Source organism: Dendropsophus ebraccatus, chromosome 12 (genome assembly GCF_027789765.1).
Source record: "Dendropsophus ebraccatus isolate aDenEbr1 chromosome 12, aDenEbr1.pat, whole genome shotgun sequence".
Taxonomy (NCBI): domain Eukaryota; kingdom Metazoa; phylum Chordata; class Amphibia; order Anura; family Hylidae; genus Dendropsophus; species Dendropsophus ebraccatus.
In genome coordinates, this window is record NC_091465.1 from 36,904,613 (window position 1) to 36,976,701 (window position 72,089).

The 72,089-nt window shown below is 44.5% G+C and overlaps 2 protein-coding genes across 3 annotated transcripts; one reads left to right on the forward strand and one right to left on the reverse strand.

Annotated features, from left to right (window-relative positions):
- The first annotated feature begins 2,139 nt into the window (after positions 1-2,139).
- On the forward strand, positions 2,140-6,535 carry LOC138769563 (prostate stem cell antigen-like). 2 transcript variants are annotated; one of them, XM_069948124.1, is made up of 3 exons: positions 2,140-2,239; positions 4,505-4,627; positions 5,847-6,535. In XM_069948124.1, exons 1-3 carry the CDS (start codon positions 2,182-2,184, stop codon positions 6,050-6,052), a joined length of 387 nt encoding a protein of 128 aa, XP_069804225.1. In that variant the 5' UTR covers positions 2,140-2,181; the 3' UTR covers positions 6,053-6,535. The 2 variants fall into 2 exon arrangements, with proteins under 2 accessions (XP_069804225.1, XP_069804226.1); XM_069948125.1 differs by lacking the exon at positions 2,140-2,239 and adding an exon at positions 2,437-2,509.
- A 10,338-nt stretch (positions 6,536-16,873) lies between these two features.
- On the reverse strand, positions 16,874-43,888 carry LOC138769884 (carotenoid-cleaving dioxygenase, mitochondrial-like). Its single transcript, XM_069948609.1, has 12 exons — positions 43,805-43,888; positions 39,418-39,607; positions 36,163-36,371; positions 34,539-34,654; positions 28,265-28,367; positions 27,475-27,603; positions 24,477-24,637; positions 23,569-23,736; positions 21,741-21,872; positions 21,196-21,375; positions 20,040-20,150; positions 16,874-18,310 (listed from the first exon to the last, which is right to left on the reverse strand). Exons 1-12 carry the CDS (start codon positions 43,842-43,844, stop codon positions 18,191-18,193), a joined length of 1,659 nt encoding a protein of 552 aa, XP_069804710.1. The 5' UTR covers positions 43,845-43,888; the 3' UTR covers positions 16,874-18,190.
- Positions 43,889-72,089: the final 28,201 nt, after the last annotated feature.

The window sequence follows — 72,089 nt, forward strand, 5'->3', positions numbered from 1 at the left end:
CTCCCCCTGTCTATTCCTGCAATTCCTGTCCTAACTCCCTCTGTTTGCTGGACTTTGTTACCTGACCTCTTGCTTGACTTTTTGACTATCAGATTGTTATCTGATTTTGTACTGCCCGTTTGGTTCTGACCTTGCTTGTTTGACTATCCGATATTGTGTTTGTTTGTCTTATTCTGTGTGCTCGTATTCAGTATAGGGAACGTCTTCGTGGTTTGCCCAGGACCGATTGTGGCAAATAGGTAGGGACAGTTAGTGGGTTCAGTATTAGGGCCCCTGAAGATGTCATCATTGCCCCAAGATGGCGGCCGGGGGTTGACAGTAATGCGGTGAGTATAATGCACCACATTTCCGGGGTGGGGGGGAACACGGGGAAGGGGGCCATTCACTTACATACCACACATTACAAAGTTGTATAACTTTGTAATGTGCGTTATTTTGTGAACAAATGTTTAGCACCGCACTACCCCTTTAATGCCCAGGGCCTATTTTTCAAATCTGACCTCTGGTCTCACTTTATGTAGTAATAACCTTGTGATGCTTTTAACTATCCTCATGAGTCTGACATTTTTTTTCTGACACATTCCTCTTTATGTTCATGGTAAATGTTTGTTGATAATTTTTGGGGGGATAAACTCCAATTTATGAAAAATAGAAAAATTTTGTATGAAATGTAAATTTTTCTAAGAAAGATATTCATGCCACATAAACTAATTATTAATTAGGATGTTAGAGAGCTTTTTACAATGTTAGAGAGCTTTGAAATTTAACAGCGATTCTTAAAATATTCAGGAAAATTTCAGATTTTATTAGGGACCGGTTTAATTTTAATGGATTTGTGGGGCCTGTATGTTAGTTGCCCCCATAAATCCCCCCACTATAAAAAGTGAACTACTCAAAGTATTCAAAGTAACATTTTTGAAGTTTATTAACTCTTTAAATGTTTCTAATAAATTTAAGCAAGTTGGAGGGGGAATTTAAAAATGAAAAGATATTTTAATCCATTTTTTTCTCTAACGCAGCAAATACTAACTGTTAAATGCAACTCAATATTTTTTCCTTTTACACCAATGTTTCTAGAAATCCCCCATATGTGGTCGCATTGCGTCACCTGACTCAACCAAGGGCCTCATGACAGAGGCTTGGAAAATTTTGGGGCCTTTTTTTTAGCCATTATAACAAGTCACAGAGGCCTTGAGGTGCCAATATATATTTGTAAGACAAGTTGAAATTTTTATTATTACCATTCTGGGGGCATGTGAAACCCTGATCATTTTTTATTTAATTTTTTTTATGATGTGGCATAAATAATAATAAAAAAAAAATCTAGCAGCTTTTTTTTTTTTTTACGTTGTTTACTATACATTGCATATGACATGTACAGTTGACAGCCTAGGTTCACGCCCACTGCTCTCTGATCTGAAAGCAGTGGCTGGGCGGGGACATCACTCGGTAGGTATATACTTTCACTCCCTTCTATGTCTCCCTCTGAGGTCACACACATCTCCAAGTCTTGGATTGTCCTTGGAGATATTTGTGAAACCAGAAAATTATTTAAGCAATTCCTCCTACAGTAGTTTTTTGGGATCAGTTGTGCAATTTGCTAACCTTAATTTCCTATGCACATCGATATGTCCTGGGTACCCCTTACATTGTTGCCTCTCTAATAGTTGTCTTTTCTTGGACTACTTTTGGTAGGTACCAACCACTACATACTGGGAACAACCCCACAAGACCTGCCATAATGGACACCAGTTGTATAGCCATCACAGTTTGACATTTTCCTGCCGATTGTGGCTTTAATGCCATGGCTGATCATGTTGGTTTATATTATCTCCCTGTATCTTGGGTATTTGCATAGACGGTTTTCCCCGTGAGCCACCCTATGAATAATGCTTTATTTGTGATACTAAGATAATGATTATTCAGTAACACTGACTAGTCAAATAAATGTTCCGGATGACTGATGCATTTACAGGTGTAGAAGAGAACCGGCTTAAAATTGTGGTTTAAATGCGAATTAGATTCCCTTTAAAAACCTCTAATTGTAGAAAATATCCCTACTCCACCTTGTTTATGGGTGGCTCCACAATGAAACCTTATAAAAGACCAGTTCTTCCAAGAATCAGTTTTGTGACTTAGATTTATGAAGAGAGGTTACATTACTCCGCAACTACTACAACAATGAATATCGTCTCTACCGCGCTCATATCACTCTCTGCATTATGGAGCATTCTGCAAGGTGAGTTATTAATAATGCAGGGGTACTCATATAGGGGAAAGGAGTGAAAAAGCATGATGTATTAAAAATTAGGTTTATTATTAAGGGGACAGTAGCATTAGCCAGTCGTATACATCCTAGTAGTCCCAATGCTAGTTGTGCTCATCTATATTCAATGTTTTATTGTTTGATCTGATATGATGTTTTTGGTGCTTATGAAGGGAAACCAAACCTAAACTCCACATGGCTTCTCTAACACTTATGATGCTTTAAGTGTGTACAACAACATGGGTGAGCCTACAGAGATTGCAAGCACTAGCTAACCCCAGTGGAGACCTTGTTGCTGTCCCTATTCTCCTAAACATGCCAGTATGAGTTTTGCCCACTGGGATTAGGCTTCTTCAGGGTGGGCAGGAACAATGGGGGGGGGGGGGTAAAGAAAAAAGTGTGAAATGTTATTTAAGGAAAACAGGCTTCTTTTCATAAAAAACAAATTTGTTCACCTTCATGAAATAGGGAAGATGAGTAGGAGAGTCAAACTTCCACTTTGAAGACACAAACAGACCTTGTACAAAAAAATGTACACAAAATATGCACAAGCCAAAAAGACAGAAATGGCTGCACATCGCACCCATGGCTGACACGAAAGCTTATTCAGCTACATTTAAAACCAACATCAGAAGTTAGTATAGAATTTGGCCAAACCATATTGCCTCATGTACCATGTGCAGGTCTTCTGATACACATGAGTCCCTAAACCAGCCATAGGTGTGAGGTGCAGCGCTCTTTTTCTTCCCTGAACCGTATTTTGTTTCTCTCTTTTCTCTGTGTTTTTGCACTCCTCCTGGCAACCCACATGACCACAATTAGCAGGAGACACCTGAGTGCACATGGTTTTAATCCCTCCTGTCTTTTCCCATTCTGTTTGCAGCAGCTATGGTGAGCGCAATACCTCATTCAGACTTGTGCTGTTTGGGGGCGGCCTTCTCCGCTGGCGGTGCTGGCCGGGTTCTGGTGTGGTGTTTTTGGGTCTGGTCCTGTGACATGGGGGTCGCAGGGCCGTCCCATGGCCTCCCTTCCCTGACTGTGCACGCCTGCTGGGTTGGTAGTCACTGACCGGCACGGTGTGGACTTAGTGTAGGGACCCATGTGTATCAGATACCTGCATGATGGTACATGGGGCAGTATGGCTTGATCAATTCATACACAAAATTCTGATGTGTTTTTTATTTAGCCTAGGGGCACTAGTATCAGCCATAGGTGCGAGGTGCAGAGTTCTTTTTCTTCCCTGAACCAAAAAAATGTACACAGTTTGCCATTCTTCTGTGCTGCAGGGAATGATAATCCTCCCTTTAGAAAACAAAACAGATCAAAAATACCAGATTCATGTCATATAGTAATAGGCATATTTCTGCATGGACTGGACATTTAGGCCACATACAGCCGATGCTTTCTAGGTCACTGATGGCTCTTCCCTTCTTATATATTTATACTGTGTGGTCATTTAGCTATTATTCACGTTCACGTTTTTCACTATATTGGAATGCTGATATCACTTTTTGCATATATTTAGCTGTATCTTCTGGAACCTGGTGCGATTGCTCGCATCACAACTTACCCTATTTTTTTATTTTTTTTGCTGCGACTTTTGTTTTTTATTTAGAAGATAGAAACATAGAAGATTGTCGGCAGAAAAAGACCACTGGGTCCATCTAGTCTGCCCTTGTAGTATTTTCTTTCTTATTATCTTAGGATAGATGTATGTTTATCCCAGGCGTGTTTAAATTCTGTTATTGTAGATTTACCAACCAACTCTGCTGGAAGTTTGTTCCAGGTATCTACTACTTTTTCAGTAAAATAATATTTTCTCACATTGCTTCTGATCTTTCCCCCAACTAACCTCTCACTGTGTCCTCTTGTTTTTTATCTCAGTTTTTTACTAAAAACACTTCCCTCCTGAACCTTATTTAGTCCTTTAACATACTTAAAGGTTTCAATCATGTCCCCCCTTTCCCTTCTTTCCTCCAGACTATACAGATTCAAATCCTTAAGTCTTTCCTGATATGGTTTATTCCTCACACCCTCCACCATTTTTGTAGCCCGTCTTTGGACCAGTTCTATTTTATCAATGTCCTTTTTTACTTAAAGTTTTTTTTAAAGTGCATCAAAAAGTAAAACCTATATGTATGTCCTACAATGACATGGATGCAGCAACTCAAGCCTGATAACATTGTTAGCAACTGCACAACTGAACCTCTGACTAAAACTTATTTCTTATGATTCCAGTGAATTCCCTGCAGTGCTACTCATGTACTGATATGAGAAACAACACTGAGTGCAACCAGCTACCGACGGTGACCTGCAACTCCACCTCCAGCTATTGCTTTACACAAGTGGAAAAAGTACTGGGTATGTGCACATTCCCCACATTTTCTTCCATTGTCAGTGTCGTCAGAATATCTAAATATAGTGTAGCTATTTTTTGTTGCTAGAGGCAGACGTTGAAGTTACCGCACCTTGATGCAAAATTTGTAAAAGAACTCTTGAAAAAATACTCTTGAACCAAGACATTATTACTTAGTGATAAAATATTACCTCCATGCTTTTACTGAACAAAACGCACTACAGAAAAACCAAGGACCTTATAATACTCCCACACTATGACTACTACCATTATCACTGCAAACTGTAATGTACCATTACCTTACTGTGACCATTTTGCCCTCTACAAAGTAGTAATTCCCTTGAAGTGCTCCTAGCAGTAGTAAGGCATCTTGTAGGTGATAAAGCCAATGGCCCACAAAAAGGAAAATTTCAAAGAATAGAGTTTATGAATCTCTGCTCTACCATAGAATTAAACTGTGTTTGCATCTTGAGAATGCACTCAGAATAACTTTCAGAGCATTACAAAGAATCTACAAAAGTTTTTTGTGTATTCAGCAGAAAGCAGCAGCTGAAAACTGGGGGAAGGAGACTTAACAGATAATAACAATTATAGAAGGAATTGTTAATCTCACAATGCGCAGCAACAATATTAAAAGTTAAGTTTGAACGGAATACCCCTTTAGTACATATGGTGACATCCTGCTTCTCCCCTGGTGGGGGATGTGGAAAAGAAGAATTGCATGTTACCTTTAAACATATTTGATCTATTCTACCATGAGAGATATCCCATTGCAAGAGATGTCTGGTTGTAGCTTATTACTTTCCACTTCTAAAATCAGTGATCAGTGAGCAAAGGGAGCTGGTGCTCATAAATATCGAGGGCTACTGAACACATGCACATAATGGAGAGAACTACTTATTGTCCATGTTATGCAGGGCGATCTCTCTGAATTAGCTGCACAGAACAATGTAAGCGATACATCATTCTGTTCAGCCTATTTGTCACTAGTTTATGCTACCCTTAGATAGGGCAGCATAAACTTACTGACAGTCTTTTAAAAGTGTATAGGCAGCTTTATGGGCTAGCTGTTTATTTTGGATCACAGAAAACAGAGATCATGAAAATTCATGAACTGACACAAAAAATATATTAAAAAGTAAATAAATATTCGTTACCCAATAATAAAACTGGTGGTTACTACTGAGGGTTCTTGTCTTAACCAGTTCTTTTCTTTCTGTCCAGTTAATTATCTGAAGATAACTAAGAGATGCGGACATAGCACTGAATGTAACTCTGGAAACTACAATGTCTGGATAGCCTCTAAGCACACATCCTGCTGTATCGGAAACCTCTGCAATGAATTTGCCAATGGGAAGACCAATGTAACATACAATGTTTTCCTAATACTGGCTGCAGTGCTGGCTCTTTCTATCTTCAAGAACATTTAATCTGATAATATCAACATCAAATGACTTTCCCATAGACAATGATGTTGAGAATATGGTGATAAAGCAACTTTAGATAAGAGGTGGCACAATTTCATCATGTTCTGACCGACTTAAGTAGGACTTTTCCTACTATAACAAGGCTTCAATGTGCTCACATGGTCATGTATTCATGTCAATGAATCTGAGTTGCAAAAAGGGAGACAAGAGGGGGGCTATTTCTAGAAGAAAGCTTTTCTAAGCCTGGATAACCCCTTTAAATCAGATCTTGTTCACATTAGTGGGTCCTACTGTCAACCATCTGATATATAGCCACACATTATGTAATTTGGTTACCGTAGAGGTATCTGACATCAAATGTTTCCCAGGTCTCAACTACTCTTAACCCACCACTGAGTAGCACACAATAAAATAATATATAGTACTTGAGCTTCGCATAGGTAGCATCAAGACTAAAAGAAGTAACAATAAATTGATATGTTGTGATAGTTTTGTGTGATGTCTACTTATTTGTATGCAGTAAAACCTTGGTTTTTTTAGCACTTTTTACTGTTTGATAAAGAGGCCACAAAATGCATCACAGTAAAGTGATTAATGTACAGGTGGAAAAGAATCAAAAACCATCATGCACCGCTTGCAGAGATTGATCAGAGTTTATTCAAGACAGCATTTCCTAGACCTGTTTTAATTCTGCCATGGAGCAATGTCTTTAGAGGTGGTTAACCCCCATTATTGTGCTGCTGTTGGATGTAAGGGAAGAATACATTCTATTCTGTTCTATTCTATTTTGTTATCACTAGGATGGTCATTTTTATTGGATGGCCGTCATTTAACCGCAAATAATGGCCATTATTTTAAAACAATGTCCATTGTTTCAAAAAAACATTCGACTGCCATTAAATAACAGCCATCGAATAAAACAAAGATTTTTACCTAGTAAGAACATAGCCTAAATTTTAATGTGTTTTCCCTTAGTCCCATCAGCAGTACAAGCTTACTTTATAAGTAACTCACTGGCCATCAGGGCTGGTCACGTTATATAGTCAAGGGGGAGGTTCTAGTTAATTGTTTAATTGTGCTAATTATTAAGATGTTATTGTCCTGCAAATTCCCAAGGGGCTAACAATAAGAAAAAACACATAAATCTCTCCTATCTAGTCTCAAATTTGGATGATTTATTATGTTATTTTTTACATCACTGTGAGTGCAGTGTTTAGGCATTTGCACACCTGTCAAAGAAGACTACATGTGACCATATGTGACCTACAGTATGTATGAACTATTCCCCATTTACAGCATATGTCACAATTTGTGTTGTAATGATTCCAATCTTTCAGTAATAAAACCAGCCCCAAAAAGATATTTGTCCTTAAAGGAACTGCATTAGGTATGCTGCTTAAAATAACAAAGTGAGCATTATACACCCAGTCAGTGAACATTTTAGGTACCACTACTGAGGCACAGATTCCCATGGCCTTTAATCTTAAAGTGCTTAAACACTGAAGAAAACATGGCTGTTGTCGTCCAGAATCAGCCCATTTGTTCTTAGGTTGTGTGAGGTATTGCAACTCAGACTTGTTCGCTTAAAGGGAATATGTCCGCTGCAATTCAAATTGCAAACTGCTGATACTGTTAGATCAGGAAGACACCTGGTATCTCTCATACATCTGTCTGTGATTCCCGAATGTAGAAAAATGCTTTTATTCTATAGTAAGAAGAGTCAAAAGAGGCTTTCCCGAGCTCCTGTAGTGCAGCAAGCTGTAACCCCCTTCCCCATACCTAACCTTGGTTTGGACTTCCAGGTGTCAATCAAGCAGAGAGGGAGGAGAGGGGTAACACCTCTTTGACTCCTTGTACTAGAGAATAAAAGCATTTCTCTAACCAGGCATAATGGGAGTTGTAGTTTTGCAACAGCTGGAGAGCCAAGTTTCCCTACCCCTCCTCTATATCCTGCAAGCACAGATGGATATATGAAAGGTACCAGGTGTCTTCTTCACCTAACAGGATCTAACAGTGTCAGCAGTTTGGAATGTGAATTACAGTTGACAGATTCCTTTTAATTAGCGGCAATATCAGACACTACAAAGAAGACAGGACTACAGGACCACCCCCAGTGTACCGAACCGCCTAATTTGCATATTGATTAAAGTGAAGATTTGGTGATAACGACCCAGAGGATGAAGGTAAGGGCCCTATTATACGGAGCAATAATTGACCAAATCGGCCCTATCCGGCTGATTATCACTCCGTGTAATTAACACAACGATTAGCTGATGACAACGATCATCAGCTCATCGTTGATATAGGTTTTACGTGTAATAGTGATACGCGGCCAGCGGCTGCCGATTTCCAAACTGTATACATTACCTATCCATGCTGCAGGGCTCCTCTTGCGCTCTGCTTCTCACTGGGTCCCAAGCACTGCAGCTCCAGAGCGGCCTGTCTGAGCTGACAGGCTGCTCAGCCAATCACAGCCAGTGATTGGCTGAGCAGCCTGTCAGCGCAGACAGGTCACTCTGGAGCTGCAGCGCACGGGACCTGGTGAGAAGCAGGGCACAAGAAGAGCCCTGCAAAGTGTATCCATTACCCATCCATGGTCCAGGGCTCCCCTTGCGGTCCGCTTCTCCCAAATCCCAAGCGCTGTGGCTTCAGAGCGGCCTGTCTAAGCTGACAGGTTGCTCGGCCAATCACTGTCTGGGATCAGCTGAGACAGGCCGCACTGAAGATGCAGCGCAAGGGACCAGGGAGAAGCGGACTGCAAGGGGAGCCCTGGAACATGGTTAGCTAATGTTTGCAGTTTATGTAAGGGCTGCAAGGACATCGATGTCCATGCAGCCCTTGTTAAACGATTATCGGGCCGTGTAATAGGCCAAGTAAACGAGCGCCGATCTAGCAGATTGGCGCTCGTTTACAGTTATCGGGACGTGTAATAGTATCCTAAGAAATTTACCTTCATTATCCGTGTGCGCTAGGGAACATGACAGCAGACTGGAGTCTTGTAACCTGCCATTAGTTATCCTTTACCTCTAAGGCTATGTTCACACAACTTAAAGAGACCGGCCGTTCTTAAAGAAATCGGCCGTACTTTCTGGTCGTAGTGTTCTGATGCGGGCGCAACAGCGCGCCCGCATCAGAACTTGTCACTGCACACAATGAAGCAAGCGGCCGGAGCCACTCGCTTCATTGTGGGAACTGACAGGTCTTTCTGCGGCCGCAATTCACTGAATTGCGGCCGCAGAAAACTGACATGTCAGTTATTTGCGGCCCCGTACAGGATCCCGGCCGTAGCGTATACGATGTGTATACACTCCGGCCGGGATCCCATACCAGAAAAGGCAGTTCCACACTGTGCAAAGTAAGAAATGTGAACATAGCCTAAGGATTCCTGTATAAGGGCCCTTATCAGTAGCACCTGCAAAGCAGAAATATCATAGCAGAGAAGATGGCTGAAGTCAGTACCAGGAATAAGACTAGAAATTGAATAAAAAGTGGATGGAAACAGGGCTAAGAGACTATCAGAAGCCAAAGCTGGAGCCAGGTATCAAAACTAGCAGCAATATGCTGCCAAATTAACTCTATGCATCACATGACAAGAGGCTGTGGCAAATTTCTAGATTGTCTAGTTTAAGTATGCACTAAGAACTAGCCAGTATTGGTAAATTGGGACCGCTGTATAGGCTTTGCTTGGAGTGCTCCCTTCTACAATCATAGTAATTTTTCAGGTATCATATGAGGATATATATGTTACAATGTACACAACCCTTACCCATAATGATCAGACATGCTGTGTTTTTAACGGATTTTAAAAAGGAAAAGATGAGGGAGGAGGGACTAATTAAAAAATGAAATAAAATAATAAAAAGGCCTGTACTCTACCTAACAGATCCCCTGCCGATGGTCCCCATCTCCACACACTAGAAGTATCTGCTCACTGGCTGCAGCCCTAAACTGTGAGAGACAACCTCACTTATTGACTTCAATAAAAAAATCTTATTTATGAAGCGCATTTATATACGGCATGGTCTCCTGCAATAAGACAGGGAGATCGGTGAGCTGCAAAGCATAGGGCTCAGCCACACGTTTCTCTCATCTTCTTTTAGCAATTTGTGGGGGTGTTAGCACCAAGACCGCAACCAATCAAAACTACTGACATGTCTCTATGACATAAAGGGAGTATTCCAAGTGTCGGTTTGTGATCAGATTCTAACCACTGCTTGACAAAGACCTCATGTACAGTAGGTTGAAATGTTGCATTTGCTGTACCTACTGATGTCAATAAAGCTGTTAGAATACTCTTCAGGTCTACTTTGCCTACATCTGGGGTTGTGGGCAATCCGCCGTACATCCCATTTCTACTAACCGGACTCACTGAACCCTTTGTGGACTCTTTCATGGTGCTGTTGGTTTTTATTCACTTTTGGTTATGTCAAAAGTTTTGTTCAACGACAGACAGCTTTATTGCCCCAATTCTGCCCTTTCAGTTTTTGGCAAGTATGTAGCAGTGATATAGTTCTGTGATGTGTCATTACTGCAATGTGAATACGCCCTAACTATCCAATGAGATGCTCAAATTTCTTTAAGAAAACTACAATGGTATTGTGTAAGCATAAAAGAAACTAAAGGTGTGGTGACATGCCAATACAGAATATTTAAGGCATATCTGTTACTGACCGAGACACTAAGTAAACTACTAGGAGACACATCCTGATGATCTTCTAACCGAGACACATCATTACACTGAACCCTGGTATAGCCAGTAACTCTACCCTGACTGGTGAATATGATGAAGCTTTTGCATCTGGCAACATTGCTTTTCTTAGTAATATTGGGGCATGTAACAGGTAAGCACACTCACACACTACTGAACGGAATGGTATACGGTATATACTGGGGAATTGGGATGTAAGTGAACTTGTTACTACAAGCACAAATGGAATATCAAAGTAGCAATCGTACAGCTCGGACTTTGAAGAGAACACTGCTTCCTTTTCCATGCTATAAGTACTTGTGATTGTAATAACCTGTGCCTCATTTATATAGGTACATTACATTTATATGTATATTACAGATACAGAACATATTTATTCTTTTCAAAGAGTAAAATGAAATTTGTGACAATTTTTTGCAGAAATCAATAGTCCAGGCGATTTTAAGAAACTTTGTAATTGGGTTTATTAGCCAAATATGCCATTATCTGCATTTAAAAAGCCTTTTCCCAGGTCCCCCCCCCTTCCTCTTTTCCATCCACTGCAAAAAATCTGGAAATTGTGACTTGTTGCATCAGACGTACCCAGTCTGGTCTATAGAGAGGGGAGGGGGGAGTTAGCCGACAGCAGAAAGCAGATAACAGAGGATTACAGGCTGGGTGAACGCTGTAATCAGAGGTCAGAGAGGTCAGTGGTGTCTGTCAGAGGATATAACGGGTGAGGTATTTGTAGATTGACTCTTTATTGTCCTGTTTTGGTCTATTATTTAGCTCTCTCCATAGGAGAACAATGAAGACAGGGGGGAGAGCTTCAAACTGCTTTTTCATGTTAAAAATGCATTTTTCGGCTAATAAACCCAATGACAAAGTTTCTTAAAATCGCATGGACTATTGATTTAAAAAAAAAAAATTTCAAGATAGTGACACTTTAAGCCATTGACAGTAGAGAATCCTGGATGGGGGTTAATGCATTTTTCAATGTATTATATAAAACCTGTGTACTTAGTAAGATGATAATGTAGACGATGATGAGTTTTCTGTATATGTTCATCCAACAAGAACTGCCTCTTTTCTACATACTGCTTCATACCGCTCTTTCTTGAGACACGTGTTGCAGGTAATTTCTGTTGTTCTTGTTTTTCAACACCATCAGGCCATAATCCCACGTAGTAAGACACCGGCCCCTGGGGGACTTCTAGTATAAGCGCTCTGATCTCTCATTGAGATCTATGCTGCATAGATATGCAGCATAGATCAATGAGATCAACACTCACTTGCTTTCGGCTGCTGCAGCCGAAAGAATCTGAGTGCCTAGCCGGGATCAGCGCCATTTTGGCGGAGACCCCGGCAGGTAACAGACACGGAGATTTCTCCTCCGGGGATCTGCTGCAGCAAGTAATCGGATGCAGCTGTCAACTTTGGTGAGGTAAGTACAATATAATTTAACCCTTTAGTGACCAAGCCTATTTGGGCCTTTAAGGACAAGTGCCATAAAAAACTTTTTCCCAGTAATTGAAGCACATTACAAAGTTATATAACTCTGTAATATGCTTCAATCACCTATCTGTCTCCCTTCTCTGTCTTTTCCCCCCTCCACCCCCCACTAGGAAGTGTCCTGACTCACACAGACCTGATTACTGCCGTCACCGTCACCAGGCAGCTCCTTCTTGTGAGGATGAGTCATCAGCAGGAGGGCTGCTCTAGGTCCTGTTACACCAGCCCCCCTCCTTGTCAGGTGACTGCTTGCTCAGCTTATCTTCTCTAGTAACATGACTCCTTCACTGAGTCCACGGCAGCAGGAGAGAGAGGGTATGAGGGGAGGGGGGAGCTGCCTATGTGCCGGAGTCAGTCTGAGGGAAGATAAGCAAGTGAGATGTGACAAGTGATGGCTTGCAGTTGTTCAGCCAATCGGAGGTGAGCAAGCCTGTCACCTGACAAGGCAGGGGAGGGGGGAGGCTAGTGTAACAGGAGAAGGAGCTGAGAGAAGAGCTTGGTGACGGTGACGACAGTAATTAGGTATGTGTGAGTCAGGACACTTCCTGGTGGGGGGTGGAGGGGGGAAAAGACAGGGAAGGGAGGCAGATAGGTGATTGAAGCACATTACAGAGTTATATAACTTTGTAATGTGCTTCAATTACTGGGAAAAAAAATTTCATGGCACTTGTCCTTTAATGATCAGGCTCATTTTTCAAAGTCTGACCTGTCTCACTTTTTGTGCCTATAGCTCAGTGATGCTTTAACGTATGCTAGCAATTCTGAAATTATTTTTACGTAACATATGGTACTTTATGTTAGTGGCAAAATTTGGTTATATCAAAATATAATGATAAATTTGCACTGTACAAATTCTAAAAGTTCTTTGCACCTAAAAAAAGAAAGTCATATCACATAAATGAGTTACTAAGTCACATTATCAATATGTCCTCTTTATTCTGGCTTCATTTTGTAAACATATTTTATAGCCCTAGTCGGCAGCATTGCTTTTAATAAAATAAAAATAGCTCTTTAGATTTATCGTAGAAGTAAACTTCAGTTTTTACTTTTCACTGCCAGGACAGTCCATCATTTGCCACTCATGTGAAAAATTCACCAACATCACAGAGTGCAACCTGCAGCCTCCAGTAACCTGTACCATGGAAGAACCTTACTGTAAAATAATACAGGAGAAAACAGGCATTCCTGGAATGGAAATGTGTGAGTATCAAATGTTATATATGAACCAGTCATTGAGTACTATTAGGGTCCTTCTACACTAAAGGGATATTACCATTTAAACTAATAAAGTCAAACTCGTAGGGTTCGTCAAGATAAAAAAAATTTGGAAATACATGCATTTAGCACACTTGCCTCCTTCTCCTGATATGCTGCTCTTTCCCTCCCATTGTTGACACCTTGTTGTCTAGGTTACAGACCACCACTCTGCTCCGTTCCCCAGCTAGAGAGAGCCTAGAGATGAGCAAACCTCGAGCATGCTCGAGTCCATCCGAACCCGAACTTTCGGCATTTGATTAGCGGTGGCTGCTGAACTTGGATAAAGCCCTAAGGCTATGTGGAAAACATGGATATAGTCATTGGCTGTATCCATGTTTTCCAGACAACCTTAGAGCTTTATCCAACTTCAGCAGCCACTGCTAATCAAATGCCGAAAAGTTCGGATCCGGATCGACTCGAACCCGGTTCGCTCATCTCTATTGGTAACCTAGACAATGATCTGTCAACAATGGGAGGGAAAGAGCAGCATATCAGAAGAAGACAAGTTTGTTAAATGAATGTATTTGCAAAAATATTTAACTTGGCGAGTCCTACAAGCATAACTATTTTAGTTGCAATGGAAATACCCCTTTAAGTGCCCAATGTGTACATCCAATGTATATTTATGATAGATATGGTGGTTCCCGTGGGATAAATTAATTTAAAGGGGTTGTCCGGAGAACTTTCACTCAATTTTGGACACATAGAGGTGTGGAAGGCTGGTGTATGGTGGCTGGTGGTATATGCTGGTCCTCCAGCATGTTTTGTCCTATAGCTGCACAATGTCACCTCCTAATATTCAGATGATGTTTAACCTATAGTCATACTTCTCCTTTTTGCAACATCAACCTGAAACACTGTACAGTAGCTTATGCTTAGACATATATGGGAGAGGTTTGTGCTTATGACAGTGAACAATCTGCTGATTCCCTGATTTACTGGTTACATAAAGTTTAACGTGCCAGTGAAGCCCAGATGTTGTGCATTTACCTATTTGTCTTTCTTGCATTTCAGACTCCAAAGTAACAACCACCAAAGGATGCGCCAGCGCGGCAGAATGTAATGGAGAAGATGTCAGTATATGGGAAACTAAGAAAAACATATGGTGCTGCAGTTATGACTTATGCAACAAATTTGAAAATGTTGGCAAGGCGGGAATCATCAGCTCCGATTCCCCTGCACAGAGGACTGTCTTATTACCCCTCATCTACACTATAGCTGTATACCTTTTATATTGTGCTTAGAGGTTTATTGCGTTTCCTTATAACATATGAAATAGGTGCAAAAGAAGAACAACTGAATGTAGCCAGAGTACTTTTAGAATTACTGTTACGTCCATGTACGTGTACTCTACAGAGTTCCCGCATAGACTTCAAGCCGTCCGCCCAAAGAATTGATGTGTCAATTCTTTGGGTGGACAGTGGAATTCGCCAAATATCATTGAGTCTAAGTAACGGGCAGGACATCAAGCGGAGGCCGCCTGGAAGAATCCGCTTGAGGTCTCTGCGGAAATTCTGTATTGTGCTTGTACCCTAATAGTTAAACAGGGCAAACACACAGACTAGACAGTCTAGGAGCATACCTGATTCATGACACTGACTTGTGCTGTCTGATAAATCTATAAACTGTGTAGTCTATGTTGATTACTGACTTACTAGTTGACTTACTTACCTTAAAGGAGAAGTCCGGCCAAAATTAATTTTTGATATGTTGTTACTTATGAAAAGTTATACAAATTTCTAATGTACATTAATTATGGGAAATGCACATATACTGCTATTTCCCTTAATTTAGTAGATCAGGAAGTGTTAGAATTCTCTCTGAAGAAGTGACGTCACGACCCAGGGTGTAATTCCTATGGAGTGTCCAGCAGGGGGCGCTCTCTATATAGAAGTCTATGGGACTTTATTGTTTCTATGGGTTTCTATGTAATGTAATGTAATGTTATGTACAGTGTGCTTTATTGAATGAATACATCTATGGAATACTTTGGGGAGCAAGTGTCCTTGCTCCCCAAAGTATTGCATAAATGTATTAATTCAATACATTCGGATATCACAGTAAGCCCGCCGATCCGCCGCATTTCCGCCTCATTTCCGCTGATCCGCCGCACGCCGATCCGCCGCATTCCCGCCGATCCGGACCATATACATTGAACTACAGCTCCCATCATCTGCTTCTAGTATGAACAGGTAATGGGAGCTGTAGCTGGGTAATGGATATGACATGCCGCCGGGCGCAGGGGGGAGCCGCTCAGTACACAGCAGCTCTCCCCCCTCCTCCTCCTTCCGGGATAACTTCCGCCTATAGCACTGCTGACTCCCTGCCTGGCCGCCGCTCTCCGCTCTCATATACCGGCTCCCGGCATCAGCGCGGACACCAGGATGCATCGGGAGCCGGTATGTATGGGGGGAGAGCGGAGAGCGGCGGCCAGGCAGGGAGTCAGCATTGGTATAGGCGGAAGTTATCCCGGAAGGAGGAGGAGGAGGAGGGGGGAGAGCTGCTGTGTACTGAGCGGCTCCCCCCTGCGCCCGGCGGCATGTCATATCCATTACCCAACTACAGCTCCCATCACCTGTTCATACTAGAAGCAGATGATGGGAGCTGTAGTTCAATGTATATGGTCCGGATCGGCGGGAATGCAGCGGATCGGCGTGCGGCGGATCAGCGGAAATGCGGCGGATCGGCGGGCTTACTGTGATATCCGAATGTATTGAATTAATACATTTATGCAATACTTTGGGGAGCAGGGACACTTGCTCCCCAAAGTATTCCATAGATGTATTCATTCAATAAAGCACACTGTACATAACATTGCATTACATTACATAGAAACCCATAGAAACAATAAAGTCCCATAGACTTCTATATAGAGAGCGCCCCCTGCTGGACACTCCATAGGAATTACACCCTGGGTCGTGACGTCACTTCTTCAGAGAGAATTCTAACACTTCCTGATCTACTAAATTAAGGGAAATAGCAGTATATGTGCATTTCCCATAATTAATGTACATTAGAAATTTGTATAACTTTTCATAAGTAACAACATATCAAAAATTAATTTTGGCCGGACTTCTCCTTTAAGCCACAAATCCAGGGTATGGAGTCACACATAAGCCACACGCAGAGGGGCATTGTCTCAGATTTATCAACATGCCTGAAACCAAACTGACCTGCCCATAGAAACCATTCAAACAAGCTCTTGTAAAATAAAGGCTTAGCTGTGATTGGTTGCTGTGGGTAAAACCAGACAGTTTTGGTATTAGGCATATCGATAAATCTCGGCCATCTTACAATTGTCCAGCCTGAGGCCTGCGGTGGGGGAAGGTCATTTTTCTAATATTACAATAAAGACAAGAAATACAGCATTTAGTGAAATCGTGATTTATCCAGACTGAATATTATAAAAGCATTCACATTAATTATATGGATAAAAAAGAGGCATAACACAGAGCCAGGACTCCTCTACTCCTAATGGAACTGATGAAGGACAAGGCACATCAGCTTGACTCCTGCAGAAAGGATCAGTCGGCCTTTGAGACTGAAACGCTGTGTATAAAAAAGTCACAACTCTGACGGCCATATTTAAAGGAGTAATCCAGCGAAAATATTTTTCTTTCAAATAAACTGGTTTCCATACTTATCAGCTGTTGTATGTCCTGCAGGAAATGTTTTCTTTTCAGTTTGACACAGCGCCCTCTGCTGACATCTCTGTTCGAGACAGGAACTGTCCAGAGCAGCAGCAAATCCACGTAGAAAACCTCTCCTGCTCTGGAAAGTTCCTGTCTCGAACAGAGGTGGCAGCAAAGAGCACCGTATAAGATTGGAAAAAAAATTCCTGCAGGACATACAGCAGCTGGTATAGCAAGCCTGGAGATTTTTAAATAGAAGTAAATTACAAATCTATATAACTTTCTGAAACCAGTTGATTTGAAAGAAAGATTTTAGCTGGACAACCCCTTAAAAGGGGGTTTGGGAAACGACTACATTCTCCAGGAAAAAGCACCACCCTTGTCTATTGGTGGTGTGGGGTATCACAGCTCCTTTACTTGAATAAGCAATGCTTGACACAACCCATGAGGCAACACTGGTTTCTGGGGAAAATGGCCATATTTTAAGTTTCAGAAAAGCCCTTTACGCCAAAAAGAGCAGTCAGTCCACTGGTCTCATAAGTTAGAACCTTTGATATGTATCACATGTTTAGTATTTTTTTATATAAAATTTATTCTGATCTACATAATTCACAGTATGTATGATTAAATGGGTTGTCCCACAAAATCAGGTTATGCCAGATCCTCAGTATATGGCAAAACTAAAGGCGATGGCTCTGATCGATGAAGACTGAATGAATCGGCAATGCTTGTGACTGTCCCTCCATTTATTTTCTAGGAGAGCCTCTGGAAACAGCCAAGTGCTATAGTCAACTATTTTTGCTGGCTAATAAAGAGAACTAATGGAGTGTCACGCTGAATGCATGACCACTGCTCCCTTCTCATGGGACACTAAGGGACCTGTTCACATAATTGGGGGGTGTCCCAGCGGCCAGACCCCCACCCTGGCGATCAGTTACTTCTGCCTATGCTGAGAAATGGCCATGACTTGGCTTCTTGGGACGACGCCTTTAATGGCTGCAGTGATTAAACTATTAATGTAAGGCATTCTTCAAGGCTTCTTTGGACCTACATTTAGGTCCTTTGAGGTACAAAAATACCATGAAACCCATACGGTATCTGTACAGGTGCTTCGGCTCTGGCAATCTCAGTAAAATCTTTGGCGTCCAAGATTAGAAGGAAGATATTTTTATTCTGAAAGAAAAAAGACTGAATTGTATTAAGCGATTCCCGCTTTTAACATCACAAACACACGACCATCCAAAGTGTACACTAAAACTAGGAGATCAGTAAGATCAGTGCCCATACAATAATTTTAGCCTACAATTTCAAAATTCCTATGTGTTATAAATGAGCAAAACTGCATGGAACTGAATGAGCATTGGAAGCTCCAACTTGTTCGTTTTCAATGGAGGAATGGGTAGGTACTTGGTAATCTGTAGCAGTGCCATAGAGAATAAGGAGAGCAGCGGTGCACATGCCACCCACCGTTCCAATCAAGACAGACAAGTCGGGGTCCCATTCCTGTGGATAAGGCATAAGTTAAGTTTAAATATTGATGGCTCTTCCTTAAAATAGACCACCAATGTCTGATAAATGGGAGGGTCAAATCCTTAAAAAAATTCAATAGGAAGGAGCTGCAGTACCAGGCAAAGTGGGAACCCAGCCTGAATTCAGCTTACATGTTTACTTTTATGGCCACAATTATAACAACTTGTTTTGGTCTGTTTATAGCCCAAATAAACAGCTGTATCCCCTGGCAAGGGGGTGCAAAAGTCTAGTTAGTGTAAAAAAAAAAAGGATAAAAAAAAGGTTGTAAACACATCTTCTACACTCTTGTTTGCCTTTGTATTTCCGGTTGTTAGACCATGTGACAAAGAGTTCATACTGAATTCAGGCTTTATACCCAAAGTATACAGGTCAGCATACCAGTATTATTACTAGGCCACAGCGGGCCTATTGACTTTTGGATGTTCTATTTTTTTTTTTTTTTCTGCAAGCTTAATCCGCTGCATATATTTTGGGAAGGGGACAAGCAGAGTCAACAATGGGCTACTTTTGGTCCATTAAAGACAATGGGGGAGCTTTATTAAACTGGTGTAAAGTAGAGTTGTCTTAGTTGCCCCTAGAAACCAATCAGATTCCACCGTTCACTCCTAACAGATTCTTTGAAAAATTAAAGGTGGGATCTGATTGGTTTCTAAGAGCAACTAAAACAATTCTACTTTACACCAGTTTGATAAATCTCCTCCAATGTGGCTGCTACATATGAGCTGTATTAAACTAAGATGTATGTGACTTCTTAGGTGTCATACTGAGGTCAGATTCGACGGGAGCGCAAAGGTAGTGTAACACTTTTATCAAGAGGAATATGAAGGCCACCAAGCAGCTAAAGTGGGCTACAAATTTTACCTTCTGCTCTGTTAAGCCCATAGTCAAAGCCTTTTTGTATAATAATACAGCTTATCACCCACAAGGCTTGCATTTTATATGGTAATGTCCATTTGACAACTTATATCAGGCCATATAATGCCCAGTCATGCACTTTTAGGCTGGGTTCACACTACGTATATTTCAGTCAGTATTGTGGTCCTCATATTGCAACCAAAACCTGGAGTGGATTAAAAACACAGAAAAGATCTGTTCACACAATGTTGAAATTGAGTGGATGGCTGCCATATAACAGTAAATAACGGCCATTATTTCAATATAACAGCTGTTGTTTTAAAATAACAGCAAATATTTGCCATTAAATGGCGCCCATCCACTCAATTTCAACATTGTGTGAACAGAGCCTTTCTGTGTTTTCAATCCACTCCTGGTTTTGGTTCCAATATGAGGACCACAATACTGACTGAAGTATAAATAGTGTGAACCCAGCTTTAATGAGACTTATAAATCAGAGAGTATCCTGGCCCCATACCTGATGAGGGGTAAGAACAGCTGAAAGAATGACGCCATCATCTTCCTCAACAGAATTTGGATAAGGCACAAATATCGGCTCCGAGGGATAATACCCATCCTCCTTCCACACCTACAATAGTCAATATTCAAAAGGTTTATTAAGTGCTTGACTATAATGTATGAGTGACTGTAAGACTGATGGTGACACCACATTATTTTTGCGGTTACTGATAAACAGCAGAACAGTTATTTGGTCTTTGTAATTGCTGGAAAACTGTCTTAACCAAATATCAAAAGGGACATAAGAATAAAATAAGGAGGAATGCAATATAATATCTGGCAACACAAAGGCTATTCAATTCCCAATTTATTTCTATATTTGTTAGTTTGCCAAAGTTGACTCCTTATCCAATAAAAATACCAAACTTGGCCACTAGCCATGACTTTTCTCTGCAATAAGCTGTCCACAGCCTGTTAGGAGAAATTGATCTCTAGTAACACATAGATCAGGACAGAACACAGGAAGTGGTGGCAGGGCTTAGCAATGGTGGCTGAGTTGTGCATCTGCAAGCTGAAGATGATCCACACAGTGCATGAAAGGTAAATCAAGGGTTCTTATCATCTATTATCACCGATAAAGCTATGGAAGCTGTCTGTTGTGCCATATGATATACTGCTTTTTGACTTTGGCTTCTCAGCAGAAGTATAGTATAGTGCAACCTCTTTGGTGCCGTTCTGCTGCTGTTTCTTTCATTTTTGCTCACACAGCACCTTACAAAGCCAGTGCATCAGTAACCCATTCTTCCCCACATGCCATCTCTAGTACTGTACTGTAAATTACCCCCCAGCACAGATCCTGCCTGTTCAGTCCAGCCATGTCATGGCATTGCAGTAATGCGTAGGTGCTGTGCTGTGATTGGCCAAAAAAGAAATAGGAGGCAGACCAGCTCTGGTCCCACCCCCCTAAACAGGAGGGAATGAGAATTAGAAGGGGCCCACTAACAGCAGTTAAGCACTAAAATCAGCTAGTCACCACTCTGAAGGGTTGATCTAACAAAAGCAAGCAGGCTTTTTAAATCCTTTAAAACAACAGGTACAATTTAAAGGGTTTGTCTCAACAGAACATAGTTTCATGGTCCATAAACGGCTGTGTTGTACAGTCAACTTATTTTTACCTTTGCTTTCTTAGTCTCCACATTGACTTTAATTAAAGAATCCCCAACAAAGTGCTGGAAGCCACAGCCGTAGAAGAAATTGTATTTTTTTGTGTTATAATTGGCATAATTTATTTGTGGGAATTCTAATCCACAGGAGTCCAGCGTGTGGTCATGGAGGTTTTCGTGAGTGCAGAATATCTGAAATAAAGCACAATAATTTACAATATGTGCATTGTGCAATCTTAAAAATGACAGCATCAATGTGAATTCACACCAATACTTCTATTACATTTCCAGAATGCCAAAAAAAGACATTGGATTCCAGCAGGAGGAAGAAATGTATCACTTCTGTTCAGACCCAATCTCGTCTTATTTTTGTTAACAGTAAATATTTATATTTATTCTGATTTATTAGCTGTGCAAGTAAAAAAAATATATATATTTTTTTAAACATACATTTTTTATTTTACTGCTCTGTAATCTATTAATATCAATCAAAATTAACATCAATCATTTAACAATGCTAGTAAACAAGTCTCAATGTAAACTGATGAGTTACCTACCTTCCCGTCACCTTTCTTTGTAGCTGTGGCAGTCGAGTAGTTTAAAGGCTGGGAGGTCACATCACCTTGGACTCTGCTATCCAGGGGGAGAACAAATCTACGAGGGTAGGCCTTGGCCACTTTTTTGAAGATCTACAAGGCAGAAAAACGTCATACTAAAGACAGTTCCGCTCACAAACTAATAATAGCTGTACATCAGAAGTTAGTGTGATAGCTAAAGCCAACCAATGGAAGAGCAGCCATATACAGTATATGGCTAGATTCACACTGGATATATTTGCAGTGGATTTTCGCTGTAAATTTGCAGCGAAATCCGCTGCGGATACTTGCCCATTCACTTCAGCCCCCGAAGTAAGCAGAAGCTGGGACCCAGTACAGTATGTTTCCAGGCCGAGGGGGTTAATGGCACTAAATTTGACATACTTGCAGCAGGATGACAATACAGCTGGAAGTATGTCAGCCCACTGAAGTGAATGAGCAAGTATCGGCAGTGGATTCTGTTAAACTGGCTCAGTTGCCCCTAGCAACCAATCAGATTCCACCTATCATTTTCCAAAGAGTCTGTGAGGAATGAAAAGTGGAATTCGATTGGTTGCTAGCGGCAACTGAGCCAGTTTCACTTTACACCATGTTTGATACATATCCCCCATTGTGCATAATAACCTTTACCATCCCTTAAAGGAGAAGTCCCAACAACTGTAAAAACGGAAGGCAGGTGGGAGTGGGTGAGAAAATAAAAAACAAGTGAACTCACCCATCCCCATGCTTTTGTAGCGGCGCTACATCAGCCGGGGTCCTGCAGCTGTTCTAGCTGCAACGTTACAACCGCGGCTGAAGGACTGCCCACCCAGCCAATCAGTGAATGGGACAGACACCGCCTCAGTCACTGACTGGCTCAGCGGGCAATCACTCATGTGACATACCTGGTTTCCTGCAGAAGATAACAGCCAGCAGCAATGAATGGGACCCAAGAGCGGCGCAACGGAGGCACGGGGACAGGTAAGTTCATTTGTTTGTTTTTTTCTCACCTACTGCCGCCTGCTGTTTTTTTACCATTGTTTGGACTTCCTCTTTAATTTTAACTCCAGGTGCAGAGATAAAACAAAAAATCTAAAAGGTATTACCTAGATTTTTTTTACACAGAATTGCTGATGCAAAGGTAAAAATAGTATTAATGCATCAAAGGCTCATTTCAGACATTTTATATGTTAAAGTAAAAATAAACCCTGCAAACTTCAAGTGTCACTGTTGTTTAATTTTTTTTCCAGAAATCAATAGTATGGGTGATTTTATTAAACTTTGTAATTGGGTTTATTAGCCGAAAAATGCATTTTTATCATGAAAAAGCAGTTTAAAGCTCTCCCCCTGTCTTCATGGTTGTCTATGGAGAGGGGAGGGGTGGGGGGACATAAGGCACCAAAACAGCACAACAAAGTTAATTTACAGCTACATCACCGGGCTCTCCACTATGACCTCTGAATACAGGCTTTCACACAGCTCCCACTGTGTAATCCTTTATTTTCAGCTCTATGCAGACTAATCTCCCTCCTCCCCCTCCCCTCTCCATAGGTTACACAGGGAACGTCTGATGTAAAAGAGTAGAGATTTCCTGATAATGAGCAGTGAATGAGAGAGAGAGGAGGGGGGGACCTGGGGAACGTCTTTTTGAATGCAGATAATGGCATATTTGCCTAATAAACCCAATTACAAAGTTTCTTAAAATCGCCTGGACTATTGATTTTTGCAACAACAACAAAAAAAACGACAATGACACTTTCAGAAATGTATCCAAAATGATTCTCATTTTTACAGCCTACTCTGTCTTTACCTCATTCAGATCATCTCCTGATTTGCGCAGATTCTCGAGCTGGAATATTTCCACAGCTCCCCCATCATCCTGACAACAGAGGTCAAGAACAATGCAGCCCTGGTCCTCAAAGGCATTAATCTGATGAAACGTTGCAAAAGCCTTGGTGTGAAACGTGGCAGAATGTTTCTAAACAAAATATAAAAAAATGTATATAAGTTGCTGTTATAACTATCAGTTACCAGGAAGGTCAATTAAGATTAAAAAACAATTAAATGAAAACAAAGTCAAATTCCTCTGCTGGAGTATTACAAGTATCAAATGTAAACCTCTACTGTGGCTGGTGCAGATCTGTAAATATGGTGATGTGGATGAGCCTTACCCCTCTTCCATTGCTTCTCCACACATCACTAAATTACACTAAAGTATACAATGATGCAAAATGTCTGTGCATTACATGAACAGACTTTTGGTTTCAGTGAGCACCATGTAATGCTTTGTATGCCCTGTGGTGGCGCTGTAGGTAAGTTAAAGGAGTTGTTCTATCTGCCGAAAATTCAACTCAGCATCACTGTGCCCCATCAGCGGATGCTGAATCAGCTCGGCAACGCTGTGTCTCCCACTGAGGTTACACATGTCTCCAGGGACAATTGAAGGCCTGGAGATGTGTGCAAGCTCAGTGGAAGGGGGATTAAATTATATCAAACATCAAAAGACAGCAACTTTGTTAATCAAAGCACTTGTAAAATTAGTTTTTTTTTTGAGTTCCCTATCACCTAACAAAAGTTTAGGTGATGAGAATACCCCTTTAAATTCCAGGTTCCCCAGCATACTACATCTGTTTGTCAGGGGTCCCGACAGCAGCATCCTATTGTCAGCTTAGAAAATCTTTGTATACCCTACTGTAAAGGCTCTGGGGTAGACTGTACCTTTCCTGTGTGCTTATTAATAACATGGAATACAGTATTCTGTTCAGGTTCCCAGCTCATGCTTCCTGAAAAAGCCTTTCCTCGTATTTGACTGAACAATAACTTCACAATGTTCAGCTTCAGAGGCTGCTCCACAAACACCACATAATTCTCACTCATGCCTATGAAAAAGAAGGAAAGTTTATGGGTCACATTTATGATATTTATACTACAGCCGTTAGATTTTTTTCTTTCAAGTTAAAAAAAACAATGTTATAACCCAAGTTACCGTATTTTCCAGTGTATAAGACGACTTTTTAACACCGAAAATTCCTCTTAGAAGTCGGGGGTCGCCTTATACGCTGAAAAAAACTGTATTTTTGTCAGGACTGTATCTTTGCGGAGCATTATGCGCCCCTCGGCTCGTGCTGTGCGGCTGAGAAGGTGCTGATTTTCTTGCATTCTGTTTCTGTGTTTTGTTTTGTAGTGTGTGAACACTGATTATTTGCTCACCTTGAGAGACACACCCGACTTCACCTGCTGAGTTCTGTCTGGCCATGTCTGGGTTAATCTGTGTTTTGGTTCTGCTGTGACTGACAGGTCTTCCTGCCAGTGATCTGTTTTGTTCTCAGGTGTCTGTGCTTGGAGATCAGGGGGATGGTCCAATGATGATCTGGATCAGAACCCTGGCCTCCTATATAACTTCCTCAGTCTGGGATATCATTGCTGGTTATTGAGTTCTGCTATTATCTGTCGTTTCTCAGACCCTTCTGCCTTGTGTTCTGACCTTCCTTGCTAGCCGCCTGCCCCTGACCATATTGCTTGTTTTTTGACTCTGCTTATTGGATTGTGATTTTGTACTTTTGCTTCCCGATTGTTGTGACCCGGACTGTCGACTATTCTTCATTGTGTTTTGTCTGTCTGTCTTGTCTTTGTGTCCCACCTAGCCAGTGCAGGGACTGCTGCCCAGTTGCTCGCCGCCATCTTAGGGCGGATTGTGGCAAGTAGTTAGAGGACAGTGGGCGGGGCTGAGCTTAGGGCTCACTGTGTTGTTTTGTCCTGTCCTGCTGTCCGGTTCCTAACAATTTTGAAAAAATACTTGAGTGTATTGTGGTCTTTAAAACATATAACAAGACAAGGGGAAGGCTACACTTTGTTATCCTAGTCGACTTTAGTAAAACGAACAATCTGCATCACTTTAGGTGTGTGCTTAGATCCCTCTAGTAACAGGGGAATGTTCAGAGTATTGTATTTGCTAAACCACTTCAGCCAGCTGCACAACACTGCCCTCTAGAGTATATTAACATGTATTGCCCATTAAAAGAATATGTTTCCTCACTCTCTTTACGCTACTCTGACCCATAGTCTAGCCCTCAGACTCTTGTGCCCATCTTTCTCTCCCTTCTCCGTATGGACCATGCTGGCACCCTTCCTTCCCAATAATTATCTCATTTTTTATGTGAATGGACCCATTTTATAGTTAAATACGACATGGAGTATTTTACTTTTCTCCCTTTTCTGAGTGTTAGCACGCCTCCTGGTAAGACCCATGTGACCCCAATTAGCAGAAAGCACCTGTGCACACATGGCAAGTACCTCCTATTTTTCCCATTCTACCTGCATGAGCAATGGTGAGTAGTAAGACCTTGTTCACACTTCTGCTGCTTGGTGGCAGCTTTCTCCGCCGGTACATGATGCAATATGGTTTGATCAAATTATATACCAACATCCTGGCGTTGGTTTTTAAATGTGGCCGAGAGGCATTATTGTCAACCATGGAAGTGAGGTGCAGCAGCTCCTTTCTCTCTCCATGTCCCATTTTATAGTTATGTACTTACTATGTAGCCATATACACATTATAAAGTCAATCTCGTACATTTCTTTCTTCACCAGCTACTGTATCGATCCGGTTGGTGCCTTTTGCTTTGTCCAATGTTGTTCTGCCTAACTGATACTGTTTACATATTGATATTTTGATTAGAGATGAGCGAACCGGGTTCGGGTTCGAGTCCATCCGAACCCGAACTTTCGGTATTTGATTAGCTGGGGCTGCTGAACTTGGATAAAGCTCTAAGGTTGTCTGGAAAACATGGATACAGCCAATGACTATATCCATGTTTTCCACATAGCCTTAGGGCTTTATCCAACTTCAGCAGCCACCGCTAATCAAATGCCGAAAGTTCGGGTTCGGATGGACTTGAGCATGCTCGAGGTCCGCTCATCTCTAGTTTTGATATATCCCGACCTATCGGGGCATGTTTCCCCTAACCCCCTACCTTTTTGCCTTCTGTACTCCTTATTTTATACTTTAATAAAACTTTTGAATAAGAAAAAAAAAGGATTCTTCATTGCTTTTAGCTGATATTTTTGTCCACAAGTGCCATTGCCAGCCTTCTCACCAGGCAAACCTGTGAACAATTGTATATCATACACTTCCATAAGCCTGTATGTGTAAAGAGAGAGAAAACAATACCACACAGAAATATATCTCTCTCTTACACCCAGTTCACACGAAGCAAATGCGATGGAATTCCACGGCAGACTTCACAAAATAATTGTGAAGAGGAGTCCCAAGTGCCACTTTTTGGATTATATTCAGGCACAGACACATTAGTACATCTGGGTCAATGGATCTATGTGTAGTGCTATTTTCCTTTCTCTTTACATATACTCCTAGAAGTGCATGAAGGAACAATATGAAGCACAAATAATAAATACGGATAAAAGATCCCACAGCACTGTGTACTAGTGAGATCCCTGGAGCTGTGTGTGAGGGACTACATTCTATGCAGGTCATAAAAGGGAGACTGGAGAAGTAATCTGCGATAACTTGGAACTTACTAAGGGTCAAACTGCAGTGTTTTCCTGAAACATACAGCTACCACCTGGTCACGAGTGAGAAGCCTCCATTACATCACAACATAAATAACGTCACATATCTATTTAACCTTATCCTTTTGCAGTGCTCTCTTTCACATTCTAGTACTGTACATGGGTAATGTATGATGGTCTGACTCACCAAAGCTGTGATAGTAGGCCGGCTTCATTTTCTCCTCCGGTTCGATAGAACAAACAACTTGCGCCCCTTCCAGAGTCTCCCCTTCGCTGGACTTCTGAGGGGGAACCCGAATAATGTTGTAACATGTTCCTGTAAGGAATCAAATATATAACTAAAGGGACTCTTCAGGCAAAAAGACATGAGAAAATAAGGAAATATATAAGATTTTGCCCTTATATTGATTGCTTTATTTGTCTATTATGATAAGTATGTTTACCCAGGCAGGTTTATATCCAGTTACTGTAGATTTACCTACCTCTTCTGCTGGGAGTTTGTATCAGGCTTCTACTACTCTTTCAGCAAAATAACAGTAAAAGAGATACAAAGCGCTTTGTTTGATCAGAAAGCCCAGTTTTCCAGGACTGGATCCAGCTTTTTCCAACACCCGGGGTGGAACGGCAGGAAGCGAAACAGAGATGAAAGGCGGGAGGCTGATAAGCTGCTTCCTGATCAACCGAAGCGATTTACTTGATTTAAACGGGCGATTCACTCATTTCTAGTTATAAGACATACAATGAACACCAGAAATGGGAGAAAAAAAACTGGTTCCAATTCCAAGAAACAAAGAAAAACATTAAAAAACTGAACTTTTTGGCAATGTTCTATACCATAGATATACACCTTCTAACACCCTTCCTCGATCCTTCCTTATTCAGTAAAGCCATGCTGCAAACAAGCCGTACAGGGTTGCCATCTATCCTCACTAAGGCTTCTATTCACAGCGGCTGCATAGATAATATTCATTGCTTACCCTGCTTTCCATATGAATTTCCCATATTGTACACTGTCCCATCAGGGTCATAATGCGGGTGAGCTGTGGCACCATTCACGGCAATAAACTTGCTCCAGTCAACCTGTATGCAGTGACAAAGTAGAAGTATATAGTAAGGCTGGGGTCACACATTCAGTTTTTGGAAAAATATCACTGGAGCTCTTGATGCAGTTTTGTGTGCAATAGTCAGGAGAGAATCCAGCAAGAAGGAGAAATATGTCCTATTCCTTTAGAATCTACTCCTGCTTTTGGCTCAAAAAACTGCTTAAAAAACTGAAATCTACGAATTACCCAATCAAATAGTTACATGAATTAAACGGAATCTGTCAGCACCTGGGCTGGTCCCGAGGTGCTGACAGTGTAGTGAAGGTGTGTGTCCATAATCGTGTGTGGCACCTTTCTTGTAGTCAACCGTGGCATACTTTTTTCATAATCTTGTCCGTAACTTGCGATCCAAGTGTCAAAGAGGAATATTAATGAGGCGTTCGTGCCACACTTCGGCACGCCTTACCACGCCTCCTTCTCCTTCTTTTCCTTGCATATTGATTCAGGCCTGGCCTCCTGTGTCCCGGTGACGTAATCTTCAGGATAGGGCTGGGCGATAATTGCCTTAATCAATATCGCGGTTTATCGTACATGTCGTCGCGGTAACGATAAATTGAACGATACTTATGACACGCCCCTTTTAAAAGCCACACCCCTTTGAAAACCCTATTTTACGATGGTAATACAAACATAAATTTATTTCATATAACAATGTGCAGCAAACTTCACAAGTAATACACAACATTTTGGTGTCTCCTACGCCATTTTCAAGTGGCACTTGAAAATGGCATAGGGGATGCCAAAATGTCATATATTACTTGTGAAGTTTGCTGCACATTGTTATATGGAATAAATTCATGTTTTCACGTTTGTATTACCATCAGAGTGCTGCAGATTTTTTTACTAGCTGACTTGGTCCAAGGTCTAGGATTCATCTGCTGGCACCCACAGTTCGTTTAGTGTGCTGCCTATATTGTTTGCTATATCTATCTATCTAAAAAGATGAACCGGGAACACGGGAACCGGCCGGTGCTCAAGCACTGGAGGCCGGCCCGCCCGCCCGCCCCCAGTCGGAGGGAATTCCCTCCCCTGTATGACGCAGCTTTGTTCATTCTAAGGTAGCCGTGTCATACAGGGGAGGGAATTCCCTCCCACTGGGGGCGGGCGGGCCGGCCTCCAGTGCTTGAGCACTGGCTGGTTCCCGTGCATAGAACGGCGCCGTGCACGGGGCCTTGGTCCGAAAAACGGACCGCGGCACCGGCTTCCCCGTGCCGGCGCCGTTCGATAGGTGGGTTCAGGTTAAAGAGGATGTACCAGATGGGGTGCCCGGTGGAAAGGTGAGAGCTGAACAGCTGATCCTCCGATTCACCTCCCGATCCCAGCCAAGGCGCACATATGCAAGGAAAGGAGATGTGACAGGCTGCGCACAGGCGTGCTGTGTGCTCAGCGCTGTTGCTGCCGGGCGGCTCACTCACTTCTAGCTTCTCTCGAAGCTGCACGGGGTGCCCTCCCCCCCCCCCCCGCACATACAGTGGATTCCTGTGCGGAAGAGAGTGCGGTGCCCAGTGGAGCGAGGATGTGCCGGCCTATACCTGACCCCCTGCTGCCACTGTATGTGGGGGGGAGGGCACACCATGCAGCTAACAGTGTCCTGGACCGAGCATTATTCCCCCCTGACAGCAGAATAGTTGGCCGCAGGGCCACCATCAGGGCAGTATTGGCGGTACAGCTGTCAGGGGCCCGGGCTAAAACTAGCATCCAGGGGGCCCGGCAGTCCAGCCTACCTGTGTGTAAGCTCTTGACAGCTGTACCGCACAGGCAGGAAGACACAGGGCCTCCTCCTCACTCTCCCAGGGCCCCCTCCTCTTCCTCACTCCCCCGGGCCCCTCCCCCGCCCCACACAACCTTCTCTGGCAGCTTTCTCCTGTGCTGCGATGTCGGAGGAGAAGGAGGGGCCCGGAGCCGCTGTGTGAGGACCAGGAGGAAAACAGGAAGCACATGGGTCCTGGAGCTTCCCAGCAAGTAAGTGTAGATGTGTGTGTAATCATGTGTGCTGGGGGGGATGATGTGTGCATGTGTGCTGGGGGGGATGTGTGCATGTGTGCTGGGGGGATGATGTGTGCATGTGTGCTGGGGGGATGATGTGTGCATGTGTGCTGGGGGGGATGATGTGTGCATGTGTGCTGGGGGGATGATGTGTGCATGTGTGCTGGGGGGATGATGTGTGCATGTGTGCTGGGGGGGATAATGTGTGCATGTGTGCTGGGGGAATGATGTGTATTGGGGGGGATGATGTGTGCTGGGGGGATGATGTGTGCTGGGGGGGATGATGTGTGCATGTGTGCTGGGGGGGATGATGTGTGTATGTGTGCTGGGGGGGATGATGTGTGCATGTGTGCTGGGGGGGATGATGTGTGCATGTGTGCTGGGGGGATGATGTGTGCTGGGGGGATGATGTGTGCTGGGGGGGATGATGTGTGCATGTGTGCTGGGGGGGATGATGTGTGCTGGGGGGGATGATGTGTGCTGGGGGGATGCAATCCCTGATCCCTGCACCCTGTCAGCCCCAACCTCCTTGCACTCTGTCAGCGCTCTGTTTGCCCCCCCATCCCTGATCCCTGCACCCTGTCTGCTCCCACATCCCTGATCCCTGCACCCTGTCTGCTCCCACATCCCTGATCCCTGCACCCTGTCTGCTCCCACATCCCTGATCCCTGCACCCTGTCTGCTCCCACATCCCTGATCCCTGCACCCTGTCTGCCCCCCCATCCCTGATCCCTGCACCCTGTCTGCTCCCACATCCCTGATCCCTGCACCCTGTCTGCTCCCACATCCCTGATCCCTGCACCCTGTCTGCCCCCCCATCCCTGATCCCTGCACCCTGTCTGCCCCCATATCCCTGATCCCTGCACCCTGTCTGCTCCCACATCCCTGATCCCTGCACCCTGTCTAACCCCCCATCCCTGATCCCTGCACCCTGTCTAACCCCCCATCCCTGATCCCTGCACCCTGTCTGCCCCCCCATCCCTGATCCCTGCACCGTCTGCCCCCACATCCCTGATCCCTGCACCCTGTCTGCTCCCACATCCCTGATCCCTGCACCCTGTCTGCTCCCACATCCCTGCACCCTGTCTACCCCCCATCCCTGATCCCTGCACCCTGTCTAACCCCCCATCCCTGATCCCTGCACCCTGTCTAACCCCCCATCCCTGATCCCTGCACCCTGTCTGCCCCCAGATCCCAGCAGTATTATTTGGTACCAATGCGTAGAAATATTTTGTGGCCATATGTAGGGGGCTTGTGCTCCTGATCTTTTAAGACCCCAGCAACACTTCTCTCAGACCACCTTCTTTATTTAACTATGACTGTGTAGTGGTTTAATGTCTAAGCACTTGGGGCCCCACTTTTAAATTGTGCCCAGGGCCACATTTGACCTAAAACCGGCCCTGGCCCTTGGGTTCCATAGTTTTTATTTTAATTAATAGTGCACGGAAGTTGGCTGGCGTGGGATGTATCCAAAGAGACCCAGCTTTCCAGAATTATCCCAAAGCCACCCAGTTACTTCAAAGACATCAGTCAAAAATACGTCCCATGTTTTTTTGTTAATGGGGGGCCCAGACACTCCGGCTGTATGGGGCCCCGAAATTTCTGATGGCGGCCCTGGTTGGCCGGGCAGCGTAGGAGCAGGGACGCGAGGGAGATTAACTGAGGGGAGCAGAGCATGCAGCCACCAGGAGGGGGGGAATACCGCAGATACCGTCCTGGCAGAGTTGAGGTCGGTTAACCGACGCCAGTGACGGTATCTGTATTTTTACGGTATACTGCCCAGCCCTACTTCAGGGGTCTTGGATCTGCCGGTCTGCGCGCTCCTGAGGCAGGATTCACGTGTGCGCTAAAGTGCCAAGGAGCGGCGGCTGAAGCCAATGCCCTCAGCTAGTACCCTCAGTGCGCCTGCGCCGCTCCTCGGCACTACAGTGCACACATAAATCCGGCCTCAAGAGTGCGCAGACCGACAGATCCAGGGAGCATGCGCGAACTGGCAAGTCGGCACACGCGGCCCTTGTCAGCAACGGCGCATGCGCCTCTGAAGATTACGTCACCGGGACACTGGAGGCCAGGCCTGAATCAATATGCAAGGAAAAGGGGGAGGCGTGGTAAGGCGTGCCGAAGTGCGGCACGAACGCCTCATTAGGGTGCATTCACACCTACAGGATCCGCAGCAGAAGTGCAGCAGATCTGCAGCAGATTTGATGGTGCAGATCTGATGCTGTATTCAGTTATTTAAATAAAATCTGCTGCAGATTAGCTGCGGATCCGCAGCAGAAAATCAGCTGCGGATCCGGTAAGTGTGAACGTACCCCTAAATATTCCTCTTTGACACTTGGATCGCAAGTTACGGGCAAGATTGTGAAAAAAGTATGCCACGATTGGCTACAAGAAAGGTACCACACACATGGACACACACCTTCACTACACTGTCAGCGCCTCGGGACCAGCCCAGGTGCTGACAGATTCCTTTTAAATTAATGCTGAAAAAAAAACACCATGAAATATATGTGACAGTTTGTGTAAAATCTTATATAGACTGTGATGAGCAGTAAACTCAACATCCAAATGGAAAACTCAGCATCCTGCATAATGATAAAATAAAATGGGTCCAAAGACGGGCTACAAAAATGGTGGAGGGTGTCAGGCATAAAACATATCAGTAAAGACATAAGGATTTGAATCTGTATAGTCTGGAGGAAAGAAGGGAAAGGGGGGACATGATCAAAACATTTAAGTATGTTAAGGGACTAGATAAGGTTCAGGAGGGAAGTGTTTTAAGTAAAAAAAAAACTGAAGTCAAGAACAAGAGGAGACAGTGAGAGGTTTGTTGAGGGAAAGGTCAGAAGCAATGTGAGAAAATATTACTTTACTGAAAGAGTAGTAGATGCTTAATAAACATATATGGATACAGATATATCTATCCTTAGATAATAAGAAGGGGAATACGCAAAGGGCAGACTAGATGAACAAGGTGGTCTTTTAATGTTTCTATGCCTGACATGAGGGCTGTATGTGGACCCTGTACATATATAGATGCAGCACAGTTGGTGCATTAACACATCTAAATAACATACTCACTCTAAGGCCGCATTCACACGTTCCGTGTTCTACACGAAACATGGACTTGGAATGCATGTAATGGACTTTCCCCCCACCCGGGCAGCATCTATGATAAGAAGCTGGGAGCGAGGGAACTGTATTCATACGCACCGCACTGTAATGAATCAGCTGTCAATACAGCGCGGCGCATATCCATACAGTTCCTCCGCTCCCAGCATCTTATCACAGATGCTGCCCGTGCGTAGGGGGAGTTTGTTACATGCATTCCAAGTCCGTGTTCCGTGCAGAACACAAAACACGTGAATGCGGCCTGACCTGTAACTCTGCTACATACTCAGGACTCTACGTATACATACGCTTGTCGTTAAATCCTAAATAAACCTTTTAAGAATCATGTTTATTCATTACAGTATTTTATAAGGAGTTTCCATTAATTTACAATCATGCCATATAGTTATATTATGCCACAAGTGTATGACCAGAGGTGCAGAGCAAAGCGTAAAAACACAAGTCAGTTTTACCTAATACCCTTCACTTTAGAATGAGTGTGATGCAGCTGAATATTGTAGCCAGATTTGTAACTTACTTCTGTTAAAAAAAAAATCTCAAATCTTTCAGTACTTATCAGCTTCTGTATGTCCTGCTGGAAGTGGCTTATTCTCTCCAGTTTGGAAAGCAGGAGAGGTTTTTAATGGGGATTTGCTACTGCTCTGGACAGTTCCTGTCACGGACAGAGGTGGCAGTAGAAAGCACTGTGTCATACTGGAAAGAATACACCACTTCCTGCAGGACATACAGCAGCTGAAAAGTACTGAAAGACAAAAAAAGTTTGGTGAACAACCCCTTAAATGTTACAAGTCTAGGTTTGCACACAATAACATGGCTTTAAAAGATAAGGAAAATATTTTCAACTCATAACGGGCTACAATAAAGTCTATGGGAAAAGGTCAGTGTGTGTAAACAATACTTTTTTTTTACACTGTGAGCACAGACGGCTGCTTTTCCATAGACTTTTATGCGCTGCATTATTAGGTAGGAAAAACTGTCACACATTTTATTATTTCACTGAGCCTCCTTGTGTCCTGTCCCTGAGCGTTACCTTTTCTAGAGTGTCCAAGGTTTCAGGATCCACCTTACGCATAAAGTTGGTTTCAGTGCTGACATAATAGTCCCCTTTATACAGTACATAGTTCACACTGCAGTTATCTGTTGAAACTGATGGAAGAAAGAGATAAACGTTCCATTATACTGTATGCTGAACAACACAAAGTAACATAGGTTACAAGGCTGAAAACCACATGTGTCATATCAGGGACAGCCCAATATTCTGGAAAAGACAAGAGGGGATGTAAATCTCCAGAAGTATAAACATTACAGCTAAATGAGGAAAGAAGTTGCCAGAGCAGTAAATTATAATTTTTTTTATTATTAAGGCCAGTTCACACTAATCAATCAGCGCTGAATTTCAATGCTGATTCCTCACTGAAAATATAGTGCAGAGCCAAATTAAGAGTTCAATAGAATTTGCGCTCTGCAGTTCACACAGAGGCGGATCCACTTTCCATCAGAAGAACTGACATGACAATTCTTCTGGTGGATTCCCATTGAAATGAATTGAGCAGTGAGTTTCTGCTATGAAATTTTTAAGCGCGGATTCTGTGCAGAATGCTTACAGAAATTCAGCGCGGAACTAGAAAAAAAGAATGCGTTTTATTAAATAAAAATTTTATTTGCACGGAATTCCACCATAGGTCATTTCCGGCAGAACACTTTCCTCGTGGATTCCTTGCGGAATTCACGAGGAATTCGGTGAGAAAGCTTTCCACAAGGAATTCTGAGAGAACACTTTCCGCCGGGAACACTGATTTAGCGCTGATTGCTCAGTGTGAACTGGCCCTCATGGTAAAATCCTTAAACTACTCCCATCTGGGAACCTCCCATATCTCCCCTGACCTACCGTTATAGTGACAGCTCTTGCTGTTGTCTTCCAGGGGTCACCTAGACGAAATCCAAAGACCACAAGGAAACCTTGAAATCCTGGTTGGTAACCACTGTACAAAGGGCTGCATAATTCATGAGTTCTGTGGCCATGACACATCCTGTATTTTCCGACGTATAAGACAACTTTTTAACCCCCAAAAATCTTCTTAGAAGTCAGGAGTGGTCACCCCATACGGTGGGTGAGTTAAAAAATGGCCCCATATGGGGCGACCACTACAAAACTCTGCGTGCCTCCTGTCCCGTTCCTGGCGCAGGCAATGTGACGTACACTGACTGCACTGGGGATCCCCGAAGCTCATCCGAGCAGCCAAGCGTCTCATCGGAGAAGCTTGGCTTGCTGGGAGAGCTTTGGAAGAATGACAGAGGCAGCAGAAGTACCCAAAGCCTCTGTCATTCTTCTGAAGCTCTCCCGGCAGCCGAACGTCTCTGAGCTTCTGCGATGAGACTCTCGGCTGCTTGGAAAAGATTCAGGGATCCCCGGTGCAGTCAGTGTACGTCACACAGCCTGCGCCGGCAACAGGACAGGAGGCCGGAATCGGGCCCCAGGTGAGTTAACTGTTTTTGATTTTTTTTTTGTTTTTAATAGCTGCAGTTAACCCCTGCCTGAGAGCAGAAAGGCTGCGGTCAGGCAGGGGTTAACATTTTCCGGCGAAAATACGGTACAACTCTTGATCTTGGTTTCATATAATGTTTTTTGCAATGGAGGAAACATTTAAACTTACTGATTTTGAATTTGGACATAAATCGATCATACGCAGACTTGCAGGGGTCTGGCATCGCCAAGGTACCAAACTCTGACATGACAATGCGATTTGCACTCTTATTCTCGGTGTAAGAATCACTTTGAAGGAACTTGCTCATGTAGGTGACAGAACCGTTCTCAATCTTGAAGTTGTGCATCAGAGCCATTCCATCAAACCAATGATTGTATCTGAAACAGTTAAAAACATGGCCTACCAGAAAGGGAATAAGACAATGAATAGATACGTGTATATCAGGTCTCTAACTGTGTAAGCCTATGTTCATACAACGTAAGGTTCCTATTAATCACAGCCATTGTTGCCGATTTGCAACAACGGCCATGATTCAAAGGAAACCTATATTGTGCTGCCGTCTATGGAATCCCGGCCGGAGTGTATACACATAGGGGGAGATTTATTAATCATGGTGAAAAGTGAAACTGGCTCAGTTGCCCCTAGCAACCAGATTCCACTTTTCATTCCTCACAGAATCTTTGGAAAATAAAAGGTGGAATCTGATTGGTTTCTAGGGGCAACTGAGCCAGTTTCACTTTACACCATGTTTGATAAAGCTCCCTCATAGTATACACTCCGGCAGCTGCACAAGCCTGACAGGTCACACAATGGAGAGTGCGGCTCTCCATTGTGAATTAGGATGCAGGCGCACACGGATGAGCCCACATCCCAGTTTCAGCACATATGAAGATCATCCGGCCGGTACTGCATGGCCAGGTCACAGAACGGCCGGTGTCATATGAAACTGGCCTAAAGTCACACATGGGTGATGATAGAAGTCCGATACAGTTGTACCTGGATATCAGCATGTGCAGCAAACTCCAGGTATGAGTGTCAGTGTGTTCCATTGCACTCTCTACTGTCTGAACATTTTAATCTTTAGTAAACTAGTGCTTAGGAAATGTGGTGGGACCTCCATCAGAAAGTCCATTCGGCACCACAGAATGGAGCGGACAGCAATGGTCACTAACTGATTCACCCGAAAGACCCTATTGACTTCAGTCAGGTTTCAGTCTGATGTCCATTAATCTTGCAGGATTTGAGAGAACAGAAAATCTAGCTGCAGATGCCTTAAAAATAAGTAAGGGAGAAACTGGTTCACAAAGCATTTTTGCTGTTCGTTTAGCGTTTCCATTTTATGGAAGAAAGCGGATGCAAAAACGGAAGGTGAAAACGGATGCAGTTGTATGCCATCCATTGTATACCATTGACTTACACTATCAAGGTATATTCACACGGACGGGCTCGCAGCGAGATTCTCGCTGCGAGCCCGGCAGGTCCTGGCAGTTCCCATACACTACATACTTGTTGCGGTCTAAACGACCGCAGCGAGTATGTAATTATACCGCCCTTAACCCCTTCTGCTCCCCGGCTGTGTATATACTTTACCTGTCCTCGCTGCACGGGTCCGGCGTCCTGCTCTCCCGCCCGGCCAATCAGTGGCTGCGGCTGGGCAACACACTGATTGGCCGGACAGGAGAGCAGGACGCCGGACCCGTGCAGCAAGGACAGGTAAAGTATATACACAGCAGGGGAGCAGAAGGGGTTAAGGGCGGTATAATTACATACTCGCTGCGGTCGTTTAGACCGCAGCGAGTATGTAGTGTATGGGAACTGCCAGGACCTGCTGGGCTCGCAGCGAGAATCTCGCTGCGAGCCCGCCCGTGTGAATATACCCTTATAAGGCTGCGTTCACACTACGTATATTTCAGTCAGTATATGTATATTTCAGTCAGTATTGCAACCAAAACCAGGAGTGGATTGAAAACACAGAAAGGATCTGTATCACACAATGTTGAAATTGAGTGGATGGCCGCCATTTAATGGCAAATATTTGCTGTTATTTTAGAACAACGGCTGTTATATTGAAATAATGGCAGTTATTTACTGTTATATGGCGGCCATCCACTCAATTTCACCTTTGTGTGAACAGATCCTTTCTGTGTTTTTAATCAACTACTGGTTTTGGTTGCAATATGAGGACCACAATACTGACTGAAATACATGTAGTGTGAACCCAGCCTTTAAAAGAAAAACAGATTAAGGCTATGTTCACACAATGTGCTTTTTATGAAAAGAACGGCCTTTGCTTTCCATTTAAACAACGGGCGTTCTTTTCATACTGCAATGATTTGCATTGAAGTCGATGCAAACAACAGCCGATGTTTTACACAATGTATTAAACAATGATGCAATGTATTAAACAAGCACAGCGGAATCCGTTGGCGCTATACAAATAAATATTATTATTATTATAAACGGTAGTCGTTTGCTTATGGCTGTTAAAAAAATTTGCATGTCAATTATTTCCGGCCGTTCAATGCAATCTTTTTTTTAAAAAACGGCCGCTGTTTGATCCTCAAAACAAATCCTTGTTTTGAGGGACAAATAACCGTTGCTTATACGTTGTGTGAACATAGCCTGAAACTGATCTGTTTATTTTTTGTGCACATGTTTTTCTGTACATCTAAAAAAAAAAAAAAAAAGGGTACAAAACTGATGAACATGGATGTATTTGTGTTCATCCGTTTTGATTAGTTTTTCCATTGATTTCCATTTTATGCATAAAACGGACTGCAAAAATGCAGTGTGAACTCAGCCTAAGGCTATGTTCCTACACAGTATTTTTTGCTCAGTATTTTGCAACCAAAACCAGGAGTGGATTGAAAACACAGACAGGCTATGTTCACACACTGTTGACATTGAGTTGATGGCCGCCATTTAATAAGGGTAAATTATTGCCGTTACTTTAAAACAGCGGCCATTTTTTTTATTTATCATTAATTGACGGACATCCACTCAATTTCAACAGTGTGTGAACATAGCTTTACTGTGTTTTCAATCCACTCCCGGTTTGGTTGCAAAATACTGACCAATATACTGAGCAAAAATACTGTGTGGGAACATAGCCTAAGGGGGCCTTTACACAAAGAGATTTGTCTGACAGTTTTTGAAGCCAAAGCCAGGAACAGACTATAAACAGAGAACAGGTCATAAAGAAAAGACTGAGACTTCTCCTCTTTTCAAATCCATTCCTGGCTTTGGCTTTAAAAATCTGTCAGATATCTCTCTCAGTGTAAAGGCACCCCAAGGGTGAAACTGTAGAAGAAAAAGTGGGAAAAAGAATAAGGGTCAGACTGAGTGATCTGGATGCTGACCCGATAAAGAAAAGGTTGTGTACCTATGAGAAATTGCATCTTGTAAATGAGAATACATCCTTACTTGTCATTGCCAAACTCAAACCTCCCGGGCCCATTCCGCAGCAGACTACCCCTGATCCATGACGGGATGCTCCCTGTGACTTTGGTTGGTATGGACTGTGGAGTTTCTTGCACAGTCTGGAATAGAGGAGCAATACATTCTACTCCGGCCTGAGTGGAGAAGCTTGTCCTTTGGCAGAACTTCTTTATGACTGAAATAACAAGCAACATTTTATTACACTCTAAAATAATAAGTATTCTATTTTTCAGACAATAAGATGCATTTGTTACATGAAAAAAATAGAACACTGTGGCTCCTACTCAAGCCTGCATCCTCCTATAGCCTCTAATAGGGGGAGGCTGGGGCACCACAAACAAATAATATGCATAATAAGATGGCGGAAGAAGAGGCAGGAAGGAAATACACTCAGCAAGCGCAGATTTTAACATCTAGATCTTAAAGTGTCACTGTCATTTTTTTTTTTTTTTTTTTCTTGGCAGAAATCAATAGTCCAGGCGATTTTAAGAAACTTTGTAATTGGGTTTATTAGCCAAATATGCCATTATCTGCATTTAAAAAGCCTTTTCCCAGGCCCCCCCCCCCCCCTCCTTCCTCTTTTCCCTCCACTGCAAAAAATCTGGAAAAGATTGTGACTTGTTGCATCAGACACAACCCTGTCTCTTCTAGGGAGAGGGGAGGAGGAAGGAGAGAGTTAGCCGACAGCAGAAAGCAGATAACAGAGGAGCTGGGTGAACAATGTAATTAGAGGTCAGAGAGGTCCGTGCTGACTGTCAGAGGAGATAATGGGTGAGGTATTTGTAGATTAACTCTTTGTTGTCCTGTTTTGGTATTTTATTTAGCTCTCTCCACAGGAGAACAATGAAGACAGGGGGGAGAGCTTTAAACTGCTTTTTCATGATAAAAATGCATTTTTCGCCTAATAAACCCAATTACAAAGTTTCTTAAAATCGCCTGTACTATTGATTTCTGCAAAAAAAAAAAATCACGACAGTGACACTTTAAAGGGAACCTGTTATCAGCTTCATGCTGCCTGAACCACAGGAAACATTACACACTGAGAGGCTGCTACTTCTGTACAGTGATGGGAGAGATCTAGCAATGCAAGCTGTCAGGGTGCGGAGGAGCTGCCTGAGACTAGATGACTCATGCTGTCACATTGCAGGGTTAGGGCCCTATTCCACGGGCCGAGCAACAATGTAAACGAGCGCCGATCTGCTAGATCGGTGCACGTTTACTGGGCCTATTCTACGGCCCCGATGATCGTGAAACAACGGCTGCAAGGACATCGTTACCAATGTCCTTGAAGCCCTTGTTTCATACATTACCTGTCCGGGTGCAGGTCTCCTTCTCCCCAGGTCCCGTGCCGCAGCATCAGCTTCGGAGCGGGGCTGTCTGAACTGACAGACCGCTCAGCCAATCACTGGCCGCGGCGTTTCCGGACAGTGATTGGCTGGGCGGTCTGTAAGTTCAGACAGCCCCGCTCCGAAGCCGAAGCTGCTGCGCGGGACCAGGAGAAGCAGACCTGCGCCCGAACAGGTAATGTATGGTTCTGCTGAAATCGTCGTCGCCGTGCACCGCTATTCAACCGTAGCGATGCGCTGGTGGCAAAAAACGATTTTAGGTCCGAAACTAAATGAACGATCAGCCGACGACACGATCATCGGCTGATCGTTCTCTCTATTCCACCGAGCGAAAATTATCGCTCCTGTGGAATAGGGCCCTATATCATACACTGTTATCTTATACTGCTTGTGGTTCGGGCAGCACATAACAGGTTCCTTTGCAGGTGGTATCTGGGCAGTATTATTTCTTATTTTTATGCTCAGGGGGTTAAAAAAAACACACACACAGCGGGCATTATCTACGTGTGATCTGTGATTGGGGGATAGTGGTCTTTGCATAGAATAGGATTTTATTCACTAACAGCATGGTAGCAGGGTAATCTCAGTGGTCATGGTGTGGCGGTATTAGTAATTAGTATACTGGATTTGCCAGCAACTAACCCTCTGTAATCTACAGTAGCAGTATATAGCAGTTATACCCCAGCATGCAGCTATTCCTGCAGACTTCACCCACTAAAAGGGGTAGTCTGGCGGTCCACCTTTTTTAATATGTAGCTGCTGGTGCATATAATACAATATACATGTTATCCTTATCTGTCCGTGCTCCCTCGGTGTCCACCTTCGGTGTCGCTGACGTCCCCCCCTGACATTGCTGTCTGTTACTGCAGACCCGCAGCTATGGACCCGCAGCACTATGGATGTAAATCGGTAGATGAATGCATTAGCAAAGACCCATTCATTTGAACAGGTGCTCAGCCCCAAAACACCTACGGATGTGTGTATGGGGCCATTGAAATTAATGGGTCTGCATTGCAACGGACATGTGAAAGATTTCACTTAGTAGATTTAGAATTTTAACATAATAAAGAAAGAGATAACATGGCTAATACCTACCTTATTAATTCATTCAAGAACTGCATACAGTACAATGCACATACATTTACCGGGGAAGGGGGGGAGACAAACTCTCAGTGGAAAACGGGAACGACTATTGTTTTGTCGGTATCCACACACTTCATCTGGCTGACATATGAAATGCGTGGACACATACGAAACGAACGCCGCTGCGGTTTTCCTCCCTCACCCCCGGTATACAGTATGTACGTATGCACATTGTATGCAGTTTTTGAATAAATAAGAGAAAACAGGTGAGTGCCACGTTCTATATTGTGTCGGAATTGGCATCAGACTTCTGTGCAACGCGCTGAGCACCCTAATTTTGCGTGCTCAGAGATTTATCTGACAGATATTTGAAGCCAAAGCCAGGAACAGACTATAAACAGAGATCAGGTCATAAAGAAAAGACTGGGATCTCTCCTCTTCTCAAATCCATTCCTGGCTTTGGCTTCAAAAATCTGTCAGATAAATCTCTCCGTGTTAACGCACCATAAGTCGCAGACACGCATATGTACCTGCTGGGCCATAGAGGTTAGTCCACATCAGACAGTCATTAGCAGTGATGGATAGTCTTTGCTGTTGTGTAGATTTAGAATTTAGCAGTTGCAGCATAACACGTTGGATGTGTCATGGCTTCCCATGGATTCTTACCTGTCTTTTCCTGGCTCTTGGATAACAAATCTAGTTAGTTATTCTATATGAGAATCGGGGACCTGGGCAATTATGGTGGTCTGGGAGAGCTGGGTAACTATCTCTGTTGAACTGTGATGAAGGACAAATTAAACATGTACAACACCCAGGGTGCATCAGTAATATACTATGTTTATCTATTATTTAAAGTGTCACTGTTTTTTATTTATTTATTTATTTTTTTGCAAAAATCAATAGTCCAGGCAATTTTAAGAAACTTTGTAATTGTGTTTATTAGGCAAATATGCCATTATCTGCATTCTAAATTACTTTCCCCAGGTCCCCCCCTCTCTCATTCACTGCTCATTATAAGGTAATCTCGACTCTGACCCTGTGTAACCTATGGAGAGGGGAGGGGGGAGGGAGATTAGTCGGCAGCAGAGAGCAGAGAACAAAGAATTACACAGTTGGAGTTGTGTGAAAGCCGGTATTCAGAGATCAGACAGGTCAGTGCTGATTTCAGAGGAGATAGCCCGGTGATGTTGCTGTAAATTAACTTTTGTTGTCCTGTTTTGGTGCCTCATCTCCCTCAACCCCTCCCCTCTCCATAAGAGAACCATGAAGACGGGGGGGAGCTTCAAACCGTTTTTTCATTATAAAAATGCATTTTTCCGCAAATAAACCCAATTACAAAGTTTCCTAAAATCGCCTGTACTTAAAATTTTTAACTTAAAAATTTAAACAACAGCGACACTTTAAGTCTGTGGTCACCGTTGTGGTTCCTCAGTATCATCCGCTTTGCTAGGAGCCTGAAAGGAAGGTCTGTCTTGCTGTATATTGGGGGATATAGTACAATATAAATGAAGAAACGTGGAATTTAGCATTATGGGAAAACGTGTGTGGGGGGGCACCACCTCATTCCCACGTTTCGTGCATGGTCCATGAATACAGATAATGTGCTAAGGAACTCTGTTCTGTAGCATGGTGCCCATTATATATAGCAGCTTCTCTATACAAGGCTAATGCACAGCGGCTGTACTGTCACTATATATACATACATATATATATATATATATATATATATATATATATATATATATATATATATATATATATGTATATATTCACAGGTGATATATAGCTGCCTGGGGTCATGCTGAGCCTTGTAGTCCCACAGTTACATAAGCCTGCTCCATGCCGTTGTGTAATGAGGACCCGCACACATTGTTTACCAGCCCCGGAGGGAGGAGGCGGAGGGGGCGCAGTGCCAGGGCTGTACGGATCACTGCGCCACTTACCAGCCACCCGCAGCGCCCGACTACTACCCAGCAGCCGCATCTTCCTGCTGCCAGCTCTCCCCTATAGTCCGCGGTCACATCACAAATCCCGTCCTCTCATTGGCTGCCGCGGCTGTCACTTAATGTTTCTTTCTCTTCTGATTGGCGGCTGGAGTGGGCGGGGCTTTCCCGGACATTCTCTTACAAAAGTTTACAGTGTGGTCAGAAGGGCAGAAATATGAGGAAGAGAAGTGTGAGCAGAGGCCTCTGTATACCAGACTGATCCTTCCCTTCATATATATATATATATATAACATACCAGACTGATCCTCCCCTTCATATAAATATTATACCTGACTGATCCTCCCCTTCATATAAATATTACACCTGACTGATCCTCCCCTTCATATAAATATTATACCTGACTGATCCTCCCCTTCATATAAATATTACACCTGACTGATCCTCCCCTTCATATAAATATTATATCTGACTGATCCTCCCCTTCATATAAATATTACACCTGACTGATCCTCCCCTTCATATAAATATTATACCTGACTGATCCTCCCCTTCATGTTAAATTATACATTATATAATTTATTATTTATTTCTATTCCTCATAACAACCTGTGACACTACAGCTGGTGCCGAACTACTACTCCCAGCATGCCTGGACAGCCATAGGTTGTGGAACACTGTAGAAAAGATGGGATGGGAGGGCATGACCTGCGTATCATTAGGCTATGTTCACACAACGTATTTTCGGAAAAGTATTAAGCAACAACGGCCGTGATTATTCCGAAAATATACGTTACCTGGCCTCTATGGAATCCTGGCCGGAGCATATACACATAGTATACACATATACACCTGGTATGATCTTTTCAGAGACCGGCCGTTCTCATACGCATACGATTGGTCTCATACGCAGTCTAAACATAGCTTCACAGTGCATATGTCCCTTATAGCCAGCACCTTCCCAGCATTTCTGGCCGAGTTACTAGTTTCTGCTGCCGCTTAATGTAACTAAAAATATAAAATAAAATACATGTTTTAGAGCCATGTTAGATAACTATTACAGGGAAACCATCAGCTGATTCTGACACGTTTCTTCTTTCCTTAACCCCTTAAGGACGGGGCCAATTTCGATTTTTGCGTTTTCGTTTTTTCCTCCTTGTGCTTAAAAGGCCATAGCAGTTGCATTTTTACACCTAGAAACCCAAATGAGCCCTTATTTTTTGCGCCACTAATTGTACTTTGTAATGAGAGGCTGAATTTTTTCATAAAGTACACTGCAAAACCAGAAAAAAAATAAACGTATGGTGAAATTAAAAAAAAAACAAAAAAAAACGCATTTTGTGTATTTGAGGGGTATTTGTTTTTACGCCATTCGCCCTGGGGTAAAACTGACTTGTTATACATGTTCCTCAAGTCGTTACGATTAAAACAATATATAACATGTATAACTTTCCTTGTATCTGATGGCCTGTAAAAAATTCAAACCATTGTTAACAAATATACGTTCCTTAAAATCGCTCCATTCCCAGGATTATAGCACTTTTATCCTTTGGTCCATGGGGCTGTGCGAGGTGTCATTTTTTGTGCCATGATGTGATCTTTCTATCGGTACCTTGATTGCGCACATGCGACTTTTTGATCACTTTTTATTACAATTTTCCTGGATTTGATGCGACCAAAAATGCTTAATTTTTCATTTTGGGATTTTTTGCACTTAAAACCGTGCGAGATCAGGAATGTAATTAATTAATAGTTCGGGCGATTACGCACGCGGCGATAGCAAACATGTTTATTTATTTGTTTATTTTTATTTATAACCTGGGAAAAGGGGGGTGATTCAGACTTTTATTAGGGGAGGGGGATTTTTACTAATAACAATACTTTTTTTTTTACCTTCACACTTATACTAGAAGCCCCCCTGGGGTTAGGGTTATTCCCCCTGGGGTTAGGGTTATTCCCCCTGGGGTTAGGGTTATTCCCCCTGGGGTTAGGGTTATTCCCCCTAGGGGACTTCTAGTATAAGGGGACAAACACACTTGCCGGATCCCGGCCCTATTCTTTCAATGTTAGGCAAAATCGCAGCAGGGATGTACATTGGTTGATTGGTTGCTAGGGGCAACTGAGCCAGTTTCACTTTACACCATGTTTAAAAATCTCCCCCAATATGTACATTACCCTGGTGGACAGTGGACGTTCCTCGGCCCCTCAATGCACCTCCCACCCGGCAGCTCATACTTCCCCTCCTACTACATCTCACACTTAGGTAGTAACAGCGCCTGTACGGGTCGGGTGGCCCGGTGTGACAGTGCACTGAGGAGCAGTGTACATATAAGCAGGTTTGTATGAAATAAATAAAAATAATTATAACCCGGAATACACCTTTAACATAATGTGCTCTTGTTCTTATTGTTATGCACATTAGCTACATAACCATGTGATTCTTATGTCCATTCTCATTGGTTTAAAGGGGTTATCCAGGAACAGAAAACTTTTCACAACTTTACTTTTTCACAAAAACAGCACCAGGGGTCCCCAGATTGTGTGTAGCATTATAATTAAAAGGGTTATCCAGCGCTACAAGAACATGGCCACTTTCCTCCAGAGACAGCCCCACTCTTGTCTCCAGCTTGGGGCGGGTTTTTGCTGCTCAGTTCCATTGAAGTGAATGGAGCTTAATTGCAAACTGCACCTGAACTGGAGACAAGAGTGGTGCCATGTTTTTGTAGCACTGGATAACCCCTTTAAGTTCCATTCACTTTAATGGAACTGAGTTGCAAAACCACACCCAAACTGAGGACAGGAGAGGTGCTGTTCCAGTAAGAAACCAGCAATGCTTTCTGAGCCTGGATAACCCCTTTAACATTCTTTGTAGACTGTGACCTCACTATGTTCCGACAGCTATGACGGCAGCAATGCTGCAAACATGTCTGCTTTCTGTTTTTATTAAAAGGGTTATCTTTTAAATTAATAGGTTTCAAAAAGCTATGTAGATTTTTAATTTACTTCTATTTAAAAATCTTTCCATAATTATCAGCTGCTGTATGTCCTGCAGGAAGTGTTGTTCTCTTTTCAGTCTGACACAGTGCTCTCTGCTGCCACCCCTGTCCGAGACAGGAAGTGTCCAGAGCAAATCCACACAGAAAACCTCTTCGGCTCTGGACAGTTCCTGACATGGATAGAGGTGACAGCATAAAGCACTGTGTCAGACTGAAAAGAATACACCACTTCCTGCAGGACATACAGCAGCTGATTTTCAAGTAAATTACAGATCTATATAACTTTCTGAAACCAGTTGATTTAAAAAAAATTTTTTTTCACTGGATAAACCCTTAACCCCTTGCCTCCGCAGCCTGTTTTGGCCTTAATGCCCAGGGCCTATTTTTCAAATCTGACCTGTCTCTCTTTATGTAGTGATAACTCTGCGATGCTTTTAACTATTGCGGTTATTCTGAGATTGTTTTTTTCGTGACATATTCCTCTTTATCCGACATGGAGAGAGAGAAGCGGCTGCACATCACACCTATGGCTGATACCAATGCTGCTAAGCCTATTTTAGGGGGGGCACTTTGGGTCTGGTCCTTTGACATGGGGGTTGCAGGGCCATTCCATGGCCTCCCTTCCCTGCATGTGCACGCTTTGCGGGGGTGGCGATCACTGACCGACACGGTGTGGAGTTAGCGTAGGGACCCGTGTGAACCAGGAGACCTGCACGTTGGTACACAGGGCGATATGGCTTGATCAATTAATATTCCAACATCCTGAAGTTGGTTTTTTAAAATAGGCTTAGCAGCATTAGTATCAGCCATAGGTGTGATGTGCAGCCGCTCCTCTCTCTCCATGTCGGATATTCCTCTTTATGTTTGTGGTATACTTTGGTTGATACACTCAGAAGTTTTTTTGTAATTTGTGCAAAAGTTTGAAAAATTTCTTTATATTCGAAATTCTTTTTTCCAAACATGGTGTAAAGTAAAACTGGCTCAGTTGCCCCTAGCAACCAATCATATTCCACCTTTTTATTCCTCACAGACTCTTTGGAAAATGAAAGGTGGAATCTGATTGGTTGCTAGGGGCAACTGAGCCAGTTTCACTTTACACCATGTGTGATAAATCTCCCCCATAGTTTTTAAAAAAGGTTTAAATTTTCTTTAAAGCCCTCAAATATAAGGAAAGTTATATATATCGTTGTAATTGTACTGACTTGAGGAACAGAGATAACATGTCAGTTTTACCATAGGGTGAACATGGAAACACAACCCCCCCGCCCCCCCCCCCCCCCAGATATGAAATTTCACTGCGCAATTATTTTTACAGTTTTGCTGCATGTTTTATGAAGAAACTAAAGTGTCTCTGCAGAAGTCAGTAGTAGCGGCGATTTTAAGATACTTTGTAATTGGGTTTATTAGCCGAAAAATGCATTTTTATCATGAAAAAGCAATTTGAAGCTTTCCCTCCTGTCTTCCTGGTTCTCTATGAAGAGGGAAGGGGTGGAGGGAGATGAGGCACCAAAACTGGAAAACAAAGAGTTAACTAACAACTACTTCACTGGGCTATCTCCTCTGAAGTCAGCACTGACTTCTCTGACCTCTAAATAGGGGCTTTCAGCGGCTCCCTGGCTGTGTAATCCTTTGTTCTCTGCTCTCTGCTGGCGACTAATCTCCCTCCTTCCTCCTCCCCCCTTCTCCATAGACCAGACAGGATCCGACTGATGTAAAATAGTTGAGATTTCCTGATAATTAGCAGTGGACGATAGAAAGGCGAGCAGTGGTGGTGGTGGGGGGGGGGGGGGGGGGGGGGGGGGGCCTGGGAAAAGTCTTTTTAAATGCAGATAATGGCATATTTACCTAATAAAACAAATTACAAAGTTTCTTAAAATCGCCTGGACTATTGATTCCTGCAGAACAAAAAAAATTACGACGGTGACTTAAGTCTGTCAATGCAAAGTACAATCGGCGTTGCAAAAAATAAGGGCTCATGTGGGTGCAAGCACTATCGCCTTTTAAACACAACAAGAAAAAGAAAGCTCAAAAACGGAAAAACTAACCAGTTGACTACTACACATTGAACCTATTCCATTCACTTGTGTATTGATACCGCCACCTACTGCCCTCTCAAGATCACTACAATTGTCTGCTATTGCCCAACTTTTTTTAATTTATATTTTTATAAAATATATTTTTTATAAAAAATATTTTTATATTTATGTTTTATGCAGTTTAACTCTCCATGTGTATAATCTTCTGCAACCACAGGGCTCAGTCTACCTGGAGATGTTACGGTTCATAGTGCTATGCCAGCACTCCTACTCAGCTAATCTTCCTAGAGGATCCCCAAATCACTGCCTTCCTACAACTGACCCCCCTGCCTTCACTAGACATATTGCTGATATCTGTCATACTGGAGGCATTCAAGTGAAAAATTGCTACGCTCTCTGTATGACCCAGGTCTGACTTCTGCCACTCCCTTAAGGGCCGATACTGCCATCTACTGACCTCTTAAGATCACTACAGTTTATTGCCACGCTCCAGCATCCTTTTCAGGTAACCGCAAGAAAATCTGCTGACATCTTTCACTTATGCTGCGTTTACACGTAACGATTATCGTGCGAATTTGCGCGATAACGGTCGAATTGGAACGATAATCGTACGTGTAAACGCAGCGAACGATCGAACGACGCACGATAAATCGTACATCGTGATCTTTCATCAGGTCAGCAAATCGTCGTTCATCGTACGCAAAAAAATTCGCAAATCGTTCCGTGTGAACAGTCGTTCGCCGATTTAATGTGTGAGATAGGCTTAAACGATCGCAGTGCGAATTTTCGTACGATATATCGTACCGTCTAAACGCTGATCGTTATAAAAAAAAAATCGTATATCCGACACCGCTAATCGTACGATCGGGCCAATAATCGTTACGTGTAAACGCAGCATTAGTTGGTGGAATTTGTCCTTGTCCCTGTCCTTGATTAACAAATGGGCTAAGGGGATAAGTGTGAGGGAACCCAGAATTACTAATACTACTCTCCCGTGATCACACTTACTTACTTAACTTACCTCAAAATGAAGTAGACAACTTGGAAAATAGGTAATTATCGTAATAACATGAGATTGCTGGGAATGCCTACATTGGTGTATCCGTCTCATTAGAAGAAACTTTGGACATGTTGCAGAGAAATGTCAAAAATTTTGAGGTGTTCAGACCCCCATTGATCTCTAAGGATATGTTTACACTAAATAAAAGTGAGCAGAGAGCAGTGGCGTGCGAGCCATGGCATTGACACTCTGAGGGAGGAGGGATTTCGAGTGTTCGTGGCAGGGACTCAGCGCAAAATTCTGCCACTTTTACTCAGTGTGAACTTACCCTAAAAAGGAGCAAGGAGAAGCACACAGTTATGCACTTCACTCCTCATCTTGTTATGATGTTCATTTCCCTGCACGAGACAAGCTTCATTATAAGTCTGTGTACAATAACTCGTCTTGTGCATTGAGACTTAAAAGTTTCTGCAATACAACACTCCAACCGAAAACTGATCACTGTTAGTCACTAATGTGAAAATCCCTCCCACGTCCTCTTCATCCTTAGGCTAGATTCACACTGCGTTTTTGCAATCCGTTTTTTTCATCAGTTGTTTGCAAAAAACGTATGAAAAAAACGGATGCATTTGTGTGCATCTGTTTTCCCATTAACTTCCATTGTAAAAAAAAAAAGGATCAGTTTTTTTTAACAGACACAAAAGTAGTGTCAGCTAAAAGCATCCGTTTTTTTCATTTGTTTTTTTTTTAAAAACTGATGAAAAAAACGGATTGCAGAAATCGATAGTACAAGCGATTTTAAGAAACTGTAATAGGCTTTATTAGGCAAAAAAGCCTCTTTCTATACTCAAAAATAACCTAAAGAGAGGGGAGGGGCAGAGGGGGATGAGTTAAGAGGAAGAGGAGACAAGCAGCCGTACAGTTTGGAGACCGTCTGGGCATATAAAACGCTGGATTCACAGGTCAAAAAGGTCAGTGCTTATCTGGGAGCTTGATGAGAGAAGATTGCAGGATGATATGCTCTGCAGGGCTGCCTTTTCTCCTCTCCATGCTCACTCATCACCCCCCCCCCCCGACCCCTCCCCTCTCCATAGAGCATAATGGACACAGAAATCCTGCTGGGGGAGCTAGGAAAACAGCTTTTTGACTACAAAGGAAGGAAACTCTTTTGCTTACAGACATACTATTACAGAGTTTCTTAAAATTACATGTATTATTGATTTTTGAAAATTTAAATGGCAGTTTGTTAGGAATGTGACTTTGCACTCCTTCGTCCGCGCCGGGCGGCCGAGGAAGCGCTGAATTTCTGTCTGTGTTTGCACTGAATGAATTGTGTCTGAACTGTGTTTTACTTTTCAGCCACACCTGCCTTGCCTGTCAGAATTCTGGCAGTGCAAGCAGGGCCGTCTTAACAGCATAATGGGCCCCTGGGCAGAGGTGCGAATAGTCATGTTGTTGCCCCTCTGTCTATATGAGACATGTTGTTTTGCCCTTCTCTATATATATGCCATGTTGTTTCCCTTTATTTTGTATTATACAGTATACAGGGAGACAACAGGGCTTATATGCAGAGGGACAGCAACATGTCTAATATATTGTATGTGGGGCATGTAATATATTCACCACGTGTCCCTGTTCACTGCATAGTACTCCGGCGGCCATCCTCATGGTCTGAGACCTGACGTCGTCCTCCTCAGTTAATACGTGAAGGAGGAGGAGTCTCAGCTGCTGCGTACAGCGTTCACAGACTCCTCTCCCTTCTGCTGGCCTGAGCCTGAGGTCCGCGCGAGGGGGGGGGGGGGGGGGGGGAGCTGACAGCAGGACTCAAAGCACAGGCACGGCACCTACAAGGGGGGGGGGAGCAGCTGATGGCAGCACAGGCACAATACCTACAAGGGAGCTTGCTTGGGGACCGGGGACAGGGAATATGTCACAGCTGGCAGGGGCCCCCTAGGATGCAAGGGGCCCCGGGCAGCTGCCTACCATGCCCTTGCATCCTGGGGGGCCCCTGCCAGCTGTGACATATTCCCTGTCAGGGGCTGGCTGGCAAATTTTAGCCTGGGGGGCAAGCACACAGCACTGGCCCATGAGTAGCAGGCTAGCGGCCCATCCTTTAAGGACTAATCTGGCTCTTACCTACTATTACCCTCCCCAAATCAGTGTGGGGAAAGTAGATGCCACACATGCCACAGAATTATAGTATTGGGGCCAGTGCTCCCAGCCATGAACAGCCATTGTGATTGGCTGTGAAGACCAGCCCCAATACAACCATCAGCGCTTAAGGTCCAGCACCAAATCTCTGCAGTATCAGCTGTTAGAGGATTTTTTGTTCGTATGTTCTACAACTCCCAGCATATCCTGAGGGCTTCAGGCTGTCAGTAAATGCTGAGAGTTGTAGTGTCTGCAGCTGGTATATATGGAGGATCCTAGGTGTATTGTATACTGGAGGCTTTGTGGGAGATCAGTATACATAGATCTGTAGGGGCTCATTGTGTGGGAGTGACCCCGAACAGCACTAATAGGGGATAGAACAAATATATAACATGACCTTATTATCACCATACTGTAAATATCACGGTTCCATCACACTGTTACTGACCAAATGCAGTACACAATATTACCAATAATACCTGTATACAAAAAAACTTATTATCACCTCACAACCATTACCACCAGATAGTAACTAATACCACCAATACCATAACTGAAATCCAGTATACCAAGACCAATAATAACAGTAAATAAGAAACATATATTATCACCTAACTGGGACCACCACCATTACCATCCCCATACCATTACTAAATAACTTCCATTGTACAAATACCAGGATCATCCCCATACACATCTTCTCTGATCAAAGCCGCTCACTTTTCGCTTACTTCTCCATCATGCCCAGCCATCATGAAGACTTTTCCCGTACACAACTCGTCTGCATAGAATCTGCCAAACATTTTAGGGTTCTCGCTCATACAGTATAGACATCCTCTGTGCCCCCATACAGGAGTTAGGCCCCCTCTGTGCATCCATATAGTAGTTGGGTCCCCTTTCTTCTGTGCCTTCCATAGTAATAATGTTCCCTGTCCTGCTGTGGCCTTCATATAGTAATTAAGGCCCCTGTGCTGTGTCCCCATAGTAATAATGCCCCCTGTGCTGTTCCTCCATAGTAATAATGTCTCCTACTGTGTGCCCATAGTAATAATGCAGCAGGCAGGAGTGGTAGCACAGAGCAGTGAGGAAGAGGGGGGCTAGCTGGCTGAGTGAGGTCAGGTGTTGCTGGGGGTTTAGTGCTTGGGCTACTGCCGGCACCTTCATAGTAGCCAGTGCCCCATATAGTAGCCAATTCCACCCTCATAGTGCCCCATCTAGAAGTCAAATCCCTCCATAATGCCCCATATAGTAGCCAGTCCCCCATATAGTAGCCAAATCCCTCCATAGTCCCCCATATAGTAGCCAGTGCCCCATATAGTAGCCAAATCCCTCCATAGTCCCCCATATAGTAGCCAATTCCCCCCTCATAGTGCCCCATCTAGTAGTCAAATCCCTCCATAGTGCCCTATATAGTAGCCAGTCCCCCATATAGTAGCCAATTCCCCCCTCATAGTGCCCCATCTAGTAGCCAAATCCCTCCATAGTGCCCCATATAGTAGCCAATTTCCCCCTCATAGTGCCCCATCTAGTAGCCAATCCCTCCAATAGTGCCTAATATGGTAGCCCATTCCTCCATAGAGCCCTATAATGTAGCCAATCACCCATAGTGCCTCATATAGTAGCTAACTCACTCATTTCATAGTGCCTCATATAGTAGCCAATCCCCACTCCATAGTGCCCCATACAGTAGCCAATCTCCCCCATAATGCCCCACATAGTGGCCAATTCCCCCCCCCCCATAGTGCCCAATGTAGTAGACAATTCCCCCCCCCCGCCATAGTACTCTATATAGTAAACAATTCCCCCCTCCATAGTAATGTATAGTAGACAATTCCCCCCTCCATAGTATCCCATATAGCAGCCAATTCCCCCCTCTATAGTGCCCCATATAGCTGCCAATTCCTCCCCCCCATATAGCTGCCAATTCCTCCCCCCCATATAGCAGCCAATTCCCCCCTCTATAGTGCCCCATATAGCTGCCAATTCCTCCCCCCCATATAGCTGCCAATTCCTCCCCCCCATATAGCTGCCAATTCCTCCCCCCCATATAGCTGCCAATTCCTCCCCCCCATATAGCTGCCAATTCCTCCCCCCCATATAGCTGCCAATTCCTCCCCCCCATATAGCAGCCAATTCCCCCCTCTATAGTGCCCCATATAGCTGCCAATTCATCCCCCCCATAAAGCAGCCGATTCCTCCCCCACTCTATATAGCAGCCAGTTCCCCCCTCCATAGTGTCCCATATAGCGACCAGTCCCCCCACAATATCTCACCTGTCATTGGTTCCTCTCCAGCGCGCGCTCCCCCCTCTCATCTTTCGGTGTCAGGCAGCAGGGTTCAGAGACGCTGCCTGTGCGGGGTGTCCCTACAGATAGAGGCTGCAGGTCACATCCGGTGCCGGCAGCGTCTCTGTACCCTGCTGCGTGCGCCGGACGATGAGAGAGGAGCTGCTGGGGAGCGGGACAGGTGAGTTGCGGTCCCCGCACCTAAGGATTAGATTGAAGCGGCTGCGCTGCTAATCGGAAGCTGAGGGCCGACACCGGACTGAGGGAGCTGCCTGACACTCGGTCCGGCAGCGGCCCTCAGCCTCCGATTAGCAGCGCAGCCGCGGCGCTGCTAGTTAATCTAGGGCCGGGTCAGTCTTTCCCAAGTATATTATAGGGCTGGCCCGGCCCTATAATGTACTTGGGAAAGACCGGCCCGGGGGGCAAATGCCTCCCTGCCCCCCGGCCCAGCCCGCCCCTGTTCCCTGTCCCCGGTCCTCCTCATTTCCTTGCTGGCTATTAGTTCACACTAGTCCCAGCTCCCCTGCTCCTTTCCCAGCGTTCCCTGTCCTAAGCTATTGCTATTGCCTTTGCTATTGCTCTGCCCGTGTTCTCACCTCTTGCTTGACATTTGACTATCCGCTCTCTTTCTGATTTTGTACTGCGCTGTCCGTTTGGTTTTGACTCTGTTAGCTCACTATCCTCCATTGTGTTTTGTTTGTCTGTCTACGTTTTGTGTCTTCACCTACTCAGTGTAGGGACCGACTCCGTGGTTGTCCGCGACCGTTTAGGGTTGTCCGTGGCAAGTAGGTAGTGGCATTGGTTGGGGCAAGTTTCAGGGTGCATTGTCTTGTCCGTGTGTCCCCAGCCTGACACAGTTATGCTTTAAATTGTTCTCACAAAAATCCCGGGCAAATGTTATCAACAAATTTGGGCCACCTAAAAGACAGTCATGTGGGCCAACACAAAACCCATATATTACAGAACTACTTCTCGTTGAATCTAAAGTAAAGCTGAAAACAATCAGAAAACCCTGTGAAAATGCTTCTTGTCATGTGGACTAAGTTTTTTCATCAACCAGTTATCAGATAGTAGGAACCTTTCCCAATAGTTGATCTATGTAAAAGGGCCAGTGATCAGACAGCAGGCAATAAAATGTATCTGTTAGCTCAACATATATATTCTACTAAATTCTAAAAAGTTAAACTAAAAAAAAGTATGAAAAGAATCCACAAAGGAGACCGCCATATTATAAGCAAGTCATCTATAAAACAACTATAATAGGCTATATATTGGGAAAAACATAAAATCATTGCTAGTCAGCTCCTGAACACCCAGTGTAAACCGGAGACGTGTTTCTAACAATGATGACAGTGAAGAACCACATGAACAATCCAGCCATTGTGCTCTTTAACCCCTTCAAGACCAAGCCTATTTGCACCTAAAAGACCAGGCTCATTTTTCAAAATCTGACCTGTCTCACTTTATGCTCTTATAGCTCAGTGATGCTTTAACATATGCTAGTGATTCTGACATAGTTTTTACGTCACATATGGCACTTTATATTAGTGGCAAAATTTGTTCACTACTTTGTGTGTTTTTTGTGAAAAACATCAAAATATCATGAAAAATTTAAAAATTAGCATTTTATGAACTTTGAAATTCTCTGCTTCTAAAAAAAGAAAGTCGTATCACATAAATTAGTTACTAAGTGACATTACCAATATGTCCTCTTTATTCTGGCTTCATTTCATAAACATATTTTACTTTTTTAGGGTGTTACGGGGCTTAGAAATTTATCAGCAAATTACCACATTTTCATGAAATTTCCAAAACTGATTTTTTTAGGGACCAGTTCTTTTTTTTAAGTTGATTTAGGAGGTTTGTATACTGGAAACCCCCATAAGTAACCCCATTTTGGAAACTACACACCTTAAAGAATTAATCTAGGGGTATAATGAGCATTTTAACCCTACAGGGGCTGGAGGAAAGTATTCACCATTAGGCCGTAAAAAATGAAAAATTAAAAGTTTCTAATAATATATACGTTTAGATTAAAGTTTCTCATTTTCAAAAGGAACATGAGAGAAAAAGCACCCCAAAATTTGTAACGCAGGTTCTCTTGAGTACTACGGTACCCCATATGTGGGCGTAAATCACTGTATGGGTACACAGCCGGGCTCAGAAGGAAGGGAGCGCCAATTAGCTTTTCCATTGCAGATTTTGCTGAAGAAGTTTCCGAGCGCCAGGTGCATTTGCAGTGCCCCTGTAGTGTCAGCAGAGAGAAAAAAAAACACATATGTCACCCCATTTTGGAAAGTGCACCCCTCAAAGAATTCATCTTGGGGTAGGATGAGCATTTTGACCCCACAGAGGAAAGTATTAAAAATTAGACAGTAAAAATGTCTCAATTTCACAAGGAACAAGAGAAAAAAACTACCCCAAAATTTGTAACGCAGGTTCTCCAGAGTAAAAAGGTACCTCATATGTGGGCATAAACCACTGCATGGGCACACAGCAGGGCTCAGAAGGAAAGGAGCGATGGTCAGAGGCAACCTGCAGTGGTTGCGTGCAATCTGGGGGGTTACATGTAATCTGGCATGATTACGGGCAACCTGGGGTGGTTACGGGCAACCTGGAGGGGTTACAGACAATCTAGAATTGTTACGGATAGACTGAAGTGCTTATAGGTAATCTGGGGTGGGTACATGTAATTTGGGGTGGTTACAGGCAATCTGGGGTAATTACGGACAATCTGGAGGGGGTCACTGGCAACGTGCGGTGATTACGGATAACGTGCGCTGGTTTCGGACAACGTGCGGCAGTTACGGGAAACGTGCGGTGGTTACGTGTAATCTGGGGGGTTACGTGCAATCTGACGTGATTACGGACAACCTGGGGTGGTTACGGGCAACCTGCGGTGGTTACGGGTAATCTGGGGGGGTTAGGGGTAATTTGGGAGTAAACTGCAATTATTACTATAATAAAAAGTGTGTGTTTTATTTTTCTGTATGTTTTTCACTTTTTGCACTTTTACACATTTGTTTTCACTATATTACTATGATTACTGTGATATTTTCTATCACAGTAATCATAGTTCAGTGACAGAGACCAAATTGGTCTCTTTAAATTTTCAGAGATGGCTGGTTCTGACGCACATGCGCACATCAGAACCAGCCAGGATGCCGAAGAGGAAGGACCTCCCAGGATCAGGTGAGTATATGGGGAAGGGGGGGTGACTGGGGGACGGGGGTGACTGGGGGGGCGACCTGGGGGGTAGGGCACAGTATCACTTTTTATCCCCTGTCACCAATCATTCATGGTGACAGGGGATAAAAAGTGCTGGGGAGCACATGGCACAAGCGATCAGCGGTATATAGTATATACCGCTGATCGCTTGTACCGGGACCCCACAGGGGGGTCCCCGATCACTGCCCAATGCACTCCGCTACCTCCGGTGGCGGAGAGCATGGGGCTTTCATTCATTTTTACTGTTAGATCACTGTGAACAGACATTAGTCTGTTCACAGTGATGGCGGCGGCCATCTTGGATCTGATGGCCGCCGCAGGGAGGGGGGGTTAGTGACTGGAACACTAGGGGGTCTGATCTGGGGTCTGATTTTACTTATATCATTTCCCCCCACCGTGAATCACGGTGGGGGGAGATGAAATACAGCGGCGGCACTGGCCCATTAGTGACCACTGTATCGGCGGTCACTAAGGGGTTAATGGGGGTCAGCTGCGGGATCGCAGCTTATTCTCATTATCTCCGGTGCTGTACTCAGATGAGAGCGGGATCGCTATCTCTGCAGCGATCCCACTCTCATCAGTAACCCCGTCAGTAACAGGAACGTATATATACATTCCTACTGCACGGGGTATGTGCAATAGGAACGTATATATACATGTTACTGACGTGAAGGGGTTAAAAGACTCTTTAAACCAACATCACATCCACTAGATCTGAGCCAGACGTGTGTGGTCTAAGAGGACCCCAGGTTCACCGGCATTTCTATGTAAGGGTACAATATCTGCTTTATTAATATTCATCTTACAGTACTAACTGCATTAAAAGGACTCACCAAAACTGTGGTAATATGAGGGATTCCATTTCTCCTTTGTTGGTATAGAACAGATAACCTCCGCACCATGCAGTGTGCCTTTGTCCTCTAATTCTTGGGCAGGCACCTTAATAATGTTGTAACATGCACCTGCAATTTAAAAATAGTTATAGTATTTTATAATAAAAGTTGGAAATGTGGCTTATTGACTCTTACCCTGTTTCCCATAAGAATTGCCCATGTTTTACGCCGTCCCAACAGGGTCATAGTGAAGATGAGCTGTGGCACCATTCACAGCAATTTATTTACTCCAATCAACCTGCAAGGAAAGGTAATTATAGGTGATGGAGGGTTTTATCATCTTCGGAGAGCTTCAAAGGGAATGTGACCACAAGATATATTCCGATAACTGATTATTGGGCATGAGATACTTTTTCTTGACTATGTGCCACAAAGACGTTAGATCTCTAGCAGGGGTGTAACTACTACCATAGCAGCCATAGCGACTGCTATGGGGCCCGCCACATCAGGGGACCCAGGGGACCACTCTTGCAATACACTGGGTCCTCTAAGCCATCATCATTTGCAGGGTGCTGCAAATAACCCTTTGAAGGGGTATTTCACTAAAGAGCTAAAAATAAAATTCTCCCAAATCTAGCTGGTCTTACTCCCCAAGTCCCCCTGAGTATTTTGAGCCATATACCATCTTTCTAGCTGCTGCTATTCCTGAGCTACAGGTTTTTCTAAAAGCCAGTCTATATCTAAGATGGCGCCGGCCAGAAAACTACATTTCCCAGCATGCTTTGCACATCAGAGCCCAAATACACTGGGTCCCCTAAGCTGTCATCATTTGCAGGGTGTTGCAAGCTCCTGAAAAGCACCTGGAGGGAGGGGGCAATCAAAAGTTAGCTTTGGGGCCCAGCCATTTTTACAGCCCCCACCATGCTGCATTACATTATACTGCATTGCATTGTGTCATTATCCCGTTATCGTTGTGTCGTTATGTAAGGGGGCATTCACACATTCGCCATTTTGCGGACCTTACAGACGGAGATGGCAGGTAATGTTGTTCCCTGCCTGGCATAATGTTATTACAGTGCCGTGGTGATTTAAATAACAAATCCATTACTTGCCTTCTCCTTCCATAGGGGCCTGTGTACCTCATAGAGCTAAAATCAGACTCCCCTTCATCAGGCTGTGCTGCCCTGCTCTGTTTTGTTTCAGTCCATAAAATGGCTGACATGGAGGAGCATGTGACCAGGCCCTGTCCCCTGTGTCCTCCATAGACACATACAGGCTCAGTGGTGGACACTGGGGGGCGGGGCCTGGTCACATGCTCCTCCATGTCAGCAATCTTATGGACCAAAACACCACAGAGCAGGACAGCAGAGCAGGGGAGTCTGATTTTAGCTCTATGAGGTACACAGGGAGCTGCTGTCAGTATATACAGTGAGTACACTTACTAATACTGTACACTGAGCAATTTTACTATAAAGTGGCCAACCCCTTTAAAGAAGTCCAGCGAAAAATTTTATAAAAGTATTGTATTGATCCCTAAAAGTTATACAAATCACCAATATATACTTATTATGAGAAATGCACATAAAGTGCTTTTTACCCAGCACTTACTACTGCATCAAGGCTTCACTTCCTGGATAACTGTAACGCCCGGAGTAGTGGATCCACTGGACCGGCACCAGCGATGGCACAAACCTCACCAGGGAGCGGAGTCTAAGGGGCCGCTGGTTTTCACCAGAGCCCGCCGCAAGGCGGGATGGACTTGCTGCGGCAGGCGACCCCCAGGTCGCTACCCCTGGCTTGGTTGCTGGTGTCGGCAGGCGAGGCGTGGCAGGAGATGGCACAGGCAATAGTCTGCAGATGAGAGAGCACGTGACAGGCTGGACACAGGAACAGGTGGAGTGACAGGGGAACAGGAACCAGGAACAGGGACTAGGGACCAGGTAACGGACAGGACTCAGGAACAGGGACTAGGGACCAGGTAACGGACAGGACACAGGAACAACAGGGAGCTGGGCCAAACGCTATGGGAAGCATGTAGAGGCTCCAACACCTGTAGTGGGGCAGGGCTGGAATAAATAGGGAGTGATTGGTGCAACTGGCCAATTAGGTGCGGACTGGCCCTTTAAATCTGAGACAGCCGGCGCGCGCGCGCCCTAGGAGGCGGGGATGCGCGCGCCGGCCGGCACAGACGGAGGCAGGAGCGGGACCAGGTAAGGCGCCCCCCGGGGCCGAACATGTAGCAGCGCCGGGTCCCTGCACCGGGACCCCGGCAGCTGCATGAGATGGGGGGAGGTCGCGGCGGCGGCCCGGAGCATGGGACGCCGCCGCGGCCGTGACAGTACCCCCCCCCCTTTGGCCTCCCCCTCTTTCTAACCTGCAGGAACCTTTTGATGAGATCTTGGTCCAGGATGTTAGCCTCGGGTTCCCAGGACCTCTCCTCAGGACCAAATCCTTTCCAGTCCACCAGGAAGAACCTTCTCCCTCTGACAGTCTTCATGGCCAGAATTTCCTTAACAGCGTAGACGTCGTCAGAGACGGCTTGAGGAGTAGAGAACGAAGATCTATCGGAGAACCGGTTCAGGACCACTGGTTTTAAGAGGGAAACATGGAAGGAGTTCGGAATCCGCATAGTGGGGGGTAGGCGGAGTTTGTAGGTGACAGGGTTGATGCGTCTTAGCACCGAGAAAGGACCGAGGAATCGAGGACCCAACTTGTAGCTGGGGATCTTGAGTCGGACATATTTGGCCGAGAGCCAGACTTTGTCACCTGGGAGAAAATTCGTGGCAGGTCTCCTCTTCTTATCAGCCTGATCCTTCATGCGTTCAGAGGCTTTGAGTAAGGACTGTCGAGTTTGTTCCCAGATCGATTGCAGGTCAGATAACAACTCCTCCACGGCTGGGACTTCGGAGGATGGAGAGAGAGGCAGAGGAGGACGAGGATGATGCCCGTAGACCACATAGAAAGGAGACTTGCCTGTGGAAGTCGAGTCCAGATGGTTATATGAGAACTCTGCCCATGGGAGTAGATCGGACCAGTTGTCTTGGCGGCTGGAAACAAAATGGCGTAGGTAGTTACCCAGAATCTGATTGACTCTCTCCACTTGCCCGTTAGTCTGAGGATGATAGGCCGATGAGAAGTCCAGCTTCACTTGGAGTTGCGAGCAGAGGGCACGCCAAAACTTAGAGACAAATTGAGAGCCTCGGTCGGACACAATGTGAAGAGGAAGTCCATGCAGGCGGAAGATGTGTCGGAAGAACAACTGAGCCAGACGAGGAGCAGAGGGCAGACCAGGAAGGGCCACGAAGTGAGCCATTTTGGAGAAGCGGTCCGTCACCACCCAAATGACTGTATTGCCCGCAGATGGAGGTAGGTCTGTGATAAAATCCATCCCAATGTGGTGCCAGGGATGGTCCGGGACTGGCAAGGGCAAAAGTAGGCCGGCAGGTCTTTGACGGGGAGACTTATTCCTGGCACAAACTGCACAGGAAGCCACAAAATCCTTGACATCCTGGAGGAGATTGGGCCACCAGTAGTGACGGGAGATCAATTGCCCGGTCTTTTGGGTTCCTGGATGCCCGGCTACCAAGGAGGAATGCCCCCACCTCAAGATGCGTTTACGGAGTGCGGGGCGCACATAAGTCTTCCCGGGAGGCAGTCTCTGCAGAGCAGAAGTGGCAACTGGTACTAGGCGGTCGGGAGGTATTATGTGACGAGGAGATTCCTCTTGCCCCATGACATCGGATGCTCGGGATAATGCATCGGCCTTTAGATTCTTCTCGGCTGGACGGAAGTGGATGGTATAGTTGAACCGAGAAAAGAAGAGGGACCACCGAGCCTGCCTGGGATTGAGGCGTTGAGCCGATTGGAGGTAGAGGAGGTTCTTGTGGTCCGTGTAAATGTTAACAGGGTGTTTAGCCCCCTCTAGTAGATGACGCCACTCCTCCAGTGCCAACTTAATGGCCAGGAGTTCGCGGTCCCCAATGGTATAGTTCCTCTCGGCAGGGGAGAAAGTCTTGAAAAAGAACCCGCAGGTTCTGGTCTTGCCTGATGTGTCCCTTTGCGAGAGAACGGCTCCTGCGCCCACAGAAGAAGCATCGACCTCGAGAGAAAACGGCCTGGAGACATCCGGGCGGACTAGAGCAGGAGCAGAGGCAAAGGCAGACTTGAGGCTATTGAAGGCTTGTTCGGCCTCTGGAGGCCAACGTCTGGGGTCCGCCTTCTTTTTAGTGAGAGCCACAATGGGTGCGACCAGGGTAGAGAAGTGAGGGATGAATTGCCGGTAATAGTTGGCGAAGCCCAGGAAACGTTGGATAGCTCTAAGTCCCACAGGGCGTGGTCATTGAAGGACAGCTGCGAGCTTGGCTGGATCCATTTGTAGGCCCTGATCGGAGACGATATAGCCAAGAAATGGAAGACTGCGCTGATGGAAAACGCATTTCTCAAGCTTGGCGTATAGATGATTGGCCCGTAGTCTTCGTAGAACCTGACGCACTTGTGCCACATGAGTCTGCTGGTCAGGGGAGAAGACCAAAATGTCGTCCAAATAGACAATGACGCAGACATAGAGGAGGTCTCGGAAGATATCGTTCACGAATTCCTGGAAGACCGCTGGGGCATTGCATAGGCCGAATGGCATGACCAGATATTCGTAGTGCCCATCCCTGGTGTTGAAAGCGGTCTTCCATTCGTCTCCTTTACGAATTCGGACCAAGTTATACGCTCCCCTGAGATCCAGCTTGGAGAAGATCTTTGCTCCACGAAGACGGTCGAATAGTTCCGGAATAAGCGGAAGAGGATAGCGGTTCTTAACAGTCACCTTATTTAAGCCCCGATAGTCTATGCATGGGCGGAGGGAACCGTCCTTCTTCTGAACAAAGAAAAATCCGGCGCCAGCTGGAGACGTGGATTTACGGATGAAGCCCTTTTGTAAGTTCTCCTGGATGTAGGAGGACATGGCTTCAGTCTCGGGCACAGAGAGAGGGTATACTCGACCACGTGGAGGAGAAGCCCCTGGAAGAAGGTCTATAGGGCAATCATAGGCTCGATGAGGTGGTAGTGAGTCCGCCTCCTTGGCCGAGAAAACATCGACAAAGTCTTGGTAGTCCTCTGGTAGCCCGGATAGAGGCTTGACATTAGCAGGTGACCTTGTAGAGCACTTGGATTGAGGGGATCTCAGACACCGGTTATGACAGTCCTGGCCCCAGCTGAGAACCTCCCCAGTTCTCCAGTCCAGCCTAGGGGTATGGAATTGCAGCCAAGGAAGACCCAGCAGGAGGTTGGAAGAGGACTGGCGCAAGACATAGAAGGAGATCTTCTCCTGATGTAAGGCTCCCACCTGGAGGACTAGGGGTGCCGTCTGGCTGTACACCGCTTCGGTAAGAACCTCCCCCGTAACCGAAGAGATAGACCGGGGTTGGGCTAGCTGGATCACGGGTAGCCGCCATCTTTGGACCAACGAAGCAGAGATGAAACTGCCAGCAGAGCCAGAGTCGATGAGGGCAGTAGTCTGGAAAACTTGCCCAGAGGGTGTCTGGATGGAGACGGGCATAGTCAACCTTGGAGAGGTGGCATTCACACCTAGGGAGGCCTCTCCCACCGGACCTAGGTGGCGGGCGTTTCCCGGACGCTGAGGGCGTTGGGGACATCTCTGTCGATAGTGATCCGCGCCACCGCAATAGAGGCAGAGATTCTGGTCCAGTCGACGATTCCTCTCATCAGTCGTCAGGCGAACACGTTCCACCTGCATAGGAACCTCTGGAAGCGACTGGGACATAGGAGCAACAGGATTCTGGAACACCGGTGCCAGCCGAGGATGGCGACGGGGCAGACTCAGACGCCGTCCTTGCCGGACCTCCTCCTCTCTCTCGGAAAACCTGGTGTAGACTCTGGTAGCCAGTAGAATAAGATCGTTCAAGGAGGTAGGCAGATCCCGGGCAGCGAGCACATCCTTCACTTGGCTGGACAGGCCCTTTTTAAAGGTGGCAATCAGAGCGGCCTCATTCCAGTCTAGTTCCGCAGCCAGGGTGCGGAACTGGATGGCGTAATCACCAACGGAGGAAGTCCCTTGGGATAAATTGAGGAGAGCAGTCTCAGCCGAAGACGCACGGGCAGGTTCCTCAAAGACAGAGCGGAACTCGTCCAGGAAGATTCGAAAATTGGCAGCAACCGGATCATTACGGTCCCATAGTGGCGTGGCCCAGGCCAGAGCTCTTCCCTCCAATAGGCTGATAATGAAAGCCACTTTAGAGCGCTCGGTGGCAAACTGACTGCTTAAAAGTTCGATGTACATAGTGCATTGGGTCAGGAACCCTCTGCACAACTTGGGGTCACCTCCATATTTACTTGGGAGAGCCAGTCGTAGTTTTGAAGAGGCTGCCGGAGGTGATGACTGCTGAGCTGTGGTATGCTGTTGAACGGCTGCAGTCAGTTGTTGAATCAGCTGTGACTGTTGCTGAATCTGTTGAGCCTGTAGGGCGACCACTCGGGCTACCTCGCGGATATCAGGCACCTCGCCGGGATCCATGGTTGGAGCCTACTGTAACGCCCGGAGTAGTGGATCCACTGGACCGGCACCAGCGATGGCACAAACCTCACCAGGGAGCGGAGTCTAAGGGGCCGCTGGTTTTCACCAGAGCCCGCCGCAAGGCGGGATGGACTTGCTGCGGCAGGCGACCCCCAGGTCGCTACCCCTGGCTTGGTTGCTGGTGTCGGCAGGCGAGGCGTGGCAGGAGATGGCACAGGCAATAGTCTGCAGATGAGAGAGCACGTGACAGGCTGGACACAGGAACAGGTGGAGTGACAGGGGAACAGGAACCAGGAACAGGGACTAGGGACCAGGTAACGGACAGGACTCAGGAACAGGGACTAGGGACCAGGTAACGGACAGGACACAGGAACAACAGGGAGCTGGGCCAAACGCTATGGGAAGCATGTAGAGGCTCCAACACCTGTAGTGGGGCAGGGCTGGAATAAATAGGGAGTGATTGGTGCAACTGGCCAATTAGGTGCGGACTGGCCCTTTAAATCTGAGACAGCCGGCGCGCGCGCGCCCGAGGAGGCGGGGACGCGCGCGCCGGCCGGCACAGACGGAGGCAGGAGCGGGACCAGGTAAGGCGCCCCCCGGGGCCGAACATGTAGCAGCGCCGGGTCCCTGCACCGGGACCCCGGCAGCTGCATGAGATGGGGGGAGGTCGCGGCGGCGGCCCGGAGCATGGGACGCCGCCGCGGCCGTGACAATAACATGGTGATGTCACTTCCTGGATAACACAGTGATGTCACTTCCTGGATAACATGGTGATGTCACTTCCTGGATAAAACTGTGATGTCACGACCCGACTCCCAGAGCTGTGCGGGCTGTGGCTGCTAGAGAGGATGATGGGAGGGGGATGCTCAGTGTCCCCCCAGTGCCCTGTGTCCCTCAGTGTCCCCCTGCCATCATCCTCTCCAGCAGCCACAGTCCGCACAGCTCTGGGAGTCGGGTCGTGACATCACAGTTTTATCCAGGAAGTGACATCACTATGTTATCCAGGAAGTGACATCACCACATGTTATCCAGGAAGTGAAGCCTTGATGCAGTAGTAAGTGCTGGGAAAAAAGCCCGTAATAAGTGTTTATTGGTGATTTGTATAACTTTTAGGGGGCAATACAATACTTTAATAAAAAATTTTGCTGGACTTTTCAAAAACAACTCCAGTTTTATATTGATTGTAAAGTGCTATACAGGTATCAATAATAGCTTTACAATATAGGGCCATGTTCACATTGCGTATAACACTGGCCGTTCTGTGACTGCAGTACCGGCTGGATGATCTGCATTGCTGATGAATTTGGATGCGGGCGCAATTCAATGAATAGTGGCCGCAGAAAACTGACATGTCAGTTTTTCGTGCGGCCGGATGAAATCTCAGCCGAAGTACATACTATATGTATACGCTCCGGTCGGGATTCCATTCATTCAAATACAACATATGTTTAGCATAAATCACGGCCGTTGTTGCAAATTGCCTAATGGCCTAATATAGTATAAGTATAAAATAAAAAAATATGTTGTAAGAATTTTCATAACCTGCAGATCTGAGATAGTCAAAGAAGGACTAGTCAGTGAGAATACCCAGTAGTGAACAATGAATACATTTACCCATGCAGTGGATAAAAAAAGCATAAGAGATTAATCTAAAAGAGTCTGGTAATGGCCGCTTGGTTCTCATGTGCTCCCAGTTTATTCCGGTACATTTAATTGATCCAAACAAAACGAAGTATTCTTCTCACATTATTCTGATTACTCATTCAGTCTGTTTTTAGAATAGGACATGTGAACGATAATCTAATAAGGTTACGTACAGTATATTTATTATACAAGAATTGTTTATTTGCCTTTGTAACTGGTAATTAATTTAGAAAGAAAATAAAGAATTATGTTATGTGCCTTTAAGGACAAATTTACCCATGCCTTTAAGTGAATATTAGGTTTTGTTGAACTTGAGGGACAACTGTCTGCTTTCAATTATAATATTTAAAGGAGTTGTCCAGTGAAAATCTTTTTCTTTCAAATCAACTGGTTTCAGAAAGTTATGTAGATTTGTATTTTACTTCTATTTAAAAATCACCAGTCCACCAATCATCTTCCAGTACTTTTTAGCTGCTGTATGTTCTGCAGGAAGTGGGGTTTTCTTTTCAGTCTGACACAGTGCTCTCTGCTGCCACCTCTGTCCGAGACAGGAACTCTCTAGAGCAGTAGCAAATCCCTGTACAAAACCTCTGCTCTGGACAGTTCCTGTCTCGGACAGAGGAGGCAGCAGAGAGCACTGTGTCAGACTAAAAAGAAAACACCACTTCCTGCAGGACATACAGCAGCTGATAAGAATGGGAAGAAAAGATTTCTAAATAGAAGTAAATTACAAATCTTTATAACTTTCTGAAACCAGTTGATTTGAAAGAAAAAGATTTTCACCAGAGTACCCCATTTAAAGGGTTGTCTCATAAAAGCTGAAGCAGTGTGCAAAAATTTTAGACAGATGAGGGATAAATGTTTCAAAGTAAGAACACTTTCACTAAGAAGTGTTAGTGGTTCATTTCTACCCATTAACAAAATACAAAGTGAATGAACAGGAGAGAAATCTATCAATATTTGGTGTGAGCACCCTTTCTCTTTTAAACAGCATCAATTCTTCTAGGTAACTTGCACAAAGTCATTGTGTAGGATTAGGTGAGGGCTACACAGTGATTCCCAGTTGTGCAACCAAGAACCACAGTGTTGCGCTGCCTGTTCGCATGCTTCACCCTCTTAACTAAGTGAGCTGGGTCAGCTTGCGACCTACAGTAGCCCAGGCTATGGCCATACAGTCAAAATAAATTCCATCCAGGAAAGTTACTTACTTGGTTTCTCAAACATAGACACAAAGGGGGAGATTTATCAAAGGGTGTAAAATTTAGACTGGTGCAAACTACCCACAGCAACCAATCACAGCTCAGCTTTAGGCAGTGCTGAAAGGAAAGCTGAGCTGTGATTGGATGGTGTCAACAGTTTGCATCAGTCTAAATTTTACACCCTTTGATAAATCTCCCCCAAAGTGCTGAAACATGCTCTTACAAGGATCCGGCATGGCCACCGTGCCAAATTCAAGGACCATAATCCTGCTCACTTTCATTTGACTTGTAGGAGTCACTTTGAAGGAACTTGCTCATGTAAGTTACATTTCCATTCTCGATTGTGAATTTGTGCATAAGGGACATTCCATCGAACCAGTAATTAAAACTGTACAAAAAAAAGGGAAATGGGGAAGTCCGGCACCCGACATTTTTAAAAAGAGCTGAGGAGGATGTGGCTGAACACTACATAAACACTACATGCACCTACCTCCCCGGCTCCAGTGCTGGGGTCCACTTTCGCCCCCTCTAGTTCTCTGGTCTGAGCATGGACCCGAGTCCTGACATTCAACCTGTCAGTGGCCGTAGTGGTTGCTTGGGCTGCTGACTGGCTGAGCAAGGCTGACACGTCAAGACTGGGTCCCCGCTCAGACCAGGAACTGGCCGGGGGACCAGAAACCGGAGAAGCCGACAGCGGATCCCAGCACTGGAGCTGGGGAGGTAGGTGCATGTAGGTATGCTAAGCCACCTCCTCTCCAGCTCTTTTAAAGTGACTCTGTACCCACAATCTGACCCCCCAAACCGCTTGTACCTTCAGATAGCTGCTTTTAATCCAAGATCTGTCCTGGGGTCCATTCGGAAGGTGATGCAGTTATTGTCCTAAAAAACTATTTTTAAACTTGCATCCCCGTGCCCAACGGCCGTGGCCTAGATTGTGTATGCATTAGGCTAGCACACCCTCTCTGTCCCTCCTACCATCATCATTAGGAATGCTCCAGGCAGATTGTCTCCTATTCATCACCTGTGTCAGCACAGCACATGGGCTGGATCGTTAAGGCACCTGTGCAATGTTCAGACAGGAGAAAATGTTATAGTGGCATTCCTAATGATGAAGAGGGCGGGGAGGAGGGAGGTGCAAAGTTAGGCCACGGCCGTTTGACACAGGGCTACTAGTTTAAAAGTAGTTTTTTAGGACAATAACTGCATCACCTGCCGAACGGACCCCAGGACAGATCTTGAATTAAAAGTAGCTATCTAGGTACAAGCGGTTTGGGGGGTCAGATTGTAGGTACAAAGTCACTTTAAAAATATGTTTGGCGTCTGACTATTTCTTTAAATCAGCAACAAATAGGAAGCTTCTGTTTCAGTGTTTAGACATTCTCATTCAGTACATGCAGTAGAAGCAACATTGTTGTAAAGTTAAACGACATCTCTTAAGTATCTCAGAGACAACCCCAACATACAGTACTTTTATCCTATTTTGTAATGTAATGCATGATAGAACCATTTGTATTGTTCTTCATTCATCTAAAAAAAAAAAAAAAAAAAAAAAAAGATAACAGCAAGATAAATGAGACTAGACATGCAGAAGCTGCAGCATATTTAGAAGTACGACACATGGTTCACCTTACTCACCACCACTGTTCGTGCTGTGTCATCTGTTTCATCCCAGCTCTACTGTATCCACACATTTAACTACAGCATCTGGGTAATGTGACCTCTGATGAGCCACCATCTTGACTTTTAGATTGCATGTTCAGTATCCTCTCCAAACAATCTCTTCCACCTTTACATGTGGCTCTGGGCTATAGCAGCGTCCTGCTCCAGTCACAACTAGCTAAACAGCCAGTACATCAGCGGGTCAAGACGTGGACATTCTGGAGATCCCGGAGCCCGGCGGGGGCCCCTTGGCCAGTCCCGCTGCTCATCGCAGGCACTGGGAGAGGTAAGTTGTTACTTGAAAACAATTTCCCCCCTGCCTGCGGCTGCTGCCAGCCTTTAGAAAATGCCAGACTTCTCCTTTAAAAGGGTTTTTTAGGCAAAATCTGTGTCACAAACTGTCCAAACCAGGAGGGATTTGCTGCTGCTCTGGACAGTTCCTGACATGGACAGATGTGGCAGCAGAGAGCACTGTGCCAGACTGGGAAGAATACATCACTTCCTGCAGGACATACACCAGCTTGAGTTAAAAAACAGTAATTAATTTATACTTTCTGCCACATCTATTTTTAGGCCTATGTAATGTGACCCTATGTAACTCTATAGCTACATCACTGGGTATACCGTTATTTCCAGCTGTCTAACAAAGTCTGATTATTTTTAGACATAGATATGTAAAGATAGATATAGGCTTAGTCATAAGATATATAACATAACTAACTTGTCATTTCCAAATTCAAATCTGCCAGGCCCATTGCGGAGCAGACTGCTGTCCCCGTTATCCTAGTGGAGATGGGCTGCGGAGTCTCTTCTACAGTCTGAAATAGTGGTGCTATGCATTCCTCCGCATTCTGTGTACCGATTCGTCTTTCAATTAAAGTCATCCTTTAGAACTTCTGTTAGATCGAAGTGAAATATTACGTAGGTTCATCTCCAGGTGACTGCTCTTAGGTCTCACGAGGAACCTAAAACTTATTGTTTACCTCACTGTATTAAAACTGGTTTAAGGTGATATCTGGACAGTCACTGATGTCATTGTTATAAACCCAGACAATCCCTTTATAATCTAGACACTCTGGCTCTCTCTACAAGATTTTAGTGCTCCGAATCTCTAAGGATTTTTTTTTAGTCTGCCAAATTATCAGTAGACAGAAATCCTCAGTGCCAATAGGAGGCCCAAGTTAAAGTGAATGTAAAATAGACTCATCCAGAGATTAAAAACTTGGCACTCACCATATTAGCAAAAACACTTGTTCCTTTATTCCATCACCAAAACAGGTTACATGAAGTGGATGAAGTAAAAAGGCAACAGCTGTTTCGCACGTCACATGCTTTCTCGCAGCCCTGCGAGAAAGCATGTGAGGTGTGAAACAGCTGTCGCCTAATTACTTCATCCACTTCCACAGATTTGGATTCTTCATCAAATTCTCTTTCAGATATATATTTTACATACGCCCCATCCCATTGAAAAATCCACCTGATTCCAAGATGTTGGCTTTCATATGGGCTACTGTGTTTGACACCACACCTCCCGATTTGTGTTGTCTACGTTGCACAGCTCATCCCTTAGGTATCCTAAGATTTTTTTTTATTACTTTCAATTGAAATAAGAAACACTGCGACAATGTTATTGCTGGGTGACCTTCTCATTGTACATTTTCCTCACTGATGAGAACAAAGCAAACACAAAGAAATCAGCTATGTTTGGCTTCAGTGTTATAAACATGTATTCTGGAGAAATTAAAGAGGTATTCTCAGCTGCCAAACTTACCCATTTTCATTCTCTTGCTCCTACTTATTGCTTTGGGTGGAGAGAGTTCACCTCCACAGTCTCTGGCTGCTCTGGCCAACAGCACTGTGCTCCTCTGCTCTGCACTCTGCTGTTCTGTTTGGCTCTGCTGTTCCAAGTCCTTTCCAGACTGCTCCACAAGACTGTGAGCTGTCAGTGTGAAAATGGATTACTGCAAATAAGGTGGCCAGGCAGGGAACTCAGTACACATCACTTCACTGATGTGTGCTCTGAGGATCCTGAACCCCCTTCTTTAGAGCAGTCAGGATGTTAGTCATCAGCCCGTCCACTGATCCTAATACATAGATGGTTAGAAACTTAAGCAACAGCTTTAAATATGTTAGATAGCTCAGAGTGCCTAGCAGGGAGACCTACATGAAAAAGTAAATAGAAACAACTGCAAAGTCTCTTAACCCCTTCACATTAGCTATATGGCTACATATGTTCCTACTGCTGATGCCCCATGCAGTAGGAATGTATATGTGTATATATATATATATATATATATATATATATATATATATATATATATATATTATATATATATATATATATATATATGTTCCTGACATAAAGGCATATTTAATATGTGGCGATAGGCTCAGGGAGATCAAGCAAAACACCTCAGAGACACTATCACGTTTCTCAATGTCAGTGAATCTAGGAATAGGGATGTGCGAACCAAACCGTAACGAACGAGATTCACTACGAACTTTGCAAAAAGTTCGGTTCGGCACAGTTTAACCAGTAACGAATCTGGTTAAAATAATAAATAAGTTGGCCCATTTTTGCCACTGTCACCTCCCCGGTGCTTTAGGGGGCCAGTTCTGCAAAAGTTCTGCCTCCACCAGCTTGCAACCATCCACCGCTTTGACTGCAGTCCAACCTGCCCCGGTGTCTTACCAACGATTTCAGGTCCAGCGCTCTCAGGCTGTCCTCCAT

Excerpts from the sequence above, each read along its gene's own strand:
- LOC138769563 (XM_069948124.1), top strand. The coding sequence starts at position 2,182 with ATGAATATCGTCTCTACCGCGCTCATATCACTCTCTGCATTATGGAGC. Across the intron at positions 2,240-4,504 it reads ATTATGGAGCATTCTGCAAG|TGAATTCCCTGCAGTGCTAC; the intron begins GTGAGTTATTAA and ends TTATGATTCCAG. Across the intron at positions 4,628-5,846 it reads ACAAGTGGAAAAAGTACTGG|TTAATTATCTGAAGATAACT; the intron begins GTATGTGCACAT and ends CTTTCTGTCCAG.
- LOC138769884 (XM_069948609.1), bottom strand. The coding sequence starts at position 43,844 with ATGCGGCTGCTGGGTAGTAGTCGGGCGCTGCGGGTGGCTG. Across the intron at positions 28,368-34,538 it reads CCTTGGACACTCTAGAAAAG|GTTGACTGGAGCAAGTTTAT; the intron begins GTAACGCTCAGG and ends CACTGCATACAG. Across the intron at positions 27,604-28,264 it reads AAATTCATATGGAAAGCAGG|GAACATGTTACAACATTATT; the intron begins GTAAGCAATGAA and ends GATTCCTTACAG.